Raw genomic sequence first — 72,089 nt, 5'->3', positions numbered from 1 at the left:
TTCTCTTTTTAAGCTGTCATTGCTCTTTTCTTTCACAGGCTTATCTTGTGAAATACAAGTTTCCATGGAGATTTTATTTAAATAGCTCCTGGGTCCAATTTAATTAATAAATCAGAAATCTATAAACCACACCTCTCTCTTTTTAAAGTGTACAAGGACGTTCTTTGAAAGAGGATGTCGTTCATTGCCTCGTCAGTCAAATATGTATTTGCAAACATTGGGGCTTAGGTCTGACAGAGCAGGGACACATGGTTTGAAGAGATTTACTTTGTTCATAAAACAGTTGGAAGAAAAGGTGACTGACAAGACCGTACCAGCCAAAATACAGTTCACGCGATTTCAAAGCATCAGAAGTACTTTTTCCCCAAGCTTTGTCCATAGTCAATTTGTGTATTTCTGCATATCTCTAATGTTCCCAAGTGGCTTTTTTTTTTTTAAAAAAAAAGAAAAAGTACTAACTAATGCTGAGAATCAACGGGAGAAATGTTCGCTAAATTCATCTATCTATTAAACACCTGCACAGGCAGAAGCCAATTTTATTATATAATATTTGACCATTCTATAGGTCTCTTGTCCATAGATATACACAATGGCAGGTGATTACCCCGTGTGTACGGCGAGGAAGCTGAAGCACACAGCAGATGTAGCAGCGTGTATCTGGGTCCCTTCACCCCTTGGATCCCCCCTCGCCAGCCCCAGGCATGTGTGAAGCTGCTACCTGCGTCCATCGGAGGGGGTGCTATTTACATCAGTCGACGATGTCAATGTTGTAACATAAGAGTAAGAAAATAAGTGGTGGAAAGCAAAAATTGGCAGGACGCTGAATGGTATGTGTGTGTACCAGAGTGATGTTGTCAGTACAAAATATTGGTGCAAATGCCTTGAATTACCCGGGAAAGGGGGCCATAGCGTGTGTGTGGGAGAAGGAACAGTTGCTTTGCATATTTTGATCTCTTTTTGGCACATGTGTTTCACTCTTACAGTTTGAATATTGTTGACTTTTAAATCATTCAGGAAAGAAACACTGTTAAAGTTTCTGCTTTTTTCATTGAGCAGCCCAACCCGGACCTGTTCACCTCTCTGGGCTGATGGGTGCTGTGTTTACACAAATAAATAATTGGGACAGGCATTCAGATCAAAAGAATCATCCTGGTGTAGATCTGAGTTCACTCAGCTCAAGTTGAAGTGTGGAACTCAGCCCTCTGCATTTCAAGTCTTGTCACTTCTTCCTCTGGGGAAAAAAAAAGGAAAAATAGAAGGGATGCATTCCTGATATTTACTGGTGTACTACTTAAATAAGTCAGGCAGGTGAGTACAGGGCTTTTTTTCCAGATCCCACTTCCCACGCTTTCTGATGCCTTTCTATTTAAGATTGTTTTGTAGTTTTGCTACAACTATTGGATGTTGTGCTGTGAGTCAGCTCTACTGAGTTCAAGGTAGGGCTTAATTGTTCATTTTTGAGCAGAACAGTTCACTACAGCTTCTTTGCACATATTCCCAGACTGGAGCAACTTGTCTATAAGAACAAAATGGGACCAGATAATTAATCTGAGGCACCCCAAACTTTCAGCCTGCTTTCCCAGTGTCTGTTATCTGAAGCCACGTGCAAAGAGGATGGGGAGGGAAGTGAAGGAGCTTGCGGCAGGAAGGTAAAGCTGACCTTAGCGGGAACAGCAGAATAGACAGACTTGCTTGAGCACACTCACACATTGAGGGTTGGACACTACAGTAAACAAAAGATTATGTCAATTTTGAACTGGTATATTCTACTGAAAGAAGGAAATAAAGAGGAGGAGAGAAGGGATGACAAGTAATACCTGTAATCACTCCAGTAACCTGACTCCAGTGTCGCACTCTCGGGGAGCAAAGACCATCGGCCAGTCCCCATGGCTTGCTGTCCACCACAGCAAATGCAGCCGTCTCTAGGGAAAGCTGGGGAATGCCAGTTGATATTCAATGCATTTAACCGGACAGTTAGGTCTGGTTTGGGCAACCCTGAGAAATCCTGCCACCAGACTAAAACTATATTCTTGAGCAATATTGTGCCCTTTGGAGAGAAACATCCTTTCTGAGCATTGTGGGTATATCCTGAGCCACCAACACCTCTTTGAGACCACCTTAATCCTAGCATTGTTCATCGGAGTATACAATATTCTTTTCCAATAAGATAAAAATAAACCTTTGTATAGAGTTTTTTCTCATTCTTCTGAGACTGGGTGAGAGAGGAGAAATAAAACTGCATTTCAGTTACATTGAGATATTATTCTAAACAGTTGTGTGATGGGGAGGTAGGAGATGCCAGCTCAGTGCAGTCATTTGCTCCATCAGGTGAACCGTTGTCCCAAATGATGGCTAATCAGAGATAAAGCAGGCACCAGCGGTGCAGTTTCAGCATTGCAGCTCCAGCAGATTTGCAAGGGAAATTCAGATCGCCAGGTGGTCCTTACCTTTGGCAGAAGGTCAAAAGAACATCACAACTTTCTTATCTCCCTGTTTTATCTGCCAAAGGTGGAGGGAACTGGGGAAAATATCTGTTTCTGTAGCGTTAACCCATTATAAATAGAGAGATATGCATGCAGGGACTTTTTGATGTTTTCAGGATTTTCAAGATTGCCAAATTAACCTTTGGTTTGTTTGTTTTGTTTTGGTGTTGTTTTTTTTGTTCTTTGTTTGTTTGTTTGTTTTCACAGAATAGAGTTGCAGTTTAGAAGCTTATTCTCCAAAACATGACGACAAAGCTGAATATCTCATAAAAAGTTATTGTGGCAGTATTTTTGACATTTTGCAGCAGGAAAAGGGTTTTCAAACTATAACTTTTGTTGATGCTCATCTCCTCTATCACTTTTCCCTTGCTCAGTGCTTGTTTTACTCAGTAACACCGGTAGTTCAGGTGAAACAATGATTGTTCAATACAACCCTCAATGTCAGGCTATTCAGCAGCGTTACTGGATGCCAAGGTTAGGATTCATCTGCCTGCTTGGAAGGGTTGAGACTTGGAGCATTAAAGCAGCCCATTAGCAAGATCCTTGAATCAGATCAGCTCAACTGTAGATTTTTCCAGTCTGAATGAATCATACTGAGCTGTCTTTGGTGGTAATATCCAGATGTCCTTCCTTGGTGATCTATGAGAACAAGAGAGAAGTTTTGACTTTGCAGGCTGGGTGCAGTTGGTGGTGTTCGACTTCCCATCTTGAAGAATTTGCTGTAGTTTTACAACTGGTGACAAAGCATTAGTGTGCGCTTCTTCCCAGGGGACGATCACATCTAGGTCAGGTGTCTGGTGTTTTTCCGTGCTGGACACTGTCTCTGAAACAGGTTGGCAGTGGGTATGGAAATCCCCAGCTGTTTGGTCTGACACCTTCTGCTGTGCAGTGGGAGTTGCGTGGGTGATGAAGTGGTTGCAAGGACTCTTAAAAATAATGTATTTATTTTAAATGTAATTGAAGGGAAAATAATTAGATTATTCTCAGCTGATGAGCCAGAACGCTTCTTCACAGAAAATTATTTTCTGTGTTCAATAATGAGCCACATCGTAACAGAACTAAGTAAAAATGATAAACATTCCCTTTCTTTTTACAACCGCAGTTCTGGCTCATTCATAGCCCTGGGTGGACCAGGGGGACACAGAAAGTAAAGGCGATTAATTAAAAGAAGGCAAAGAAACAGAGGCTCGGGAGAGGCACACTGACGTGAAGGAAGGGATAATTTGTACTCTCTGTTATGCGTAATTGTAATAAGTGTTATAGTTAATTTTGTTGTTTGAAAATACATGTCACAATTCTTTACCAGCCCGCACAGCTAACTCGGGCCCTTCACTGAATTTTATCTACAGCTGCTGCAGGAAAACATCCCCTTGGAGCAGAAAAGGGTTCGGGCTCCTGCAGCTTTGCCTGTGCAGGGTTACAGTCCAGCCCCCCGTTTAATTTAGGCTGGAACTTTTAGCATTTGTAGTAAGATGTCAGAGCTTGAAGCGGTGATGAAGATGTACTTTGTACCTTCATTAAGATACAAAGTCATTGAGAGCAGGGAGCCAATGACTTCCCATAACCTCCCTGAGGAATTGATTAGTTACTTGCATTTCATTGTGGGAGGAATCTAGAGCTGCCTAGAACCGCACATGGGATGTGCCCGTAGACCTGTACATGCCACAGGGCGAGGTCACGGCAGGAGAAGTACGATTTTGCTGTAACGATGTCATGCTAGCTGCTGCCCTGTCACCCGAGACAGCTGTGCGTTGCAGACCATGGTCTAGGGTGGCGGTAGCTGAACGTGGGTTTTTTTGAGTTGAGGGTTAAAACACAGCCAGCTCAAGGCTTTTCAGAATTATTTAACTCTTGTGCGTGTAGAAGAAGAGTGCAGTCTGCTGTGCAGGGACAGATCTATGCCACCCTCCATTCCTTCCTGCTCCCAGTGCGCCCCACGGGGCCAGAGCTGGAGTCCTTCCTTGTGCTCTCCTTCCCCTTCTCCCTCCTGGCCAGGTCTGTCCCCAGGCCAGTAGGTATCAGAGCCAAGCAACTGAAAAATTATTTCTGCCATGATGCTCTGCCTCCCAGCCCGGCCCTAGGATGTGTGCGCTGCTGCTCTGCTCACGCAGCCAAAGCACGTTGATGCTCTTTCTCACCTCCTGCCCCATTAAGCAAGGAGGAAGGTGACAGGCCAAGCACTTAGCAGGACTCGGCGCTGCAGCAGTGAGGCCACATCTGTCCATCCGTGGTGTTACGTTGTGCCCTGCACAATGGCTCTGCTTATGCTCAGGGAGGCAAGAAGGGCTGCGCACTGTCGCGGTGGGTGATGAGTCGTGCCCCAGGGTAGCAGTTGTGCTTCTCTGACCTCGTTCCTTTGGCTTCTTGTCACCGTCACGCTGGCATTAGCCACTGAGAAAATAGATTTGGGGGATGAACACCAGCCTCTGGGTGCAGGTTGTGGTGGAGTTGGTCTTCAGAGGAATTGGCAAATCCTTTCCAGTGAAGAATAAGGACTTGTGTTTGGTCCTTCTGAATGCTGAGCATCCCCTGCTCCTGTGAATTTTGGAGGCTCAAAAGCCTTATTCTCGGCTGCCTCCTGTTTTGTATGAGTTTCAGTCTGTTTTTAAATTTCTCCCCCAAGTGGTAGGGTTGTTTCCCTTGGGAAATTTTAAATAAAACCAGGTAACTTTACATCCATTTTTGCAGATAATTCTTCTTTGTAAAGAAATGTGACTTTCAAACTGCTGTTTAAAAATAACAAGAAAATTTATTGTAAGTGATTGATTCTTGGTGCAATTTTCTTAGCTGAAGTGAAACAACTGTGTTTTCTGAGCAGATCTGTGGGTGGGGGCTGTGAGCAGACAAGATATACTTGAGTTCCAGTCTATCAAGTTGGAGCGTAGCAGGTAAATCTTGGGTCTGCATCTCTCGCTCTTTCCCCCCCCCCTTTTTTTAGGAAACCTAATCAAGGTAATTGGCATCTAGCAATCAGGTTTTAGGATCTTGACAGTTCTGCAATGTGGTTTCTGTCACTGGTCTGGGAAAGCAAGACTGAGGAGGAAATGGGAGCTATCATGTCATGTGGATGAGTAACTGGCTCAGACAGACCTTCCTTTGTATCAAGGCTTGAAGCCACACTGCTGTCTCACTACAGCCCGTGGCTATTGCAATAAAAAGCAGGTGCAAAAGAGAAATAGGGGAAATACGATTTTTTTTTAAAAATGGCTGGCTTTTATAAGTTAACATTAATTTTTTTTTAAAGTTAGCTATAAGTCTGGGAACATACTTGAATTCTTCAAATCTTAGTACAAAACTGACAGAATAGATTTCGTTTGCAGCGCAATTTTCTCTATCAGCAATCTCAGCACAAAGTAGATTTTTAGCTGTCACTTGGTTCTTTTTATCACTTTTAATCACGCACAGGCAAATGTTTAGATCTTAGGAAAATGACTCACCTGTCTTAGGTGTTCTTAGCTAAATATTTCTGTCCTTTTAATCAAATAAATATATACAATACTCAAATTTAAACACTTGCCATGTTTTAAAACTTTTTTTTTTTGAAAAGCAGTATAAAAACTAAGTGCAGAGTTGAACATGGAAGTATATCCACCATTTCTCCTTGCTATCAGTGTGGCAAAGTAAACATCTTCAGGCGAGTGGCTTTATGTGTTTAGCTTCTCATTCAGTTCTTGTTTGCTGTTTGTTTTATTTAGGCTCCTTTATTTCTTTGACGAGAAGAATTCAGCATAATAGCACTGGGAACCAATTACAGGTGGGAGACTGGTGCCCCTCAGATGTCTCCACAGTTTTTCAGGCACCAGAGAAATACAAAAGATTCTCTTGTAGAATCTGTCCCGTGCCACCACGTTGGTGCGTGTTACAGCACAGAATTTCTGTTTTTCAGGTAGTTGTGTAAGCTGCTGTTAAGAGTCTGCAATTGCATCTAGACTGGTATTTTTTGGAAAATGTATGTAGGAGTAGCAGCCCGTGGATCTTCACAGAGACCAGTCCTAACTGCAGAGCTTTGAATAGACTTGGGTAGTTTTGTTGTAATAGGTGACTGTTTAAAACTAAAGCCTGTAAATCTGCTTTAGATAGCTGATCGCCAGGGTCATCTCCTCTCTATATCCTTGGTAACTGGAAGCAGCAGGCAGTGAGGACCAAAGAGGTGGTGATAATTCTGCTGTATTGTCCTCTGACACTGATAAACACAATTCAGCGTCTCACCATTGGTCCTACAAAGGATTAAAGCGTTTTCATATGGGAACTCTTCCGTAAAGCTGATTTTTGGAAGCGTGGCTCAGCTGATGTATTTTTCAAAGGTGTCATAACCAGATTTGTAGACACTTATGGGGAGGTTATCACTGAGTTACCTCAAGCTGGGCAGAAATATCAGTGCATGTTTTTGACAAAGCCTGTGTTGTATTTCCACGTCTCTGTTTCCACCTGTGAAACAGGGGTAAGCAACGCCATCCGCTGCAAGGCTGAAGGGTTGGCATTGTGCTTTGAAAACACTTAGCGGGCATCCTAGGAATTTTTTCACCTCTGAATGCCAGGATTTCAGGCCTCAGTATCATTTGGCAACAGATCCGGGCAGAAAAACCAAAGCACTTCTTAAATTCTTTGCTTTCCTCCAGTAATGTATGAATAAGCCTAAAATTAGTTAAATGATTATGAAAAAAATCAGAATTGTCTGTGACTATAAACTGTCTCAGCTTAAGTTTATGTGAAAAAAAGATGCCTCTGATTCTAAGACAGTAAACTGGAAAATCAGGAGTTCACTTGCCTTCCCCATGGAGTATTTAAAAATGTCTCATGCTGGGGTATGTGGATAAGAGAGGTAGACAGCAGCATATTTGAAATGACGGTACTCACTGCAAGCCTATTCTCTCTCCTATGCTTTCTATACACTATAAAATACTAACCTTGGTTTTATTCATAAAATATTATTTTTATGTTATGAAAACTCTGGGAAATATGTTGAATTGCAGAAAGTTTGTCAGAGAAAATTTGGAATTTTCTTTGTCTCTAGCCCTGTTTTGAAAAGTAGTAGTAGCAAAAATTTATTGACTAAGCTGTTAGTAATGTGTACTTTGAGATTAATCTGTAAGAAAATGCTTTCATGATCCCAGATTGTCCTTCTCTGATACAAAAAAATTTTTAGGTCCCACAGATTTGTTTCTCTATTATATCAGTACCATCTCATTTACATGCCTAGCATTCTTAAAATAATAGAAAGGTCCCCATCAAGGGAAAAAAATAATCAAAGTAAGCCCCATTTACTTGTTCTTAAACATGTCTCACAGTCTTGAAAAAGTTATTTTTGTCTCTTGGTAGGTGTGAAAATTAGAGGTAAGTTGCCAATAGGTTAAATCAGAGGATGGAGTGAAGCTCACTGATTTTAATGTTTAAATATTCTCCAGTACTGCTTGGGAATAGCTGCTATATATCAATTATACACTGAGTAGGAAGTTTTAAGACAACTGGTACTGCTAGAAATTCTGCCTGTCAAATTTGTCATAGTTTATTTAATTACAAGTATGAAGAAGAAACAACCTAGTAGCTTTTCACAATCTCTCCCCCCTAGGGCAGATGGGTATTAAAGCCAATTCAGTCTGTTTCCTGATTGCTTCAGGCTACAGAAAATTGTTCCCCAGGGAAGAGAAGTAAATCAGTTATGATCTTTAGTCTCTCGGAGGGAGATTAGAGCCACCACACTGGTGAAACAGCAGTAGGCTTCCTCTGTGTAACTGATTTCACCTTTAATCCTACCATTGATTGAATATTGCTAAGAACGCTGCCATGCATTTTAAGGTCAAACCGATGATGAACACCCCAGGCAAAGGAAGTTATTTACACAAAAAGGTAAAGACGAGCCTTTAGCTTTACTATTTCAAAAAAGCAGTAAAACATCTACTTTGGAAAAAAAATTATTCCAATTTCAGCCATCAGCCTTTCCCAAGTTTTTGTCAGGCTGCTTATCACAGTGGTGTCTGAGTATCTTCCAGGTAATGTGGAATAGTGAAGTCTTTTGTGGTCTTCATTGTATCTCTCACTCTGCTTTCTTTTCCAGGTAAAAGTTCTCCTAATGTGAGGCTTTTATTCTTTATCTGTTGGTGTTAATTTCCTTTTAGTATTAAGTAGAGCTAGGACAAAAAGTAGTACTAAAGTTGCAAGAGTTATTTTATGACACAAAGTGGTTTTATAGGAAAGGAAAAAAAGGTTTTTCTAAAAAAAAATAATAATAAATTCACACCAGCTACTGCTGAATCTCCTCTCTTAGTCTCTCTTTTTGCTTTTCATATCACAGCATGTTTTTTCATAAAGTTCTTTTTTTTTTTTTTTAATCAGTAAAAGAGAATTCTTCTGTCTCTACTGGATTAGAAAGCCCCAGATTTGCCTGACAGGATACCTTTGTATAGTTGTATGCAAAATCCATGTGTATTGAAGCTGTTAAGAATTACTGTGTATAGTACTGTGGTAGGCTGTGAAAACCACAACGTCTTGATGCAGCTACAGGTGAGGTCTGGCACAAAGATGATTTCTGTTTATCTTATATTGTTGCTTATAAAGTGTTCTGGTTGTTGAGAGTCTCATTTGCCATTTAATATGGATGCACCAACCCCTGGATGGACGGTGAGGGTAATTTCTTCTGCCTTGGGTGTTTATATAAGGCATGTAGAGCTGTTTATCTGGCATCTTGCGTGACACTTGATTAGGTCTGAAGACTGTAGTCTGCTGAGGCTCTGTAAGTCTACCCGGGAAAGATTAATTTCATCTTTTTGGTGATTTCGTATACCCAGCTGTCGCATGATTTATTTCCAGGCCTTCACACTTGAAATGAAGCTTCCTGGTTTTCCATCATAGAGGTTTTCCTTTAGAGTAAGGACTTGTATTTAGATCCTGTAATTATGCGTTCCCATTCTGGATTGCAGGATCTGTTGGGTGATCTTGGGCAAACCACAGGACTCCTGTTTGGCTTCCCAAATGATATGTATCCTGCTTACTTATACCGAAAGCTGTTGAGGGTGGAAAATTGGAGCCAGCTCTTAAAAGGACTTCAAAACATCGGGAATTATGCTAATGGCATAATAACGATAATATAAAATAGAGTGGGACCTAGAGAGACATGCAGGATGAATACCTGGATTGGTTGGAGAGAAACGATTGGACTCAACCAAAGTTGAGAAAACTCAGTAAACGAGGGGCAGCCCTGTGTTAAACCAGCTTTGTTATTGCTCACTGGCTGGGACAATGTCATGCTTTCTTCACGCGGTCACAACATTTCTCAGGAGGCCTTTGGCTGGCTTAGGTATCCCATCTGCCTGTACCTTAACACACCCTCCTGGGTTGTTGCTCTCTACCTAGGACGTATCTCACGTGATACTGCTTGATGCCAAATGTCTTTTATCTGTAGGGTACGTCTGTGTCCTTTCCTTTGTTGTCTCTTAATCCCACCATTGTCACTCATCACATTGTGGGAATCCTGTCAGCCACTTCTGTGTGTGGGAATGTGATTGCATTAATGCCAACAGAGCCAGCACTGGTATATGCCCAGCTTTGGCTGTGCCTTGCTGACGGCTCTCCTGGTCAGGATTTGTGCCTGAACTACTCAGGAAGGACCAGCAACTTTACTGGCTGTGGTCACACCACTCTGAGTCCTGACCATGACTGCAAACTAGCAGCTGACTTGCAGGTCTGGGCTCATTTGGGACCTGCCACACTTGAGCTTTTAGGGGGGAATCTAGAGAGATGGGGACTAAACGCCCCACTGTGTGCCTCCAGAAGCAGCGATCAGCAGGCATTCGGGGTCTCTCCAATACCATCAACTTTTCAGAGCAGTTACGTCCCAGCCCATGGCAGCAGGTACTGCAACGCCTCTAAAAAGGGATGCAGGAAGAGTTGCCATGGAGGTCAGTGTTTTTGCTGACCAGTGCAGACCAGAAACCGATCCCTGGGTTCAGGCAGACTTTCTCTTCTGCAGAATCGATGGGCACCCGACAAAGCTGGCGTTAACCTCAGGGGCTCTGGGTAGCAGATAAAGCCTGGGTCCTTTCTCCTCCTCATACACTGGGTTAGTTGGATTTGCCGGTTCACTTCGCGTAGTGCAAGCCTCAGGCCCCTTCCCCTTTCTCCTGCCTCCTGCTGGGCTGAGGTTTGAGACCAATTTCCTTGCTTGCACCCCCGGACTCTGCGAGGGACTGGGGGTGGGGGGAGCGTCTGCTGGCGCCCTGGGTAGGCAGGCAGGGTTTGTGCGGTGCCTTGGCAAGGAGATGTCTGCAAAGCTCTGCAGTGCTGCACCGTTTCTTGCAGCAGTCACTACGGGGGGAGGGATGTGCTCTTCATACTATTGATATCATTGATATTTTCCTGGCTGACTTCATGCTTGTTCCTATTCCCAAGCATTTCTCCGGTTTAGCCACAAGGTGCCATCAGTAGACACTTCTACACCAGTATTACATCTACTGGAAACGGAGAAAGCCAGGCAAAAAGTCCCTGATGTTATGTAGAGGGAAAGGCTAATTAATGAAAACTGTAAGCAGAAGGAGATCAAAATATAAGGGAAAAAACACTGAGGAAAGGCGGCTTCAACTGTGTGCACCTCACGTTTTATGCTGTTGCACTGACAAACTAATCAGCTCTGATTTTGATTTTTATTTTTAAACTGATTTTAATACTTAGTGCCCCTAACGACAATGACATCAAGCAGTGTCCGTGAAGCCTTGTGTCCTATTGTGTTTGCTGCCATGAGAGGACAAATCAGAAGGCATGGGCCCTGCCTCCGAGCGTTTCCCGTCCGAGCTGAGGGAGGAAATACATCAAGGGGAAATAATCGGAAAAAGGAGAGTGAGAATAAAAGTTATAGAAAGAGTAAATTTTCCGGAGCATCTTTGTGATTCTGAAAGATGGCTATTTCATGTAGGCAGGTCTGGAGGAGAGATCTGACCAAGCAGGTAACAGTGAATTTACGGAACAATTCTGGAAGGAGTCATGCTTGAAGAACAGCAAACAGGAAAGAAGGCCCAGGAGACACTTGTAAGACCAGCAGGAGATCTGGCGGAGACAGGTGCTGTTTACAGAGCAGTGCAAGACCGAAGTGTTTTCAAGTATGCGACGCATCTGCGGAGTGAGCGGTTATTCTCTTATAGTCTAAACTTCGCAAATCGGGATGCAGGTCCTGGAAAAGCAGTTGATACTCACTGGGAAAGCAGAGGACGCTAAAAGATTTTCCCAGCAAGCATCGTTACATTTTCGCTGTGTGGCGAGCTGGGTGGTAAGGGCCGATTCCCACTAGCTGGAAAGGAACAGCCGGGATGCAAATAGGTAACAGTGCACGTGGAAGAAGTTGGGAGGATAACGACGGCTTCGGAGGAGCTGCTGTGCACAAAAGCAGAGCAGCAGTGCTAAAGCAATGAGGGGAATGGGAAAGCCTGGGAGGAATGTGGGACTACGGCTGGAATTGAGGCGTCTCTTGCTGCCTTGGTTGTGAGGAACTTCTTCCTAATTGCATTTCTGACTGCAATTACAGCACTATGCAATACAGCGTAGTTTGTTTGCTGAGTTTCCTTTTTGGCTCCTTACAAATTGACCCATTTGCTTTACTTTGTGTGTTTTTAATTTTCCTTTGCAAAACAGCCGCACTTTGGGCTCATTTGGTAAATTAATATTAGTGTTTCAGTAAGGCTGCTATCAGTCCTTATTTTACACTAAATCTTTCCTACAGGTTTTTCTTTTTCCCTCCTCCTCTCTCTGACTAATAGATATCATTTCAACAGTTTGACTAACTGCCGTGTTATAGAAAAGGCAGTAATTTATACTGATGTAATGGCTGTGATAAAAATCATTTGTGTGCTGATTTTATAAATTAGGTAGGAAATGTGAGTGCCTCTGAAAAATGAAGTGCTACCACATGAATTCCAGTGTTGTTAATGCTTCATACCTTTCTGCTTCATTAAACCAATTTCACGGGGAGATGAGTTAGAGGAGGAAGCTGTGCTGCTTAAGAGACGCAACAATGGTTTATTGAAAGAAATGGGGATAAGATTAAATTAAGTGCTACTTGAGAAATATGGAAATACAAAAATATTCAAGCTTATAGATGGTGAATTCAAAAATATGATAAGTTAGCTCTTTCATACCCAAAGAACTGTCTCATCATAATTGCGTAGGCTGAATTCACAGGCTACTAATTAATATTGAAGAGTTTCTTAAACCAGTCTTATAAATGAGTCGGAGTGCCCTAGAACTAATTTATAACTATTTCATTTCGGAAATCAAGACAACTTAAAATGCAGCTTTCAGTACATTCCTATCTTGGCTGCTAAATCCTTTGAAATTATTTCTGCCACATATTTTTAATTTATTTATTTATTATTTCACATATTTCATTTATCAGCTGAATTTAAAGGGAGGAATAAGAAAGGTGTAAGATTAAGAAGCCTTTAGGTCTAGTAAGACCCTGCTAATTTAGGATAATGATCCAGAGCAGCCTAAAGTAACTTTTTGACCACTTTTGATCTGAATTCAGCTGCATTGAAACTGATACGTTTCAGTTACATTTACACTGGATTTTTTTTCTGATCGAAGCTGTGGAATATGTAACTTAAGAAATAATAAATTTGTGTCCACAGAATGCCTTTAAGATCAGGTAAGGTCTAAAACTAAGAGGCTAATTGATTTTTTACCACTTCCATAAAATAGCTGCAACTATTTTTTCCCTTTCCCTTCTCTCCCTTGAGGACTAGAAGTTTTCATTCTCAAACAACTAAACCCTATTTGTTCTGTGGATGGTGGAACATGTAAATACAAAGGGAGTCTTTCATTAAATAAGAGGCTTATGCATACACAAGTTTTAAAAAATGCATAGTTTCAAAGCACAACTGAGAGGCTGCCATTTTACCCCTGATTCACAATGAGAACTCTGTGTACAAGTGACCCAAGTACTGGGATTTGGTCCAGCTCTCAGATTAGCACAGAAAACACGTAGAGACATGGACGTCACCCATCCCCCTCCCACTAATGATAATAGGAGCTCAAAATGTGCTCATCGGGAATGTGTGTAGGATCTTATCGACAGAAGCGTATCCATCGCTACCTTCTGCTTGGGGAGACCACGTTTCTTCTCGTGTATGATGGGTGCATCACCTAACATTAGCACTACTGCACCATTGACACTCGCTATCCATATGCTTTCATTTAAAATAAATCGCTCTATGAAACAGGATAATGTGCCAGACAGCTTTAAGGCTGGATCTTGCCAAGTGCTCTCAATTCCCAATGAGAGGTAATCAGCGCTGAGGACACTTAGCCCTTCTCTGGATCAGTTCTAGTAGCAAGTATGTAATATTACAATGCAGCTCATTTCAATACTGGCAAGGATCTTCCTAACAAAGTGCTGGGCACCGTCCAGCCCCAGTGCTGCTGGATGACTTCAGCGGGATTTGGCACCTTATGGGATTGGTCTGTAAGATGTAATTAGCGATTCAACTCATCTGCAAGCGCAGTGCATGGGATTTATATCTTTCATTCTTCCTTTCTTAAAAATCTGTTTGTTAAGGAAGGCTGGAGGAAACAGAATGGGGATAAAAATGAAATTCCTGCTAGTGGAAAAACTCTGAGAGTCCAAAACCTTTGTCACCATGTATAAAGAAAAGTAAAAATCTTGGAATTTGGAATTGGTGAGATTTTTCTAACAATACCTATTTGCTTTCACCTTATAGAAATAACGTTTCAACAGTTTTCCTGAAAAACAAAAGGAACCTGTACATCCCTGTTAGGATTTTTACTATAGATGTATCCAGTTTGACTATAGATGTATCCAATTTCCAAGGAAAAAGTATGCTTTGAACTAGCCATAGTTACACAGGACCCACATGGCTTCTCCTTCGAATTACTCATTCTGTGATGTTCTCCCCCCTAACTGTACCAGAATATTTTCATTATACTGCAGAGATACCTGGTTATTTTCTGTGCAATTTGGTGAGTTTTCAGAGGTTTGAGAATCAAATTGTTTCCTCTGTGTAAGTTTGTGCGTGCCCATTTGGCAGATAATCGTTCCTTTCTTACTCCCGGCCTCTACGTTCAGAACGGAGCTGAGACTGGCGCTGGGCTGGGGGTGAGTTACTGCCTTTGCGTGCTGTTTCTGGGGGTGTTTGCGCTCACCCAGGTTGGCAGTGGTCAGACACTGCTTTCTGCTGCTGCCGGGCTCCTCTTAGTAGTGGTGGGGAGCTCTGCTTGTTCCTGGGAGAACTCAGTGTGTTACAGGTCTGAGGTTATTTAGTTTATTTTTAAGGTTGTGATTTCTTTCTCTCTTTGACCATGCATTCTATTTTATCCTTCTTTCTCTTTCGAATTTTTGAACTGGGTGGGGTTTTTTTTGTTTTGTTTTGTTTTGTTTTTGTCTCTTATTCTTATCCTTTCCTTACTCTTTCACTTCCTGTTTACTTGTCTGTCTCTGTTAAGCTGTCTTCTGTCCTGCGCTGTGTCAAGTGAATGCCGCTTGTTTTGCGGTCAGGAATATAAACGCTTGCCACTTTCCCTTTGCTCTGCTCCAGGCACGAGGAAAACAGCAGATACATGTTGACAGCATTTTGTCTTTGTACATGTTGGGCTTACTGCAAGTGTTGAGTGCAAATTGCAGAATAAATTCACATGCTGAATACTGGAGAAGAATTACATCAAAGATCTAATAATGAGTAACTGAAGCTGCCCACGGTTACGAAAGCATTTAGCTTACTGAGACACTTATAAAAGCTAGCCGTATCTATGAAAAAGAACTGTATAGTTTGCCTGCATGGAGTCCTGAACTCCATTCTTTTTTGTATCAATACGCGCTCTGAATCACTCCATTAGAAGAAAATGAAAAATAGAGTTTGTTTTACAGTGGCCACAAGATTTTGGCACATATTACAAGATACCTCACTCTTTTAAGCCCGGATTTAGTTGTGCAAGGAAAACACTCTCACATTCTAGCGTTTTTCCTACCCCCAGTTATGTTATTGCCCTGGTAGGTTTAATTTGAGGCTTTCTAGAGTGCAAATTCTGTGTGGAAGAATTGCTTACCAGCTATCGTTGGAAAATACATACAGGTCTGTGGGCCTGTATGTGGGCCTGTATGTGGACCTTCCACATTTTGGTGTGGAAATGTTACTAGTTTGTTAGAAACATTTTGGGGTTGCTTCTATATTTTAGATAATCGGTATTAATTTTAGAGATTTGATGGTGGTGGGTAACTAGGTTCAGAAGTAGAGCTTTGTAAAGAAGTATGAGATTTCCAGGATTTGAGGCTCTCTCAGAGTAAAAATGAGATATTTATAAGTCTTAAACGTGTATTGGCAGAGAAAAGCCATGGTAAAACTGAATATTAGCCCTCTTTTAAAGGCAGGCTTTGAGAAAATGAGCATGTCTTGAGCGCTACAGGTAAACGCACGCTGTAGAAGTGTTCTAGACTATGTCTGCGTTACGAGACCTGGCAGCACAGCAGTCTGCCCGCAGCAGGCACAGGCTTTGGCGGCACAGACTGGCTCAGTCTGCCACCAGTCTTCCCGCTCGTGTTCCCAAGTTTCCTTCCCGTTGAAACCACGGCTCAGCAGGGGAAGGGACTGAAGTATCCTTTATCTTACTCTGACTTGGTTCTTCTCCCTCCTTACCCCTTGCTCTCAGCCAAGTGAATAGTTCGTGCAAAGGTGTGGGATCCAAAGTTCTGCTCTCTTACTCCCCACCAAGCAGGTAGCGGCTGACCACCACCGTATTAATGATCTCCTGTCCTCAAGACTACGAATGTTAAGCAGGAGGGATTGGTTTGTTTTGCACAGTGAAAAATATGAGGGTTTGGTATGTGCAGACCGTGGAAAATCTGGACACGATGAAGTGCTTTACTGGCTCATCTCTAGGTGAGTCTCATGCGCATCTCTTGCAGAGTTACGAAATGAAACTCTCCAGAGTGCAAAACAAAAGTTAGAATAGTTATGTGGCACTGCTCATCAGCTGGCAAAAAATCATCTGCTTATTGAAGCTGGATGCTTCATGCTGTACATGGCACTTTCTGGAATGTTTTATTCACTCACTGAGCATTTTGAGCTTTGGAAGTGACTCATGAGCACAAATCCCAGTACATTTAGCTTTTTTCACTTTAGATTGTGTGTTTCCAACATCAAACATTTGTTGGATTTTCCTGTCAGAATAGCAATCTATAAACGTGTAGATTCAGCGCCAACATCAGAACAAACTGGTAAAACATCCTCTGTCTGCTATCAGAATGGGGCAAATTCCTTTATTTTGCTATTCCCTGCTGAGATGCAAGTTCAGACTTTTGAAAACAGCATCTGAAGTTTTACGCTTTGACTTCACAGCCAAGATACTGGGCAGAAACTGCGAGGCTGTTGTTTATGCAGCTTTTCTCCTTCAATGAAGTTGAGCAGAGCTTGTCTACAACCAGCTTTAGATAGTCACTCACCACCCCTGGGCACACTGGGCGGCTGCTGCTGCTGGTAAAGGAGATGTATAGTTTACCTCACCAAAGGCTTACCAGGTTTCAATCATTTTTAAAGAATTCTGAGAGTACTTGGTTAGCAGAAATGTCAAATAGTGGGGGGAACATTCATAGCGAGGAGCTATCATGATATCTCCAGTAGAAAAGAAGGGAAAATATGGATACAGAAGGGGACAATGGTCAACACCATTTGAAGGCAGTAAGATGCCTCCCATTAAGTCACATGGCCACATGCCTGGGTTTTTCCATCCTTTCTTATTGTCGACATCAGTGTTTCTGTTATATTATTGACCTGAAATATGTCAAGAGTGGATAAATTAAAAACGCTCCTGTCATGAATGTGTATGACTCCAGGAAAGTGAGAGGAAAAGTTAGGCTGAACACTCAACAGTGCAGTAGGACAGTTTAACTGGCGAGTGAGCAGAACTGGCCCCAATAAATAGATTCAATTAATACCATAAAAAGCGATGCCTCTGTGCAGGAGTTTTTGCAAGAAATTGTTGCTCTTTGGCTGTAGAAGTGACGCTTTTCAGTTTTTGTGAAGGTGGTGGTCTTATTTTTCGTAAATGTGCCATAGAAAAAAATCACGATGTGCAACAGTAATGACTTGTCCTGCCTTTATTCCTGTGTTCCCTTTCTCGTGGCACTATAAGGAGAAATACTGGACTTGAACATCATGAGGTTTATGACTTAACAGCGTTGGGCATCTTTTTGGCTCAACTGAATACGTTCTAATGCCAGGAAAACGTTTACATAGAATAATGGATGTTGGATCATTAAGAAACATTCAGAAAAAAGTATTTTCAGTTATTTTTAACATCTAGCTTATCTGTTGTGGAACTATAAATCTCCTTCCCTCCTTAAGAATTTCTTAATCAAGTTGTAGCCTATGTAGTCTATTATATAGACCCTCATAAATGAGGTGCTTATGTTGGAAATAGTGCCAAAATATGACATCAGGAAGGTGTTGCTATAATTAATGTTTTTGTTGAGAAAGAGGGGAAAGTATTCTTAGGGCTCTTCTTCCTTCTATGGATAAGAAATATAATCATATATTACCTCATGATAGCATGATTCCAATGCAAATGGCAGAGACTGGTGGCTTATTAATAGGCCTCGCCTGTAGCAAACCTCCTTTCCCCGCTTCAGTTTGAAATTGATTATTTTAATACAGAATTCCTGAATGAAAGAGGTTCTTGGCCTTTTCCTGGGCTGTTGAATAATGTATGTGGGAGAAAGCAAATAGAAGCAGAGGGTCTCAGCTGCCGGAACAATGGGCTGCGCATAGAGCTGAGGGGGCACATTAGTTTATCATTGCCTTGTCAATCCTCATAGGCTGGGAATCGTGGGATAGCCTGGAAAGAAGCAGCTGCTGAACGTGTGGTAAACTGACCGGGGCACTTTAGAGAGACGACTACATTTACACATCTGAAAACAAGATATTGATTTTCTCTACAAAGCTGGAGAGAAATAGTCATCCTGAAAATATATCTAGATCGTGGCTTATTTGCAAAACCGCGGCGCTTTCTGGCTGTTCCGAGAGCCGGGAGCCTCCTCGTGATGGGGCTTGCAAATCTAAAAATAGTCTGCATAAACTTTGCTTTTCCTCTTGGTTGATTGACTGCCTTCCTAATCCTTTTAGTGATTCATTACAAGGAAAATGTAAATGCAAGCAAGCTGGATTTGTAAGCGTTAACAAAAATATTTTCCCTAGATTAGTAGATTTTTCTTTTAAAGGTAAAAGTATTTTTCAAGTTACATATTCCCCTTCTGTGGGCCAAACTGATGTTGGAGATACACTGTGTGATATCCATGACATCACAGGCTCTGCCTTTTCTAACGGAAGTACGGTTCACTTCGGAATGCCACTTTTGGTTTATTTTACCTCCCCAGGCAGGAAGTTTTCTTCATGGCTTTCAGAAGTGATAAAAATAAGAAAGCGAAACAATACTTGACATGAACAAAGCGAGATGATTAATTATTTTAAATGACGAGAGATTTAAGGCAGAGAGATGAGCAAGCATTTCCAGGTATAGCGATCACTATTTCAGTGAGAAGCTGATGCCTTGTTCTAGGACAGGTTATTAGGATGCTGTTAATGTGGCTGTGATCAGAATTTATGACTATTATTTTAGCTCTCAGAAATCCTATTTATGACTCAGGATCTTCTCTGCTGGGTCCATACAAGACTATGTTCACGATGTGGATCACAACATGTTGAGAAGTTCCAATTGCAATAACATGCCTTGTCAGAAAGGAAATATTTTTATCTATCTAGGCCTAATTGTAGATCCAGATCCCCCATAGGTGTAATGGGTTGGTCTGTTGTCCTTATTTATGCAGCTGGGATGACAATTACAAACATGAAGACACTTGGCTTCATGAGTTGCTTTCTTGGTTTTGTCTGTCAAAACCCAGGTACCTCAGCACTTACTTGCAGGTGTAATCATTGCACTTTGGCGTACAGTATGTAGGTCTTGCAAGGGCTACACTTTGTAAAATAAACAACCTCATATTTTGATACTGAATGTAACCAACAGTAGTCAAAAGCCCCTCCAAAACGAGGACAAAATGAAGGCATTAATTTGACTGGGATATCTTCAGACTATTATAGTGTTTTCCACCTGGATAGAAGTAGGAAGTTAGGCTCCTCATTGTTTTCCAGTCTGATATTGTGATGAGAACAATAGAAGAAATACAACAGAACAATAAGTTTTTTCTGTATCTTTTTAAAGACAGGGAAAGTATAGTAATTTAAGTGTGGTTTGATTCCTAAATTAGTGAGCTGTGTCGTAAGTAATGACAAAACGTATCTCCGTATCACAAAATGTAACCACTTAAAATCAGATTTCTAAGTCTAGATCTGATAAAATGAATAAATGCTCATGTATTCTAATGTTCAGAGAATCCAAAATTCTCCTGTTGATTGCAATGAGAGTTCAGTGATTTTAAAAGGACACTTTCCATGGAGCGCAAGAGGTCTTGATCCCCAGATGCAAGAAATCGTGAAAGGAAGGCAAGAGACCAGCACGGCTGAGTTGAGACCTGCTGGTCAAACTAAAGGGCAAGAAGGAAATGCACAGGCAGTGGAAGCAGGGACAGGTATCCTGGGAAGAGTATAGGGATGCTGCCCGGTTGTGTAGGGATGGGGACAGGAAGGCCAAGGCACAGCTGGAGCTGAACTTGGCAAGGCACAAAGACCTGACACAAAGAATAATAAGAAGGGCTTCTACATGTACGTCAGCCAGAAAAGGAGGGTTAAAGAAAGTGTACCCCCGCGATGAGCAAAACTGGCAAACTGGTAACAAAGGAGGAGGAGAAGGGTGAAGAACTCAATAAATTTTGCCTCAGTCTTCGCTGGCAACCTCTTTCCTGACACCTCTCAAGTGGATGGACCACAAAGTAGGGACTGGAGGGCCAAAGTCCCTCCTACTGTAAGAGAAGATCAGGTTCGTGACCACCTGAGGAACCTGTACGTACAGAAGTCTCTGGGACCTGACGAGATGCATCCCAGAGTCCTGAGGGTATTGGCTGATGTAGGTGCCAAGCCACTCTCTGTGATACTTGAAAACGACAGTCAGGTGAGGTCCTTGGTGACTGGAAAAAGGGAACCATTGCATCCATTTTTAAAAAAGGGTAGAAAGGAGGATCCTGGGAACTACTGACCTGTCAGCCTCACCTCTGTGCCTGGGAAGATCATGGAACTGATCCTCCTAGAAATTATGCTAAGGCACCTGGAGGACAGGGAGGTGATTTCAGGCAGCCAGAATGGCTTCACCAAGGGCAAGTCTTGCCTGACCAACCTAGTGGCCTTCTATGATGGAGTGACTACATCAGTGGACACAAGAAGAGCTAAGGATGTTGTCTATCTGGACTTCTGTAAGGCCTTTGACATGGTCCCCCACAACGTCCTGCTCTCTAAATTGGAGAGGTATGAATTTGGTGGGTGGACTGTTCAGTGGTTTCTCAAAACACAGTAATTGTGTTGTGTGATTTCCTGACTTCTCTGTACTCTGGTTTAAACTGGTCATTATGAATAATGTCCTTATGAATAACCACGTCTGTGAAAATGTTAGGTGAGACACTTCAAATCTGTGGTTAGAGAATCCTGATTAAGCAACAAGAAGAAAAAGGCCGAATGACATCATCACTTACTGGAACTTCAGATTGTATTTGCTTCAGACATCTTTTTTGAACAACAAAAAGATTAAAGTGCCGTATCTTGCATTCCTTTCCTGTGATTTTAGTAGGAGTTTTGCATGGAATGAGCCAGAATGGATCCTCTTAAACTATGCCATGAAATACAGGAAGAGTATTTGTTTCTTCTCTTAGCTATACATTAACATATTCCTAAAAGATTTAGTTGAATTAATTGCACAGGCAGCAAGTAGTAATGGAACAAGACGAAGCCTTGACCAAAAAGATACTGTTTAAGTATCTCCTTTCCCTGGTGAAATAACTGCCAAAAATTTATAAGCAAAGGAAGCAAAAGTCCACCAAAATCACAGTGTGCAGGAGTCAATAAGCAGAACTGGGGCCTGATTGCGGATGGTGTGCAGTGAGAGAGGGGAAGGTGGCTGTTTTCGCAGGAGCATGAAACTGTTCCTCAGTCTTATTACAAGCACTGCAAGTAGAGTCCGTCGAATGCGCCGCAGCACTGACGGGTAAGAACTGCTCTACAGGCTCACTTGGGTCGGGCAGGGCATTGCCAGCTTTTTGCAACCGGCTCCTCTATGTGGCAAATGAGAAGTTCTTTGGCTTAACACAATCCCAGGCATGCATGGGAAAAACAGCGGAGGTGAGTTACAAACGCTCTCAAATAATAATTGCAGAATGACTTGTAGCTGCCACCTTACTCTTCTCTTAGCTGGATACGTGCTTCATTCGTCTCCTGCCCTTCCTCACTGACCAGTGCAAAAAGCCTGCTGTTTGGGGTGTCCTGCTTCACTGCTGCCAGAGAAGAATATCCGACGTCTCCTTTCCCCTCTGCCCACTGTAAGAAAGGAGCAGGTCAGAGAACTGCGTGCCTCATGCACCCCCCGGGGCTGGCCCCGGATGTCTAAGCCCCTGCAGCATCCCTTGCTCACGACTGTTGCCGCACAAGAGGCTCGGCGCGCCCGCACCTTTCTCTACGTCCAGTAAATAGCATTTCCTGATTTTGGGTCACATTTCCATTCTCCCAGTTTACAAAGCATACCGCAAAGCTAAACATCAATCTGCCTTCACCTTCCAGCCCCACTGACGTGCTACTGTGCTCCGAGTCCTGCGCCTTAGTAACAAGGACTCTGTTACAAAAAGAATATCAATATTAAAGTAATTTTCTCAAAACGTTTCCTTTTGTGCATGTGTGGTGTGGGGGAGAAGCAGGAAGTAATACCTGTATTTTCTTTCAGAGTAAATGCTGTTTAAATTACTCTTTCTGCAGAGCATCTAAATGCATTTCATGTTCCCCTACAATTTCCTATTAAGATGTATGTTGATATGTATTCTCCCATTTTAAAAGATTTTTGGAATATATGAAAAGTTGTAATATGGAATAGTTACAGTCTTGCTTTGTTTCCACTGATGATATAGAAATATTTAGATATTTTCCCAGACCAATGATCCTTCATAAAGTACAGTTTTAGGAAAGGCAATCTATGTGTTTTATTTTAGAGGGCTGAAATAGTGATGACTCAGAGCTACCTCTGTAGTGTGAAAAATAGTTGAATTTTAACTTCAAACAGTCAGGGAATACAGAAAGTCCTGTAATGGACTCATTCTTTCTTGCCCACAGTGTTTTTCACTGGATGTAGTCTTTCATGTCCGTTTTTTTTTGTACACAACTGGTGCAAAGTAGGTGGTCTTTGAAAGTGTCGGTGAAAGTGTAAGGAATGGAGCATTTGATTGAGAATCTGTGTTGAGTATCCTTTTCTTTTAGTAAAAAGTTTGTCTCAAATTTGTTGCTTCTATGTCCTTGCTGCTGTGTTAATCCAGAGGAAGAGAAAACATGGCATCTATTTTTGCTCCTCCTTTCCACGCTGCCTGTCTTTAAAGTTAGTGATCTCCTTAATCGGGTTCCCGCTTATCTGCTAACAGATAAGGCTCGGTGGTTTAGTTAGTTAAACACTTCTCTTCCAACTGGCTTATTGTGATTTATTGACTTCTTATTGTTCAGAGAAAATGTCTGAGCTAGGTGCGATGCCAAAAAGCGGTCATTTGCTACCAGAGTTTCTGTTGGTTTTGTTGTTGTTAGTACATTGCATTTTCTTACCATTCCACTTCTTTTCACGTCCATCCTTGTCAAATGGAAGAGGGCAACAGAGCAATACTCAGTGGCTGCCCGCTAGGCCGTGCACGTCTGATAACACCCGCGGCAGGACCGTGAGTAAACAGCATTAAGAAGGGGTGCAAACCAGCCAGGCCAGAAACACAGTGAGGGCTCCTGCTAACACTCAGAAAGTAGCCAAGCTGTGATGGCCAATGCTTTACAGCTGGTTGTGTGTAAGGCTCTGGCCCTCCCATTTTAATGTGGCAGCATTTGGGAGTGATGTCCGGGACCAGAAGCAGTGATCGTAGCTTGCGGTAGGTTGATCTGAGTTCATTCACAAGCAGATGAGCTCCACCCGGCTGTCTTTCATGGAGAAATTACTTCTTTCCCTTACTAGCTGCTGCAGCACGCTGGTTGTAGAAACAGAACTGTCTTCCACCCTCTCACGGGCAGGAGGAGGTGGTGAATTTGCTAGTGCTCTTCCTCTGGATTCAGGGTAGAAAATGTTCTACTTTTCCCCTGGACTGACAACAAACCTGGTGAAATGTAATTCTAGTTTGATGTCGTCTAATGGAGCAGTGTCTGTATTTCTGCGGGATATCTGCAGAAGCATCTTGTTGTCACACCTGAGGGCAGGTCTTGAGACTTCATCTCAGCAAAGCATTTATCAAAAGTTCCCCAGTTCTTTTCATCCAAGATCAGGTATCTCCAGATGCAGCCGAGAAGTGGCTGCGGATCCTCTCTGCAGTCAGACAGGCCCCCGCGAAAGCAGCTTCTTGACCTCATCAGTGGTGTGGAAATTAAAAAAAAATACAAAACATTTTTAGCTAAAATGTAAATACCTCTGTTACATTATACATTTTTTGCTAAAGATTTTCCTAGATGAGTCAGGCTGAAATCAAAGGCAGCTTAAGCTGAAGGTCAGCAAAAGTAACTTTCTGTCAAATCTTGCTCTGACAGGGATGCACTACGTGCGCCCAGAAATTACACTGCTCTCCTAAACCCCAGTATCATTACACTGGTATAGGCAGGGACCAAACCTGTCACTGTAAGCATTGACTGCAGCTTTTTCCCTATCGGAAGGGCAAAAAACTAGTCCGATGTATAAACGATCTTTATATGGGTGCTCATACTAAAGATCACGCCGGTTTATCTATTTAATTAGATGACATCCCCAACCAAAATAGTGTATACTGCTGCAACAGTTGTGTCTGGAAAAGGTCTCTCCATTTTTCCAGTGAAAATGTTTAATGTCATCTGTCTTCAGATCAAGTCTGGACATCAGTAGGGCAAGACCCATGCAGGAACAGTCTTCCTCCATTCTCCAAAGAACTTGAGAAGTCTTTGATGTCTGTTTGACTTTACTTAGTTTAATGTGCTAATGAAAAGTGACTTTTTTACCTCCACAGCATTAGGAAACTTGGGCCCTTCCTGGCAAATATGGATCTAAATTAGAGATTTCGTCTGGATCCTTAGTGCTCCTTAGACTTGGCCATCCCTGGCTTCACACAGAATTAGTCTGGTGCTGATTCCACTCAAAGGTAAGTACCAACTGTGGAAGACCAGCAAATTCAAGACAGCTCTTTCATAATTTTTTCTGCACAGTCCAGGGATTGCACAACCTTTTCAGATGTCCTTGGAGAGCCAGCGTCCTGTCTTTGCTGCTCCGCATTGGATCTGCGCTGCTACATGCTGCAGTATGGTCAATGTGGGAAGCCCAGTCATGAATCGAATGTACAGGGATCTGCTCTGACCTAGAAGGGTATTTAATGTATCTTAACTTTTTCTGGTCAAAAGGTGTAGCCTAATACGGAAGTATAAGGGGAAAGCTAAAGGCAAAACTCCGTCCCCAGTCTTCCACAGGGCAAGGATTTTGTACTTTCATAAGGCAAAGGAAATCCCATAAATACAGATGTGTCATCTTGCTTATTGTTTCATTAATTCCTAAACTATGGAAAGAAAAATCCTAACCATTTTGTTTCCTATTTCCCCAGTTAACCTTCAGCTTTCCTAAAATGCTAACATTTTCAATTTAATCCATGAAATATATGCAAAGTGAAAATATTAAATAAGTGAAAAAACAAAGTTTAAAGCTAATTTGGGGGAAACTCCTGTGTAAGCTCTTCTTATGAAGGATCTCTGAGCAGAAGAGCAAGTCTTTATCTCTAGTCTCTTTACATTTTTTAAACTCACAGCCTAAAGCATATTTTCTTTTCCCAACACTGCTAGAATTCAAGATGCATCTTTAATTGGTTTAATGGAGCTACAAGGCATTACATTAGACAGCTTTTTCCTAGTTCACAGAGGTCATATTGACATGTAACTCATGGTATTTCCTTGTTTTCAAGATAAGCTAAGACAAAGGGGAAGTGTTCAGTTCCAGGTGAGTGGGAGAGGGCACAAGAAATGGGAAGAAGATAAGAGTGTTTGATGCAGGTGGGAATTTATCATGCGGTGTCTTTTTGCACTCAGGCTGCAATTGCGTAGGAGTCTGCCTGCGTACAGCATCTCAGTCTTCCTATTCCTACTTTAAGAATGCGAGTAAATAAGAGAGTGGTACAGTGGAGTAATGAACAGCTGAATCAGTGTCTCCTTTCACATATCATAGGGCTATAGCAGTTTTACTAATACGGATGGCATCATGCTGGGGTAACTCCCAGTCACCTTTCATGTTAGAATAGCAGAATAAATGCAAGTAAAGTTACTCGTGGCTGGTTTTCACTCCCGTCCTCCTAGCAGCGCCAAATAAATTCTGCAGTTACAAGAAATCAGATTGAATTTTAATAACTGAATGCAACTCATTTTCAGCAAATAGTTTTATAAATCGTCTCCTCTTCAGTGAAGTGTCATATGCTTCTGTTTCATTCTGCACCAGTGCACATGGCGACCTTGACTAGCAGTGATAGCCAATAGTCCATCAGTATTTAATACTGTCCTAGCTGAGAGCAGCTAATCAATAGTGCAAGGTTCATAAGATTCCCTTGTTCCAATTTCCCCCTTCCCACTTGGAACAATTGTTCTTGAGCCTTTTGTGCAGCTCATGTAGAGGTGAAAATGTTCTGTCAGTCTTTTGCGTAGGATTTTTTAGCCAACTCACGGCTGCAAGGGACAAACTGGAGTTCATGCTCAATAGCATTCAAACTGAAGATGGTTCTTAGAGTGGTTTCTAGTGACTAGCTGCCTTGAATGTGAGCATTATTTTTAGATCCAGACTTAGGGTCTAATCTTCAGCTAGTGTTGTGGATTTGAAGGTCAACAGGGATGATTGTGGTCATCTAACTTAACTTCCTGAATAACCTAAGCAGTGGGACTCCACTATGAATTGTTGCTGCAAGGTCAGTACTTGTGGTTCACTAGAATATCATCTTTACAGAACTATTCATGCAGAGTGAAAAAAAAAATAAATTACAGGTTCTCTGCACTTACTCTGTTCTTCTACTAGCTCAACTTCAGAGTGAAGTCTGAACTTTGCAGTTGATGTGAATTTATCAAGTTTCAAAATCCAGCCACTGCATCTTATGTCTAAAATACAGCAGCATCAGCTGTCAGATTTCTCTTCCTTTTGTACTGTGTAGGGGCTGTGATCAGTTTTTGAAAGGAGCTAAATAGGTTGGGGTCTTGGAGTCTTTCACCACAAAGCATGTTTTCCTGCCTTTTACTTATTCATGTGCCTCTTCTCTGGACTCTTGGATTCTCCGGTATCTTTTTTGAATTGTAAATGCCAGAACAGTGCACAGATTTCAGGAAGAGCAGTACCAATACCAGGCAAAAAGGTAATATAACCTGCTGCTCCTTGAGATTCTGCTGCTTCTATACCCAAAGATTACACTGGCCCCCCTGGTTACTCTGTTGTACAGGAGACTAATTTTCATCCACAGCCCCATGGATTTTTTTCAAAGTCGCCTGTCCCCCGGATAGATTCCTCAGCTTGTTATTGTGGCCTGCACACCTCATTTCCAGGTTTGTGATTTTATATATTTGGGCTCTACTGAAATATGTATTTGCTCATTGTGCATAATTTACCAAGCCATGCAGCTTACTTTGTGTTATTGGTCTAGTCTTCTTTAGTTAACATTCTCCCAGTCTGTATTCTTTATCAACAATGTTTTTGTATTTGCTGTTTTGCCCAAGTCATTGATAGAAATGTTAAGTAGCAGAGAAGACACCCTTAGGGGCTGCACTCGAAACAGCTGTTAATCAGGATTCCTATTCATAATTACATGTGGAACCCTGTTATTTAACCCGCTTTTAATCTATTTAATGTACGTAGTTTTAGATTTTTATTGGTCTGGTTTATTAATCAAGGTGTCACCCATAAAACATCACAAACATACAAACACTTTGCATCAGACACCGGCACACAAACTTTTCATCTTGAGTTAGTCTGACAGGATAAGTTGTAGATAAACCGATGCTGATTAGCTTTGGGCTGATGCCTGCCTCGTTACTGCTGTCTGCCTTTGGTAGGTGGTGTGTTTAACTCTCCTGGGAGTTGGCTCTTGGCAAGCGAGAGGTCCAACCTCCCAAAGTTCACAGAAAGGTCCAAAGTGGGCGATGGATGGTGTCCATGGCTCACCACGAGCTCTCCAAGGCAAAGTGCAGCTCCTTTGTGGCTGCTGCTGCATTTCTTCCTTGTTTGTTTGGATGCGACATGGTTTAATATTTCCACACATAGCTAAAATTTCATTGACATTATCAAAATAATATCATTACAACCCGGTCCATTTTCTTTACTGGTGGGTTATTTTTAAATAGGTAAAATAGCTAAAATGAAGATTGTTCAGATAAAGAGTGTGATTTTTTTGAGATCTAATCATCATGTAATGCAAGAAAATAATATTACTTTATGATATGGTAATAGCTAATGTTGAAATGTGTTACTGTCTACAGGTAAAACACCTGTATTACTTTAATGCAGCACAATTATTTCTGTGTTGCTAGATTATATCTAAGTAGATATCTGGACTAGCTTTTGTTAAAAAAAAGCAGAAATCTGATGAATAATACCATGTGTATGTTGCTTTGTGTGTCTTTTTTACTGCATAAAATAATCAGTAAATTACTTTCAAAATATCATGAAAAATGTTTCTCCTCAAAAAACGTACCTCAGAGCATCTCTGTCTTATCACTGCGTTTAAATAAAACGCGGAAATAACAGTAAGGTGCCAATTAATGTGACCTCCCCCCCAACAAATTTTTCATCATCCAATTAATATTTTACTAGAACATCTCAATTAGGGACAAAAAATGCTGTAGTAAAACCATGATGATTTGTAAATTATTACTCTGTGAACTGTCTACCGTTGTTTCAGTTATAGTGCCTCAATAATTGCAGATGCGTAAGACCGTTGCTGCGAATTCTTCGAAGTAGAGATGTGATCTATGACCTGTACACACGATTTTGCAAATAGGAGGGCTGGATAAATGATTCAAAGAAATTATCCATCCTATTTATTCCATGAGAATCTTGAGCGAAATATTCTAGATTTATCAAAAATTAAGTATTTTACCGAAAACAATTTTTATAAGGGGTATTGAGCCACCGTCTGGTACGTTAATGCCGAGTCAAAAACTCACCAGCCTATTCTTCAGACCTTTTACTTAAATGAGTTCACTTTCTGAAAAGCCACGCTTCTTCTTGACACCTTTAAGTCAATGGTCACCCTCTATCATATCACCATGATGGAAGCGTGCCAGTGGAATTTGACTCCGAGCATTAAGGGTTAAGCTTTTTGAAAAGTGCATTGTTTTAAGTTTCCCAGAGGGTGAGTCATCTTGCAGCGCGTTGCATCGAGCTGCATCAGTCATGTAGCTTTATGTCTTGGAGTCATAAAGTCACCTAATCAGATGTGACTGACACTATTTGACATGACAAGTCAGCCAGGAAAGTGCAAGAAAACAAAAAACATGTTTTTCTGAAAATTCTGGTTAAAGCTGCTGTCTTTTCCCATGTTTTGTTTTACATTGCACTGAGGAACATATGTTTTATAATGGGTAGGGGGAGGGAAAATACATGAAAAGATTTTCTGATGTAGAAAAAATACAAGCTATTGTCATCTGGGCACAGTAAAACTTATACAAAAAGTGTTCCTGCAGTCTTTTCACAGGGAAAGCCTTTGGGAACAGTGTTTCTCTTTGGATATGAGGAGTTGAAGAAGCACGAGACTCTTCACACAAAGCACCAGTGCTTTTGTAGCGTAGGAACAAGCACACATGCACACGCAGGCACGAGGGCTTTTGGCAAGATCCACAAAAGAAATTAGACACCCCTGTAACTTTATATGGCAGCACATCGTACATGCTGAAGATTTCTTCTACTTGAAAGTACTCACACAAGACGGCTCTGGCAAAAGAATACTGAAAAATATAAACCCAGGAGTTTCACAGGCTGAAGGAAAAAGGCCCCTCTTACAGGAGAGTTGTTCTCTTTACTTCTCGGTCAGTACCATGCTCAGGATACGATACACAAAATTTCCACAGGGCTTCCAAAGTTATTCTCAGGATGAAATGCAGCCTTCTTCCACTGCTTCTTTGCCTGAGCATCTACGCACACAGACTGTAGCACAAAAATATTGTAAAGTCTTGTACACATACTTAGGCTACGTGTGCTTTTCAGTTCTCCCGAAGTGCTGCATAATTGGAAATGTCCAACAAGTTTATGCTTAGATGGGTTCAGCTACCGCTTATTTTGGCAATCGTGTTCTCTTTTTTTACGGTATTTGATAGCTTTATTTAAAATCTGATTTAAAAACATTATGTATTGTGACATTATGACAGTCTTTGAAGATAAATGCTTGAAAGGGGCCTATGAGAATTCAAACACCAGAAGATAAAATAGTAAAAATTACCTGAAGAGTTTAGGCAGGTTGGCTCTCGATTCTTTTAATGCTTATGGTAGGCGATGATAAAACATTGAGGAGTCTTACAGGAGAAATTTTCAGGTCCTAAGAAAATGATCCCATAATTAAGTGCTCGGGTTCTAGTGCGTGTTTTTCTATTTAGCCATCTTATTCCTTGTAGCCTTTTCCCAAGACCTTATTCTTTCTCAGTGGAGTTAAGCAGGCAACAGCTTATAGGTAGGAAAACGTAAAGGTACAATTATAGATATAAAGGTATAAAGTTCAGGTTTCTACAGCCAGGCAATGAGAAATCAACATCCAAAAAATCGAGTTATTTGCTTTTTTGTTCCACAAATGTGGAATTAGGAGCCTAATTGTGAGTCCCCGAGTTGATGCTTTGTGCCGTGCAACAGTAAGATTCATGCTGTGATGAAGCAGCTTCTCCAGAAGCAAGAAACTGAGCCTGGCTAAGGTATCGGCTTTCAAGAAGCTGGCTCTTATTTCGCTTCTGCAGTGTTTATCCCCTAAGCCTCCTGTCAAGCACAGGAAGAGAAGCAGCTGTTTAAAATTAGAACAGTACACATGTTAACAAGTAACTGTACATGCACTAGCAGGAACATGGGAATATACTAGAAAATAACAGTCTTTTAAGACTGCTTTAGTAGCACTGGAAGTTGTTGATGTCTGGGAACTTCAGGTTTCATGTTTTCCAGGCAAGGCTTTTCGGCTGCCTGCACATAGGCACATTTCCTAGCTCCATACCTGGCGTGGAAGTAACCTGCCAGCTAGCTGGGAGTAGGGAATAAGCAAAGTTTGCAGCCCCCTGCTTTGCCAATGGATTGTCTCCAAACATCCCTATTTTTTGCACAGGCACTGGCACAGAGCGTTCTGGTTTAGAGGAGTTTCTGTGATTTGGACTTTGTTCTCATATAGGATGAAACATTGTCCCATAGATAGAAGTTTTTATTTTCAGCCAAGCATAAAGGAGTGGTTTGAGTCTGTGACATGCCCTACCTGTGATTAGGATGCCTGGGGATGGGTAGCTTGGCCCAGGTAGTGCCAGTGCTCCTTGTTTTTGGGATATTTTTGCTTTCGCTAAGGGAGAGGTGAGCATCACCTATCCTTTCTCCTTGCGCTGCCCCAGCTGCCTTTGGCCAGCTCTGCATCCATTCCTGCTGCGGGAGGCCCCTTCCCGCCTCACAGGGTTGCCTTGTCCTCAGGAAGACCCTCGGCAGCCACATCTACCCCCAGGGACTGGAAACCTGAGACTCTGAACCTGCAGCTCCCAAAGGGAAGAATATCACATTAGCCTGGAATGATAACCTGGCCAGTCGTGTTTCCCTTGGGGTCTCTCAGAAGATATTATTTCAAACCTGCGGTCACCTTCTCAGAGTACTGAGCGTCAGCAACGTCCTGCTTGACCCTCTGTGTTTCCATACATCCTCAAAGAAAGTTAGTCACCACTCCGATCTCTCTTTTCTGCTTTTCTCTTTCCCCTTCCCCTCTTTTAACCTCACAGCAGCTCTGCGTCCAGATGAATCTGTGCATTCGTGGCCTAAATTTGTTATTGCTTGCATTCTGTAAACCCCACTCCCCCCAAAACATGGATTACTGGAGGCTGTTAAGTATAACTGCATTACACTTCCCAATTGATTATGAACTGTCGGTTTTGTATGTTTAAAAACTCCTTTCTGGAGTTGTCCAAGACCATTGAAAACACACAAATAAAGCACTGTCAGGTGGAAGTAAAAGAGATTTTAAAGAGAACAGTTGAAACCCACGAGTGAGAATAAATCTGTTTTTCTTTTTTTTAAATCACGTGGAGATTAAGACTTTATTTTAGACGAGTCCTTGACTGTCCCTAAGAAGCACTGTAGCACTAAAAGGAGTCTTCCCAAAGTGCTATGGTTACAGCGCCTGTTACTCTGACAAGAGGTTGCAGAATGTAATAAGGCTACACTTCATGTCGCTTTTTCAGTTCCCGTAAAATTCCCTGTTTCATGTGTGACGTGGTGATTTCTGTTTGGATGAACAAAGCTGCCTTGCAGAAGTACTTCCGAATAGTTGAATCCCAGCTTAATAGATTGAAGCAGCAACCTTAATTATTCTGAAAAGTACGCAAATGGAATTATTTTTATTCTTAAAAAAAAAGAATAGACCTTTCTGAATTAATTTGTGTATGCCTGTTTTCAGAGTCGATTGTTTAATTCCTGTTTACAAATGTTTGGCTTTTGTTACTACAGTTTGCTGTAAGTTACACCCCCCCCTTTTTTTTCTCTCTGCTATTAGAAAATCATGCTGCAACCTATTTGTTTAAGCAATGGTGTTTTCTCTCAATGAATCATCAGACGAGCGATTGGCTTCATAATCTTTACTTAAAAACAAAAATATCCACATGGGTGCACAGCATTTGGCTAATTAATTTCCGATAATTTGCAGTGTTAACAGCCAGCTGCCAGGGGCTCGGGCGACTGTTAATCTGTGGAAGAAGCCATGGTGAAACGATTGGAGATCTGCTCCTGCTGGTTGCCAGATAAATTCTTCTTATGACAATGTCACTAGGTTAATTAATTCAATTAATGACTCCCAGCGCAATGTTTGTCTTTGTCTCTTTCATTTGCCACAGGCTGCTGAACAGGTACTCCTGTGGATGTATTCTGAAGTTCTGTCACAGATAAGGAATAATGTACCATTTTCATGTCTACTTCTGAAGTGTCTTCATTTTTAATGAAGTTTGGTAGCTGTTAATTCCATTAGAAATTGGTTTCTTCTCTGTTTTTCTTAAATGTAAGCAATCAAATATTCATCACTGTATTATTTTCAGAAACAGCCGTGATTTTAGGTAACTATAATGTTAGATCGTTTTTACATTCCCTTAAAGCAAGAAACTCAGTGTGGAACTCTGCTCCTCAGATGCCGTGAACTGGATGTTTGCTTTTGTCCTAGGAAAGAGGAACTGTGAGGCTGGATGAGGCCTCAGGTGTATCTAGCTTATCATCCTAGCTCCAGTAATAGCAAGCGCTATCTGTTTCAAAGTTCAAGAAGCAGAAAAATGCATCTTACATCTAACTGATTTTTTTTTTTTCATTCAGGAAAAAGTGAAAGAAAAAATACTTCCAAATGGGACATGTGGAAAGAATCTCAGAGACACCCGGTGAGACTCTCAAGAGTCCTCTGTCTTGAATGCATCTTATTTTTCTGAGTAGAACCAGGACAATGTGGAGACAGCGCTTTAAAAAGCGTAGCCATCACTTTTCAGATTAGCTCATATAAAAATGTAAATAAAGCACAGTGCAAACAATGAAGTGGGAATGAAAGTCAATTTTTCTTCTTGGTCCTCAGCTAAGCACCAAACCAGGGCTCTCTGTTGATCTGGTTTTGCACCACTGCCCCTTCCTGCAGATCACTCTGGATTAACATCGTACATTGATACTTGTACTGAGGTCACCCTGTGGCCCTCTGTATTCACTCTACTGTGTTTCCCATTCATAGTTTTAATTTCATTCCTTCTCTTGAATAGGAGCTGAAACACTTGAATGTGAATTCCAGGTTTGGAAATGAACTGAAGCAAGTTGTAAATCCAAATCCCACTGACGTTGGAAGTTCTGCCCCGGTAGCTGTTCTGGGTTAGCCCCCATTTGGTATGTGAGTAAATCAGATTTAGAATAATTTTAATCATCTGGATGACTGATTTAAACCCAGTGAAGACTCTAAAAGGCTTCCATTGAAAGCTGAATCTTGCTCTAGGGCATTGCAGCGACCTAATAAACCTAGAGGAAAAACGTAGTGAGGAATAACTTGAGCTACTGCCGGGAGATTCTGGCTATTAGCATCGCTCAGAAACCTGAGGAACAGGTGATAGCTGATGTTACTGGCGCAATAAAGGTGTGCGCATGGAAAGGTGCCTCCCTCTGAAGTACCAGTGGGAGCTGCACGCTCCATTATTTGACTGCATTTTCAAAGACTCAACTGACTTCACGGTATCTCTCCCCGCCGTGCCATTTCAGCCTTGCTGAATTGTGGGTGCGAGGGTCAGCCGCCTCTGCCCAGGTGAGCCGAGGGTAAGGTCTTCCCTGCGTGGTTTGAGACGTCTGCTCTTCTTAACCCAGACGCAGGCGCTTGAGCAGCCAGTTCAGGGAGGGAAGGCGACTCCGCAAGTTCACTGCTGAGCTCTGTGCCTTAACAAAGCCTGCCGTGAAGTTTATGGCATCTTTTGACACTTGTTATCTAATGAAAAGACTATTATCCCCCTAAGGGGGAAATCACCATGTGCTTTTCTTTAAATTCAATCCAAACATATACTTTTTAAATAGAAACACTCCGGTGTTTCATGTCAGGGCCCTTTAGCATAAGCAGCTGCCGAGGCAAGCCGTACGCAAGAAGCATAATTTGAGCTGTCATTTCCCTGCAGTAAATGCTTTCCTTTGTCTCTAGGAGCTGAGTGATAGAAATCAGGATATGTAAATTTGGGCAATGGATCTTAATTATGAGCAGCAGGTGCCTGTGCAAGAGTGCTCAGGTGAGGGGGGGGGGTAGTACAGCTACTGTGACTTGCTTGTTGTCGGTGTACAAAGGGAGGGCTACAAAGCTCCAATTAATTATCCACATTAATGAGCTCAGAGACCCAAGTGAAAGGAGAGTGCCTTGTCTGCTGCTCCAGTTTAGTCTTCCCAGCAGACAGTGGTTTAAAAACCAGTTATGCAGCTCAGCCTCTGAAGAGTGCCAACAGTAAGGATTAAATTACCATGATAAACCCTGAGAAATCAATTTGTGGCAGTATAGACTATGATGAATAATCCTGTTGGAGAAATTAATTGTCTGAGGAATATTTCCTCAAGGTGTCTTGACCAGAGCAGCATCTTCCCAGTGTGTTTGTAAACGGGACTGTCTTTGGGGAGACAACACTATTTACCTTTTACTGATTTAGGTAGGTGATAATTATTATGTAATTAATTATTATGTAATTATGTAATTATTATTGCCTATTAATAGGTAATTATTATGCTCTTTTTTTTTTTTTTTTTTTTTTGTCAGAACACCACTAATCATGCTGAAAGCATTAAGGTTAGGTGAGCTGGGGGGGAAATTCATGCCTAGTGTAACATGTAGGTTCCTGTTGGACTGTAGAGCCTGGACAGGCACGGGGAGGGGAAGGCAGACAGGAATGGTGCCTCCAGACCGGGTGCAGTCCACGCTTTCTTCAGTCCGACCCCTAATCTGAGTGGGTAATTCAGTTTCTATGCCCATTTAACCATGGGCTTTCTACCAAGGGTGTTAATAACGTGTTTTTTATTGAAAAATGAAGCATTATTGATCTTTTTTGATGAAGTTACAGATCTGCTTTGTAAGCACATGCCTAATGGTGAAGTTATACATTGTGGTTTGAGCTGATTTAAGGTCTTGCTGCTGCGTGGAAGAGTGGGTCTCTGTCCCTTCTTGTGTGATCCTGCCCTTGTGCTGGCTCTGACGTACGTGAGGCTCTGTACGGAGTCAGTGCAACTTGCTGACCAAGAGAAAGCTAACCCAGACAAAATCGCAGATGGCTGAGATCTTCCTTCCACGTCCCTTGGCGTTAGACCATCCCTTTTTCCCCCACCAGAGACATCATAATTCTCTTTTAAGTAGGGCAGTTTAAGTAGTAATAGACAGGAGCCCCCCATGTGGACGGTAGGGACCAGTCTGTCACCTGGACAATATACTTTAATCAAGTGATTTTTCCCTTACAACTTGCTTCCTGTTCCCTGCACTGATGGGTAAAGACCTTGGGCCCTTCTCAGCATAATCCAGTTTTGTTGCTATATAACTCCTGTTTTGGAGCAGATTGCTGTTTGCAGCCCTTCGGTTAGTCCTCTTCCCAATTGTGGTTTCCCCCCCCCCGCCCTTCTCTTTTCCCCCCTCCAACTGTGGCGATATCTAAGCAGACATATGGGCCCTCATTACGCATTGTCCTACACCTTGTGTGGCCACTGAGGTTGGTGCAAAGTGGGTGTTAAACAGCATCATTCTTATGTGGCAGTGTTTTACACCCCCTTGGTAAATGATTACGTGAGGTCCAGAGAAATAAACTGTCAGCCCCAATACACCGCAGTGTAGTTTTGCTACAAATTTGGGCTACCGTAGTTTGAGGAAACCAAAGCCCTTTCCTCCTTTGAAAAACAAAATCAAAACCAAAAGAAACAAAATCTCTAACAACTGTAATTGTGTGAAGGGAGGGCATTTGGCCAGGTTATAGCAGAATAACTTAACGGGTGAGCTCACAAGTCAAACAGTATATATAGACAAATACTTATTAAACAAAACTGCTGTGCTGCTCTAGCTCTACTGCTTCTTGCAAAGCAATAGTCCCCTATTTGTTTTTCAGTAGAAAACTTGGGGATACGGGTGCAAGTTTGTAATAGTAACATCCTATCCATTTTGTAAATCTTTCCACAACCAGGAATATTTCTGAGTAAGAACTGAAGCATCTCTACTCGTTTAGAGGAAATGTTGCACAACGCAGGACAAACCAGTCAAGCCACTTTAAACAGGATAAATGAATGAAGGCTTCAAGGTAGGATCAGCTGTTTATTTACATCCATTGTCTCCTTGTTTCCCACACAAATATATTCTGTGTTTAAAATTTATAAAGCTGGGCAAGCCCTTCTCACGCTGTTCTCAGTAAAATATTGCCCGCCGCATCTCTCTGAGGGGCTACTGACAAATAGGCTCTTGTTGTCTAACTTTCTCTCTGCTGAGGTTAATGATTAAGTGGTTCAGAAGGTTAATTCCTGGAGATAGTGTTGTCTTTGGCTTGAACAGATGTTGGTAGGGCTTTAATGTGGTTATCAAACTCTGCTGCCCTTCATTCTTTGCTCTGTGCAGTCCTGGGTATTGTTCACCAATGCATTCCAGGCCCACTCTATGGAGATCCAGCAGAGCTGAACATACCATGGCATTACCGCTGCAGAGCATCGGCTTTCCTGAGGTCACGCTGGATAATGCCAATATATAGCACGTAAACTGATAACGACAGTCTTGATCTTTAAAAGATCTGCAAATATTTGTATATGCATAAAGATACAGAATACCTTTTGAGGCTCTTATTGAACGATCTGTAAAGCCACTCACAGCCTTTATATCGTCAAATCTCTCAATGGCCCCTGTAGAGCGGCGCGTCACTGTGTAAACCCTGCCCCTCCTCCCCTCAGCGCCTCATATCTTGTTAGATGATATGACTCTCAAGGGTGTCTGAAGTAATCTGTTGTGTAATCAGCGCCTCTAACAGCCTGTTAAAGCACTTGGGGGTTGGACCGATATTTACAGCGCTTGAAGCTATGTCGTTACAGGAGCTGCTGGATATGCGCAGACTCCCACATCCACTGTGTCATAACCATCCATCAGTATCTCGCGTTCGGTGGTAGGAAGAGCAGTGTCAGGGACGTATTTACCGGGCAGCCTTGCAAACACCTCCTGCCCTCCGCCTGCGCGCTGCTCTAGACCTGCTAGCAGAAAAGCTGTAGGAGTTAAAGCATCTAACCTCACTCTGCCTGGATACGAAAAATCTCATCATTTTAGTTATTGCATTGATTTTCTTATTGTGTGCTTTTTAGCACCACTAGCTCACAAATGGTAACCAGATTCAATGCAGTATACAGCACTTAGTTTTAATTTGGGGAAGAATTACTGTTAAATTGTAGGCGTTAACTGGTTTATGACATCAGGGAATTTTCTATAATGTGGAGATTTTTTTAGGAGCAATTCACAGTTGCAAAGAGAAGCTGGGTCCTGTGACCAAAATACACGCTGGTATTTTAAATAGTAGGATGCCAAAAAGAACAGCAACTTTATAAATAAGCAGTCCTTGAAAGAATTAATTTTAAGGCAGCCTCATGGTGGGATTCATTATGTTTGAATCTCAATGCTGACAATGCCGTAAGTGAATCATCATCTGGGACTTTACCTATTTGTTATTATTTGTGAAACTGTAAATAGAGAGGAATTTTTTTTTTTTTTTTGCTTTTCTTTCATTACGAGTTGAGATGAAACTTGAAGGTGGTGATACCTGTGTCCCTACCGAGCAATGCTATGGGAGAAGCTCTGCCCTTGTGATGTTGTGCACTCCTGACTTCCCAATGGTCACCAACGCTGAGTGGCACCATGCCGTTCTTCAGGTTACCTGGTGCAGCCTGTGGTTTTAACCTGCTGGAAAACATCGGTGTCATTGCATCTGATCACAGGCAATGTCTTACGGCCACAACCTTTACCGCAAATGCAATACCTGGGTTTAACTGGTTGTCATCCCGGCAGATTTCAAACATAATTGTGCCCAGAGGCTGTTCTGGATAAGGCTCTTCTTCAGTGCTTCAACTGAAGCTGTGCCATGGGGCAGAAAGGAGTGAAAACTCCCAGGGCCAGAAAAAGAGAAAGAAGGAATGATCACAGTAATAAGGGTGCTCCTCTGGGGACAGGGTGCTAAGTCCCTACACCTTGTCACTCCTCACAAGCAGTTAATTTGGTTTTGTGTCAGGTTGTCTTTCAGCTGAAGTAGCCTTTGCTCTCCCTTATTTTTACCTGTAGTGTGTCTCTTTAAAAAACAATTTGTACCCCAGTTCAGTTGTAATCTGCAAGACATTCTTTTAAACTCCTTGGATAAAGCTATATTTTATTTCTTTGCCCTGATTTAGGTCTTTCTTAAAGAGAACGGGTCATAGTCATATCTGCTGCGGTCGCAGTGGTGTCCTGTGTGGTGGTACCAGTCCCTCCCAACAGCCAGCAAACAGCCCTCCCCAGCTGGGTCCTGTGCTCACCTTCACCTTTTTTGGCAGCCGCATCACTTCAGTCGATCTTTGTTGGCCTGTGATTGATTAGAAATTTCCTCCTGCCCCGTCTTTCCCTTTCTCTGTCGCTTCCAGCTGATGAACTTGCCATTGCTGCTTTTGCTCCTTACTTAAGACTCGTTACATTTGCTGTTAGTGCTATGGGAGACACAGCTCAGATTTAAAGGCTGGGTATGCCAAGGGCTGGAGGGCATTTGCAGTTCTAAGGAGTTTCCAGTCTCCGGCATAAACCAGAGCGGATGTAAGGCAGCAAGGGTAAGACCGGGTAAGTCGGTCAGTTAGACTTCACTAGGCAAAGTCTTTCCAAAGTGCTCCTCCTTTCACCCTGCTGAAGTTGGAGATGTGATTCCTACAGATTTCTACAACAACATAGTTAAAAACAACACTTTTAAAAGCGTCTTTCCCTGTTGATAACTTGTATTCAGCCAACAATCTCAGCTAGGTTAAAGCTCTCTACGCTGCTTGTACGTGTAGTCAAACCCGGGACTTGCACGTACACATTTGATTCGATATGAAATTTCTAGTGATTTTATCAAATCCTGGTTGAATATCCGCCGAATATTTCTCTACAGAACCGTACGGACCAAAACACGAGACAGCTAGAGGGATGGCACCAGCAGACCAGTGTACTGAAGGGTAAGAAACCGGTAGTTCGGGCAAACAAAAGCCGCTGGCGTTTCTGCTGCGTGTACGGCAGAGGGAGCAGGGCCCAGCGCTGGGGGGAACGTCGGGGCAGCGCTGCTTGCGGCGGAGAGTAGGAAGAGGAAAGGGGAAGAACAACGCGTAAAATCAGAAAATAAGGCAGGTTTTACGTATTTAAAAAAAAACAAACGCCTAACACGTGGAGAGAAATACAATTTAGCCAGATAGAGCTGACTGCAGTACAATAAACAGTTGTGTTTATAGTATGTGCTTTAGGTAATCCTGCTCTAGCAGAGGAGTTGGACTAGATGATCTCTAGAGGTCCCTTCCCATTCTGAAGATTCCGTGATTCCGTTTCAAACTTACAGAAAACTCCTGTACCGCAGAATCTCATCCCCTCCAAACCATCCCAACCTATTTGCATGGGTCTTATGGATAACCTATTGGAAATTATTCTGACACTGTCCAAGGGGTGTTTTGAGCATAAGTAGAAATATGCTGCCGTGAATGGATTTCAATTTCTCTAGGGCTGTATTTCTTTTGGTGAGCTGTTGTGCGTTTATGTGTGTGCACTGTACTAATGTTGCTAGATCTCTACATGTAATAGCAGGGACGCCAGAGGCTGGGAATGATTTTGAGTATAATTTTCAAATTGCTAGGGGTATTCCTGTGATGTATCTGCTGTAACTGGTGTTTGCAAGGTCTGAAAGCAGATGAAGGCCATGGTAAGCGTGGTTTCCCCTGAGGAGCCCTGGCTTTCCACCGATCCTTCAGGAGGTGAGTGCTCTGCGGAGATTCAGCGGTGACTCTTGCCGAAAGGCAACGCCTTGTCCCTGCTGCTGATTCCCACCTCTTCTCTGGCTGAGCCGCATCATCAACTAGGGCCGGCTGAAAAGTAGCCCAGCAAAAATTACAAAATTATCCTCTTTCAGCTGGATAAATGTCGCAGCTTGGTTCATCACAGAACTGCACAGATGCCTGTGCTGTCATGGCACAGCCAGATACATGAAGGCGGAATAAGAAACCCGGGAGGGAGAGGGGGATGTGGCTGTTAGCACAGGCTGAAAGGCACAGCAAGCCCTGGGACAAACGCCTTTTACGAAGTTGGTGCTGAGCAGAGCTTGTTCTGAATTAGAATTTGTGCTAAAAATTGTTATCCTTCCTGGAAATGTAAAGTCCATATTCAGCAGTTTCCCACAGTGGGGGAGAAATATAGTTTAGAAAGAAGTATTTTTGTTTTGAAATCTTCTAAAGAAAACTGAGCCCAGCCCTCCACCTCTCAGGGCTGGGGGACGTGACTACTCAGCCAGAGCTGCAGGACCGAGGCCAGACCTCTTGCACCGTGGGAGGAAACCTGGGAGGAGAGTTAATTAACCATCTAGCACAGAGGAATGATCTTGGTACTGCAAAAAAAAAAAAAAAGCTACTAAGTAAAGGGAGCTGGTCAAGAGGAATTAGGGAATTAGGCTTGTCAGTGAAGCAGGGCAGGCATCTCTGCAGTGGAAAAGCATCCGAGAGATGCAAGGAGGAAAGCGCTTTCTGGAGGTCCTCGTTAAGAGGCAGTGGAGCTTGGCAAAGGTGCTCCAGGAGGTGGGACACGCCGCCAACGTCCTGCTGGGTGCCAGAGACGATAGGAAGCAATGACACTGAGTTAAGGGCTTGCCACAGATGAATGAAGAAACTCAAGTCATGTTCTTAAAGAATTGTACAAAAGTCAGTGAAAAGGAGAAAGGTGAAGTACAATAACGCAATTTGGTGGAGTTTCAGAATGGAGAAAAATGATTTCTCTTTAGCTCTATAGCGGAGCAGGAAGTGTGAAAAATGAAGTTTTTCATGCCTCTCAAGAAGGGAGGAAAAAGTTCGGAATCCTTTATTGTTTCCTCGGTTGCAGGTGTGAATATTCAAGGTCACTGAAGGCAGTGGGATATACTGATTCCATTACGATTACTAAAACACTAAATGCCTACTGGCATCATCAGGTCCCTTTGGAAAGCCTTGCTGGCTGCAGAATGTGTATGTACTTGCCTATAATGAGCTGTTTACCAGTGCGTGCGTCACCCAGGCAGACCAATATTTGAGGCTGCCACTAGGAGCATCTGTCCCGCGTGGGCACGGGCAGCAGCGAGGCGGCTGAATTGTGTGTTTAGGGAAGGCAGCCTGTGTGAGGGGAACACAAACAAAACATGGATCTGAAAAATGTGGAATTATTTCCTGCTACAGAACAAGGGAGCCCTCAGGTCCTGTGAAAGTCCTTTTCACATCACCGTCCCTTGCGATACCCAGGAGTGAGACCAGGGTGATGCCCCCGTTATTTAAATGCCTGCTGCTCTCTAGAGGATGAAAACATTTGGGGTGCAAGAACGTGTCATGGATCCTCTTTTCTTTGTCCATGTTCCTGGGTGCAGCATTTTCGCACTTTGAAACAATGGAAGTTCACAACAGAAATGTTCAATTAACTGTTAAACGCTCTCATCAATTCAGGGATCATTTCCAAATCTGATGGATGAGTTCAAAATATTCAATTCATTCTAACCATCAGGCGGAAAAACAGTTGAACTCCCGAGGAGAAAAGAGCAGATAAATGCCGAAATGAACTTGCATATCTTTCAGAGGTACGGTGCACCGGAGACATTGAGTTATGAACAGGAAAACTTCCCGAGTGTGTACAGTAAGCGGAATAATGATGGGCAATGTCTCAAGCTAAGTCTTTTCTTTCTCTGACTTCATTTTGATCCAAGTTTAAAAGGCATGGCATTTGTGTTTGTGTACACATGGAGAGAGTCTCATTCCATGCACAATTAAATTAGTTCCTATGACAGTAAATAAAAAAAAGGAAAATACTATTAAAAAAACCCAAGTTAAAAAGTCCGCAAATATTAAAGTCCAAGAGGAAAACCTGAAAGAGGATTTAATGGAGTGAGTAATTTTTAGAACTCTCAAAAATAACGACATTTTTAAGTTAGTTTATTTGGATAGTTAGGACGTATTTTGGATTTTTAATTGGTCTGGTTTCTCACAGATGCATCCAATGGATTCATGCTGTAGAAACTTTTGAGGGAATTTTTAATCAATGCAACTTGTGAGCCATTGAAAAGTGAGTAGAAACAAATGCAATTTGCTGCTTTAAAACAGTATGACTCTGTTTTGTATCCACAGTGCTCTTAAATTCACAGATTCTATATTTTATTAAAAATACATTATGTAACGTGAAAAAAACATTATAGAGTATATTTTACTGAATCCTGTTACAGTTTCCTGTAGTTCTGCATTATGTATTAATAGACTCAATTATACTTCCACAGATTTTTAGAGACTGGTTCCATTGGATTCCATTCAAAACTGCATTTTTTAATATGATGAACTATGAATTATTAAAAAAAGACAATAACAAAGCCAACAGTAGGTACACTGACAGCAATGGAACAGTTTTATTCCCTGCTAATATCCATATTGTTACTTTTCAGAATATTCAGAGTTTCTGTAGCTGAACTGTTTCGATTGTTGTGATGTGATGGATGGCATAAGTGATCTACTCAAGACAGAGTAGAGGTCAGTATATGTGCTTAAACAACCATTTTAATAGTAATAATTTTAATACAAAAATGTATCACAGTTGCTGAATGGATTCCCATGAAGACAGTGTCCATACCGTGCTTAGGGTTAAATAGGAAAGGTCAGGAATTTGGAAGAAAAGGAAGACCTATTCTTCCCATTTTGTGGGTGGAGAAGATATCAAGTGACGTATCCAGGTTTACCCGGGGGGGAAAGGACTATGAACGGAGCCCAGATGTGGTAAGTCTCAGGGTGCAGTTCCATAACGCAGCTGAGCTACTAAGACTGTAGCTCCCTCTGAAAAGGGAGATCTTATTTCCTCTCATCCGCTCCCTGCTGCCAATGCTGGTGCTTGTCTGACCATTCACTGAGCCAGTTTAGGGAGTCCAACAAGGGAAAAACCCAACTCACCCCCCTCCTGGGAGCGGGAGAAAGGAGACGGGAACACCACTGCGTTCTCCTCACTTTCTCTTGCCGTGGTCTTCTTGAGTTGCTGCAAAGATCTGGCAATGTCGCGTGAGCCTGTATCAACACCGTAGTCAGATTATATATCTGATCAAACCTCTGGCAGCAGAGGTTTGAGCACTGAAAAGGGATCCCGCCCTCCTTTCCGCCACCACTTCTCTCCTTGTTCTGGTCTGTTAGGGCCTGGCACGCTTCCAGCCCGGCTGCTTGGATTTCACCATTAGGTCAGTATAACGTATCAACAATGAAACACAGACCGGGTTTCTCCTTACCAGTAGGTACTGTAAAATAAGTAAGTTGTGGATACACGGAAGTAAATGAAGTTGGCAGAACATGTCATTTGTGTGGTATATACGTATCACTTCCTATCGCTTGTCAGCTCCATGAAATAACAAACTTCATTAGTTGACCCAAATGTAAATACTAAAAATAAACACATCAGCAACACTTTGCTTAGTCTTTACAGAATAAAAATCTTCTGTTATTTACAAAGCCGGATTTTTCCATTTCCCTTAATGCGCTAACCTTTCTTTCCTGGCCCGCTTATTAGTAACACTTACTTTTGGGAGATTGTAATGTTGCTGAAAGCACAAAAAATACAATTCCTCTAGCCATTAATCCTTGTCTTGATGCTACCTCCACAGTACAATGCCTCTCTCTCTTACCCCTGGCCTTTTTTTCATTCTCTTTTTTTTTCTTTTTTTTTATCCCCTCTGTTTACCCCAATGCAGCCACTCCACGAGGTAATTCCTTTTGTGGCGAGCTTGCCGCAAACTAACTCCTATTTACATTGGCCGCAATTTTCAATTAAAGACAAGAACTTAACTTTAGCGGAGGGTCCTATAGAAGCTGCAGAGTCCAGCATTTGGGACAGATTTGCTTTCCCAACTTGAGACTTTGAAGTTGGGAAGCATGAGAGAGTGCCTGGATGAGGTGGTGAAGTGTCTTTCAGAGAAGAGCTTGAAAGCAGAAAACATGTTAACCCAAGGGTTCTGAGGTTAGGGAAAAAGAAAAGGTAGGAAAACAAATCTCATGCAGAAACGATGTATAGGCCTGGTACCCAGAAGCGTGACTTAAGGCAAGCAAGTTGCTGAATTACCCTTTGTACAGTATAATAATGTCAGCCACGTAAAAACTGGACTTCTTTTAAAGAATACCTCTAAGGTGTCCAGTCTAAACCAATTAGGCTTTAAGCAGAAGACTGTGAAATGCCACTTAACATGCTGGTTTTAAGCTTGTAAAAACCAACTGCAGTGAGAAGGAACTGTAAGCTTTTTGTTTTGCTGAATGAGCAAGCCACACGAGAAATTATAATCGGGCAATGAGAAGAATTTGAGTGTATAAACCAATTCCCCTTCCAGTTTCTCATTTAACTCTATGTATATTGGTATAGTTTAGTAGACTGCAAATTAGTTTTTTATTTAAGTGGCACGTGTACCTGTGCCATTGATTTTGTCTGTACCTGTCACACTGCGTCATAAAAACATCACCCGAGATTTTGTGGCTACACGAAGCAGTATGTGTCGTACAGTGCACAGGAAACAATCCGAAGTATTTTTGACCCTTACGGATATGCACAGCCATAGAACAGCCGTATCTAAACCAGTATTTTTAAAATTTTTCTGTCAGCTAATCAAACTTAAAAAACCTTACACGTCGTCTGCTAATAAGAATTAAATCGTGTAATAACCAGTGGATGAAAATAGGAGTGGTACACAAATAAATGCTCTATCTAGTCAACAATTTTTATCACTATTTTGAAGTAAACAAGGAAAACGGGGTCTGAAAAGACTTAAATCTGAATTAGCTTAACTGCTTTTGACAAGTTTACACGAGAGACATTGAGACTGTGTGTACTACTTGCTACTTTAAGTTTCCTCCTGGCTTTCTGTTTGAAAGATTCCAGCCAAAGTTAAATCAACCCACCCTTTGCTGATTTCCAACATTAGACATGTCCCCAACTTCTTTTTTTTTTTTTTTTTTTTTTAACCCTGCTTTCAGGCTGACTTTCTCCCAATTGAAATTCAGTCCCTGAATGGTTGGTTTTTTTCCTTGCTTCTAAACGTTGATAAAAAAGGGTTTTCTTCACTCCCTCAATTTGATGTGACAGGGCCCTGACATGAATAATGGACGTGTTTCTTTCACAGGCAAATCAACTTAATTTAGCATGCTTTTATACTTTCAATAGCAAAGCCACAAGCCTGTAAATTCCATGAGATCCTTTAGGTTTGCAGAAATCTTTAGAATTAGCAGAAAACGTATAAAGTAAACAGCACTTATTTTGTCAAAATACTTGAATAACTTTTATGCAGGAGTTAGAGATGAATATATCACTTCCTAATCAGATTGTGATTTACATGCAGTCGAGGATGGGCTGCCCAGGCTCAGCCTGCTCTTTTGCTAAGGGAGAAAAGAGGGGTAGGAGGAATGAATTGTCACAAATATTAAATAGAACTAAAATCCCAAACTCTCTTCCGAAGCTGAAGAAGTGGAATTAGAAGAAGAGGTTTATGCAACAGAGGCTCTGTTAGGAGAACGCCATTCTGCGCCCATCTCCCTGTACAATTGCACGGGGAGGAGTTGCTGCTTTGCACAGGGTTCCTGCTGCCCAAGCAATGAGGAGAGAAAAAGAATTTTGTTTACTATCTACACAGGAGGGTGAGCAACCAAACCCAGTCCATACACAGGAGGGTGAGCAACCAAACCCAATCCAGTAGCTTTAGAAAACAACCTGCGTATGTGCAGCCATGTGCACTGCTAGGTATTGTTTTAGAGAGGTCAGACCTCGTGCCCTGTCTAGCTACGATGTCAGTGTTTTTAAGGGTAGCAGCTCCGTCTCTGTCTACAGGATGCTGGAAAAGGTGCATTAACGAGATGCTACGAGATTTGCTTTATGTTGAACAAGCAGCAAAACTCCTCTTTGAAGCTTCAGAGAGCAACTTTGAATTCCTCCTTGGTTGTGTGGTTTCAGGATGTCCAGGGACGGACTGGTACCTCCTTTTTGACCAACTGTAAATAAAATGTGAAGGCAACAACTTTAGAGTTGAACTCTGCTCTTTTCCCCCACAGAACTCCAAGGAGAGGAAATTAGGGTAACTTTCTCAGCTTGCCCTTTTCACCGTTAGGACTCATCTGCCAGGATTGCTGCTGGGAGAAGCAGCCTGGTAACGCTATCAAAGGAAAATAGAGGTTAATTCTCTTGTCATTACTTATTATCGTAACGTTAAGCAGCTGTAACAGCTCATTCATCAAAATATCCTGATGGTGTCGATAATGTATCAGTGGATAGTAAATAGGTTAGTTGGAGGGGTCAAAACTCCATTGATAGAAATCTTCTGTTTGCATAACAAACTGTTCAAAAAAACCCCCTCCTTTTCTTTGTAGTATTAAATAAATAAAATAGAAGCTAGTTTAAAAAAGAATCTTCTCAAATAAAATGCCACTTGACCCTAAGCCGTCAGCCTGGGTAGGAGAAAACCGGCCCATGCAGACGCTCTGCTGGGTTCAGCCTTGCTTTGCCAGATGAAATCAAGTTCCGTGGCTAACGGGATCGCGCATACCTCCAGGTTTGTCTGTAATAAGTAGTTAATCAGCCAATTAGGGGAACCAACAATTACAAATTGGGAAGAAGAGAAAAAGGAAAGAAGACGGGGGAATGAGTCAAGGTAGGCTGTAATCCCTTTGAAAAGGTTTCTAACATTAACTCCTAAAGAATTACGTTCTACCATACCTTGACTGATTTGTTTTCCCCCTTACTCCCCCTTCCCCTTTTCCTACTCGTTGGGTCAGTTAATTGGCTGATTAACTAGCAATTACCTCTGGGACCAGCTCTATATAGGGTCTTTTTTAATCTAGAATTTTATTGACAAAGGCACCAGAGCAAATTCATCTCTGGTGTAAGCTTGTTTGAGCGAACGGGCTGACACCCAGGACAAAGTTGATCCATTGTATCTCAGGCACTGTGTTTTTGAAGCATTTGATTAACTCGGGACTTTTAAAATTACATTCCTTTTCTGCAAAATCTGCTCATTTGGGTTAGAAGAGGGAACAAGAGCTTGCGAGGGACGTCAGTCAGACGGCCGGTAACGGTCTGTAGCAGCAATATCCTTCAGCCACCCGCTCTGTGTAACGATATGACAGCTAAACAGGGTGACACCTCCCTTCTCTCTCAGGCTGACACTATTGCAGTCTTGCTGGCACGGACCTTTTACTTAGCATTGTCCATGATGATTAATTGGCCTAAATTCTAGTTCTCATCCAAGCAGCAGCCGCGGAGGGTAGGGGATGTCTCTGATCTTTGGCCACTAAGCCTGGTATCTACAGTTGACTTCCCCAGCCAGGGTGAAGTGTGCCAGACAGTAACTGGTGACTCGGTATAGTGCAGCTCGGCTGTACCTGGTCCCCTCCCAGTCCCTCTTTGGGACGTGACTTTTCCATGACTTTACCTGGCACTTCTGCTGGCTTCCTGCAGCCCTATGAAGGGTATTTTGTGCTGTAGGAATCAGACCCAACGCATTTACTCATTTACTGCAGTGCACTAGTCACCGGAAAACTCAGATGGGACACTTCAAATAGAAATCCTTCGTTCTTCCGCATCCCTGTGCTGTCTGGAGGGTGGAGGGACTGGCTGCTCCTGCTGTTTCCTCAGGCTGCTCTGCTGGGAAGGAAATGCTGAAGGGGATGGACCTTACACAGGGTTACCAGGCAGTAGGGAAAGCACGATGCGGGAGGGGATGGAGATCCTGTTTTGGGAGAACTCAGACCAAAGAGCCAACTCTGAACACTGGAGCCAAAAGGCAAAGGATCAGATTATTGAGGGATCTGGCAAATTCCCTAGAACACTGGGACCTGGCAGGAACACATCCCTCCCTGCATGAAAGGGGCTCTGTATTTTACAGTGTCCAACAGTGCGTGAGTTAAGGATAGGGTAGCCTGGGACGAGAACAACTTGAAGACCAGTAATATAGTTTATCTGTGGGTGTGGGGAATGGAAGAAACACTGTTTTTTCCTATGATGTGCAAGGACATAAAATCCTGCTCCTGGGTGTTATTTTCTAGGCAGGCAGACGGAACAGTAGCAGTTCTAGGAGCAGATCTGTAGCTGCCCTCCTGTTTGCGGTGCTACAAATGCTGCAGGGAACGGTGCAGGTGGGTGTGGTGGTGTGCTCTCCCCTTTTTCCCCCGCCAGCTCCTGCTCAAGCCATGGCCATCAGCGGGAGTTGTGATGAGTTGCACTTGAACTGTGGGAGATGGCTGGCAACATAACCAAAACCCTGTCTGCAGTGGGAACCTAGGTATCTTCTTCCCATGAGAATATGACTATAGGTCCACTATCTTACTCCATAAATAGCGGACAGCCCAAGAGCCCTTTGAGCTCTCCTGCACGGCAGCGGGCTGCATGCCAGGATCTCCCCTTGAGTGGGGATGCTCACTTAAGGTTCTTCTCCTCAAGGCTGAGAGATTCCTTGCCGCAACAGATTCTCGGTAAGTGACTAATAGCATGCTAAACTTTGAAATCTTAGCTAAGTGATATAAGGATTGATTGCGCATATATAATCCTTTAGACATAAACCGTTGACCAAGTCTGGGACTAGGATTGGATCCAGCCGCACCCAGACTCCTCTCTGAGAAGGAGTTTAGAAAGCAAGGGGGTCCTTTCTGAACCTCGGGACTCAACGGGAGGGTCTGCCTGAGAGCTTGTCTGACCCTGGCCTCTATGCAGTAAATAATCAAGTGTACCTTGGCATCGAATCTTGTAAAACACTGTCGCATTCACTACTAACTTTGTTAAATCACTGTTTTATGTTAATAAACATTTCACTACTCTCTTACAAGTGAAGTTATTCACTCCGCCCCAGGACACCTGGCGTAGTCGGCAGGATGTCAGGAGTTATCACTGATTATTTATGGAGGCATGGAGTGAACCCAAACCCCAAATTCTCAGAGGAATGGGCTCCTGATAATTGGTACAATTGGGAAGTCGTTGAAGAGTACTTGAAAGCGATTAGGGGCCGTATAAAGGATGGAAAAGATAAGGGAGTAATCTGTAAAATGTGCAGCTGCCCAGAGTCAGTGTGCAGTGGTGGCACCTTCTGTAGCCAGCTCTGCCAGCTGGAAATGTCACCATTTCTACCTGGAGGTCACCTCTGTATGGGAGTTCACTCTCAGTCCTGTGGTGAGGGCATAATCTGAGCATTTTCTCACTTCAGACAAAATTTTCCAGGCTAGCCCAAGCTATCTTGTTAAAAATGCTTAAATTAAGCCATCCGGGCTTTGTCTGGAGCCGTCTGAGGGAACTTCGAGAAGCCACCCACAAATCCAGCAAACAGCTGGACAGCGGGGACTTCTGGACTGTGGCAACACCTGCCTGCAGAGGGGACATCTGCCTGTCTTCAAGGGCTAAAAAAAGGACAGGGGGTGGGAGCTCCTTCCGTGCAGCGTAAGTATGGGTAAAATTTCCAGAGGATATTATCAGTGACTATGATTTTGCCTTTCTAGCCAACTCAGCATGGCCCTTTCCTAGAGACCTTGAGTTCAAAGGACTGTCCCCTCTCACAGACTGAAGCGTGTCGGTGGCGGAAACGCCACTGGAGAGAGCTGCACCCAAGAGCTGGTGAGTAGGCACTGCTGGATAAAGGGTAGCTGTTGTGCTTCTGTACACAACTGTTCTGAGTAGGCATTTAGGCTACAAGTTTTACAAGTCCCTAAATAATGCTGGCATTTTTTAAAAAGGCTAGTCCTTTCTCTTTCAAACTTCTGCACTGTAGTATACTTGAAACGAGAGGAGTTTTAGGCTGGAAAAGCAAAGAAAAAGAGGAGAAGATCCCTTTTTTTCATAATGAAAACATGCTATCTGGTTCAGGGAGCAGCTGAAAGAAATCAGTGGGAGAACAGTCTTATCATAATTGGTCTCTTTGCAAAGGAGACTTGCTTTGCTGAAAAAAACCTCTATTATACTCCTAGTGATAAGAAACTTGTAATACAATTACCAGGATCTGAGGGATGCGGGCACTGGAGGGAGATCGTAGCTTTGGGTATCATTGAACTAAGTTCAATCCCACAAGATATTTTTGAGCCTGAGGAAACACCTGATACCTGGTTTACAAATTTATTAGAGTTTAATACATTTGCAGTATCATAACGCAAATGTATCGCAAACGCAGTATCACAAAATGCTCCTCAGATCTGGACAAAGCCAGCACAGACTCGTCACTTCGGTGGTCACAATTCGGGATCCCTGGAACGCAGCTCATCCTAAACCCAGCCATTTCGCAGTGTTGTGAAGGGGCTTAGGGCAGAATTTACCCGAAACCTATGCGAGTTACTAAAAAACGTCCCTGTCTTTGCAGCTCTGAATAGCTCTTAACGCTAAAGGATTTGGAACCCCAGATTAAAGGTAGATATTCCTCAGATGGCAAGATTTACTACATATGGCATATGGGCCGCATTGAGACAGGAGACCAGACGAAATAATCGTTTTAAATCGATGTCTGTTTGCCTTATAAATTGTGATCCCAATTTACACACAGAAGCGATAATGCTATTACTGAGCACGAATGGAGAAAAGAAGTGCCTGCAGTAAGAGGGTCAGGATTGAAGTAGTGTCTGTGATCCGTTTCATCAGTGACCGTATTCCTAGGAAAAAGTCCTCCAGCAATAACTTTGGTGAGCCATGTCCCTGCCCAAGGACTAAGCTTTGGCAGGAGCAGGTTGTTCTTCATTCCATCTTCCTCCACCTGTGCTCTTTCCACAAACCGTTAGCAGAAGTTTTCAGCCATGGCAGGGAGCGTGAAAGGAATGAAGGGCAGGTGCAGGAACATATCCCAGCACCTGATAAAATGGAGAGGTTTTCCTATAGGTTAGAGAAGTGCTTTTCATCCTGAGCCTCTTGAGGTCTATAAGGAAAGAGGTGGGTGCTATGCTGGACTATGCACTTAAACATTGCAATTCTGTCCTTGTAAAGGGAAGGAGGGAAACAGGGGATTGTGTAAATTGCTTAGCAGACCACCTGAAGAAGGGACTGTTAGTCCTCTGGAGCAAAGGAGGACACCAGTTAGGGACTTTCCATGTCTAGGAAAATGCACAACATGGTAGAAGTGATAAATAAAAAGTTATTTATTACAGCTTTTGAAGCTCTTCTCGTCATAAACTGGACAACTGTAGTCACAGTCCTGGTGAAAAGGTGTGATTAGTGTGTTTTTGAGGTTTGCTTTAGAAATAAGGGCGTGGTTGCAGTATGGAAAACTAAAAGGAGAATTTTTGTTTATCCTATTATAATTTCCTACTCATTTAATGTCTCCTAATGTTGTGCTGCCTTCAATAGTCTCTTGTATGATGGGAGAGAGGGAGGGGAGCCTTTAACAGGTGCCAGTCGTCTGTACCTGCGTGGTGTCAGCAGCTGGGTGCTTGGGTGAACGCCGCTTGTTTTCAAAGGTGTGGAACGGCGGGTTCTCTTTCAGTTCGGGGCTGGGATTCAGACGGCTTTTCTTCACTGCTAAATATGGATTAGGGGTGTAAAGAGTGAGAGCTTAAACAGTCAGCCCATGATAACAGAAGTAAAAATGTTACAAAACAGGACAATAGGAAAAGAAGCGACAGCTTTTTAGTTAATCCATCAGTTCACCCTTTGGGCTGCGCACTGTGCCTCTGCCCTGCGCCCCTTCTCGCCAGGATGCTCTCCCCTCCCACGGGTGCCAAAGGCGACCACAATAATACAAACAAGTTCAGAGCAATGATAAACTGTTACCTTAAAAAAAAAAACAAACCCAAAAAAACCCCAAAAATCTAGTTCTCCTGTTTTCCTTCTCCTGCCCCCATGCATCATTGTACAGGCTCTGAAGAGACAAGCCCACTATTACAATGTTGTCAGGGCCCTGCTAGTTTTCTAGTTCAAATCCTTGTTCATGCTGTTTGCTAAGTACTTGTTCACTGTGACAGCTTTCAGCAAAACAGAACACACTGAATGCTTCTTTCCAAACGGCTCTGTCCTGCTGGGCTTCAAGTGAAACAAGCCCTTCAGACTCCATCATGTGAACTTTTCATAAGGAACAATCTCCTTTAGACAATTCCTTTCAGAGATACTATCCGTGAAACTGGGACTTGGGGATGAGGTGACATCACAGCCTTCTTCCTCTGGCCAGGGTCATGGCCACCAAAGTTGTATTTGTCAGGAGGCCTCCACATGGCATGGTGCATGATTTCCTTAATTACCTAATGTTTCCCTATTAAAAAAGAAATCTACAACAACTTTAAAGTGTGTTTTAGTATGTTTTCTGTTGAAAGAAAAGCAAATGCTTTTGTGCAGACAGTCAAATCCTGGGTTGTAAAAGTCAGAACTGATTATTGAAAACATAACTCATGTGCAGTTAAATCTTAAAGGCAGCTGTGCAAGAGCTGGTGGACCAGATCTGAGACAGACCTTTGCCGTTTCCCGTGCTGGTGTCTGCACCTTGTGCTGTTCCCCTCTGGCTGGCTGGCCGGTTAGCCAACCATGGAGTTGGCAAGTAAATGGGGCAAAAAGGGCTAGGTGAGAGTCTGTGAGCATGCAAAATGTTGTGCACACTTCAGCATCAAGAACTTAGCCCCCTGCTAAGTTTTGCTCCCACCCCATTGCTGAGGATAGACTTTAGAAAGGTACCACCATCTTTCCAAGCGGTGCAGGTCGAATCGACGACCCACGAAAGCTGTCCCGACCCAAGTGACCACCGCCCCAACCATCTGCCGTGCGTGGGCAGGGGAGAAATAGTAATGTGGTAAAAGCACAACAGAAACAGTCAGGTGGAGAAAACTGATGGGAAAGAAAGGTTGCAGGTGTATGATTTGGTGCAGAAAATGGTCCTTCTGGTGGTGGTGTGTCCCATTCATATGGGAATGGAGCATTTATGTATTTTTGTGCATTTTACTATTCTTGGTTTGGTAAGTTAATACACGAAAATGATTTCTCATGAGTGACGTGGTATTTTGTGCCGATATTTCTTTTTTACTTTTATATTGTATTAAAGAACTGTTCTTCTGCACTGTTTTACAAAAAAGAAGATAACCCCAAAATGCGTTAAGAAATAAATGACCTTAAATAACTTAAAACAAAATGCCCATTGGAAAACAAACATAAAAAAAAATGTCCTTCAACCCCAAGTGGTGTTTGGTCCTTCACGAAAACATGCTAATAGCGTGTTAGCTGCCTATTGCTGAAAATGGTGACCGAAAACATTTTATTTACCTCCCATAGTGAAAGGTACCCCAACTATGAGCTCCAGAATGCGTCTTTTCCTTAACACAGTTGCGTATGATGTTGTTTTCTAATAAAGGATATTATAAAGGTTACGTGTTCGAAGAGAAAGGAGTCTGATGTGCACGGGAATTATTCATAAGAAGGGATTCTGAAATCCCAACCTAAACTTTGCATTTTCACCAGGCTCCTGTGCCACAACCAGAATCATATGAAGTAGGTGACAGCTCTGGAGGGTAGCTGTGTGGACCCACCCCTGACTAGACATTTGTGGTTTGACGATGCAGAAGAGCCAAACTAAGAGCTGTCTGTTGCCAGAAGGATCACAGCCTGGCTGCTCCCCCTGCCCTGCCACTGCCACTCATCCGAGACTGGCAAAACTCCTCGCCAGGCAAAAAACATTAAAATGGAATGATGCTCAGAAACACTATGAAACAAGAAGAATTGGAGGACTACATTCATGACACTGAGGAAAGGTGACCCAGCAAAGGCGACCAAAGGAGACAGCAACCCGAGACAGACCAGGATTTGCAGAGGCCCTCAGGTATCTCTGGAAGTTGTGGATCTCAGATGGTATTTCTTCCCTCTCTGCTTCTGTGAAGGTTAGTTTCCGAGCAAGGGTTTTTTTTGTCTGGCTGACAGAGTCATTCTGTGGGCCAGACGAAGTTAAAGAACAAGTGATTTATATGAAAATTTGGTGTAAAATATGTGTGCTCTTTGGGATATTTTCTTTACCATCTTTGGATGAAATTCTTTGAATAAACAAAAATTTTGCTTGCTTAAATGCAGAAGTAGCGTTTTGGTTTTTCTATTTGACTAGGTATAAATTTTCATGCACTTTCCATCAGATGAGGGAATAGCAGTCATCTGTGTGAATCTGGCCAATAATTCAGGACTTTGGGACACTTGCTGTGAAGAGGCCAGGATAAATAGCCCGAGGCAATGACAGGAGATGAACCTCACAAGACTCAGCAATGGCATCTCTTTGGGAAAGCCCAGAGTGTAGGCTTTTGGCTTTTGTGGATAGGGCGGCAGGCAAACCCTTACTATCCTATGGTATTTCCACACTGCTCCTTGTCTTTCCTTTCTTAAGGAAGCTGCGCTGCTCCAGCTACGCTCTGTGCTGGCATCATCCCTTCCCTGCCAATTCCGGTAGCGAGATGGAAGCACTCCTGTTCAGGTCATGGAGATTACTGACCGGCATGTCCTCCCCACTGACAACATATCCAAGAGTTCTGCCTGCTGGAAATTCCAATAAAAGCATCACTGGAAGCTTAGAAAAATTAATAGATGACAAAAAGGCGGGCATCACTTGTGCACCACTTCCACTTTCTCTTCACCATCAAGGGGGTTCTGCTGGCTTGAACCACTTCAAGTCCTCAAAGTTGAAGGAGTAATTGGGATAGCGACAAATTCTTTTTGAGATCATGGAGTTTAGTTCTACACCTCATGGCAGTAGCTAAACTAAGCAGAGCAGCATCCTGGATCACCAGCAGTGGTCCAGGGCTCTTCTGCTTGTGCAGAAATAACTAAGAACGTGCAGCACCAAAGCAGTAGGTCTTTCTTTTTATTCCATGTGCTTCTCATGAGAAATATTTGCTCATAACTGCTGGAAGTTAAACACTGGGCTGCTTCTGCACATTGCCTGCAGGGTTCTAGGTCAAGTTAGTAAAAGATTGGAGCAGGCCTGGTGTAACTCCACACGTTATTCATACTCCTGTGGGAATTTGTGCACACATGGAATTATCCTATTGATGTTGCGGAAGCTGTTCTTCCTAGCTGCATCCTACCTTAATGAGAAATCACTTCTATGTGCAATTTTACCAGTATTTCCATGCCCAAATAAAGAAGGAAGCATTGAGGCCAACTTTAAAAAATATTGAACAGATAATAGCTCTGTTACATTTCAGTTGGAGATGTAATTGCTCAGTACTTGTGATTCCCTCATTGGTATGGAAAAGGGAGAACATCTTTAATGCTCAAGCATTTACGTCTGTTTCTTTCCACAACTTGGGACCACAATGCTGCCTAATTCCCGTTGAGGGCACTGGGAGTTTCCCCTATACTGTAATTTGAGACATTAAAGTCATTTTAGCAACAGTCAGTAACTAATCATTAATCCGGCTAAAAAAAACCCCAAACAAATCAAAACAAAAAAAACAAAAAAACCCAAAAACGGCAGAAGGAAAAGACCTCTGAAGAGTCCCAGAATATTTACAAATCGATTCACTATAATGTCTGCTTTAAATGTAATAATCTGAAATCATACTTGACATTAATAATATTGCTTTAATGTGGTTTGCCTCAAAGTGCTCATCATATCCCATGCTGTCTAGTCCACATTCGCCTGGAACAGCCAGCGATAAACTACCAATTTCAGGGTCCACCAGGTGTGGAAGTTGGTCATAGGACTTAGGCTGTGTAACCTGTGGCTGTATTTTACAGGACCTCATAAATAACAACCAGCTTCTGCCTGCTCTTTGTCTTTTAAATTCATGTAAGCCCTTATGTATACACACAGAGGAAGGGAGTGGAAGAAGAGGAATGTACTCCAGATGGGAGAACTTGAACACAGAATTACCTACAATTGTGTATTACATTTGTTTATGCCGTGTAGAGGAACATAACTTCTGTGCTTAATTATTTTTCCTTAAAAATGCGTATCACAGATCTCAAGTGCAGGCTGTAAGAAATGCAAACAAGTGTTGTATTCATTCAGCTGCGGGTTTCTCCCGTTCGCTCCTCTGCATTCTCTCGTAACTCTCAAAAATGAGAAATGCACGTTTCCAAGTGGGGGGATGAGGGGGCACCGGGATTGAGCTTTTTCTATGCAACCCTTGCTTTTTCACGATTCATTAAACCCTTTCTCCCTCCTGTGTAGTTGGACCCCTCTCATTTACATGCATAAGGGATGCATGATTCTGAGAGAGGTACTCTGGTCCAGAAAAAAAAAAATAAAATAAAAAGAGGAGATGGCCCTAGGGCCAGGGTGCAGGAGACACGGGAAAACTTGGCGAGAGTGACCCACGTAGTGGCATTGCCTCTCTGGAGCGAGCGAGCTGGTGCCGCTGCGCCGTGCGGGGAAGTGAAGCGCTGCTGAGAGGGCTTTGGGCTGCCTCGGCTGACCCCCCCGGCCCGGGCTTACTTCAAAACCCATCTTTGCAGTGACCTCAGCTCCCCAGAGAAGTGCTGCTCTGTGTCTGAGGCCGTAAACAGCTCTACTGCCTCTGCAAATTGGCACCCGATTAATTAATTAATTAATTATCGCGGTGCAGCCTCCAAGGCTTAAATCCCAGCCACTGAAGATGAACTGGCAGCTTTAGAGCGGTGGAAGGGAAGAGACTCTGCTTCTCCCTTCCCCTGCAGTATGGAAAAGACCTCTTCACATCCAATGGGTTTTTCCTTGCAAGACAACGTCAGATGTTTGATAGCCTTGTTCCTCCTGTCCGTGGTGGGGAAAAGCCTGCAGCTAGAAGGTGAAATATTTTAGTTGGCTTTTTACTCAGATAAATTTTTACCTAGGAGACTGCATCCCATGCTTAGTAGAAACAGCTCCCCTCTTCCTTTGCACGAGCTCTCTTTAGCTCACCTTTAACGCAGCTCTTAAAAGTTGTTGTGCCAATGCTGAGCTATGTTAAAAAAAGCTCTATCTAACATCATGTCGCCCACTAGTACCTCATCAGTAAGACGAAAATATAATCAAGCTCGTTATGACATAGATACTTATTATCTATTTATTTTGTAAGCTGTGGTTTTGACTATATAATGCACAGGCCAGGCTGTGTGGGTCAGATAAAAAATGCGGCATTGGTACCTGCCCTGCAGGAGAAGAACCACGGCCTCTCCAGGGATACCTGCTCTGTCCTGCCCAGGCAGCTCCGCCTGCGGCCGCGCTTTCCCTCGATTTTATTTTTCCTGGTACAAAGAACACTAGTGGCAATTGCTGAGTGGTACTGTGGGCAAAGTATAAATATCTTCACATTTCGGGTGAATTTACTGCAAGAGAATCTGCAGTGTGTGGAGCCTTAGTAGTTCACTTCTGGACGCAGCAGTTGGCTTTACACGTCTGAAGAAATGGTGCTTTACGGTGGCAATAATTTGGTAATTTTCAAACCTTTAACAGAAAAAAAAAAAAAAAAGAATGTGATATTACCATATGGTGTTAGCACATATGTTTGTGTCTATTGCTAGAAGTTGAAACGCACTTCAGATTTTTTTTTTTTTTTAAATTATTTTTCTAATTATTTTTGATAAACTAGCTGAGTCCATTTGAGGGGAGAAACTAAACACTATCAGGGCCAATATTTGTTTGCACGTTGTCGATGGGAAAAGTTTTTAAGGAATGAAGTAAAACCCCTGTGCATAAATATATTAATGAGCGTTTCTTCTAAGCTCTTACTTTATATGCTCAAGCCCATCTTTTAGCTTAACTTCTATTTAAAAAGTTGAAAGAAAGTAGGAAATCCCCGCAGAGAACAGCCAGCCACACTTCTGAATTTCAATGCGTCCTTCTAGATGAGCGCCTGTGATTTTAAATGGTAACGTTGTTGCTTTAATCAGGAGACAATCCTTATATATTAGTTGTACTGGCCTATGATTGTAAGAGCTAAATGATACACAAAACTGGATACACATCTTTGCCGGCCGATTAATGGGGAGGACTGAAAGCAAAAGTAAACACTAACCTTACAAAATAAAAGAAGTTAAAAGATAAGTGTTAAGGACCTTTTTCTTTTTGGAGAATAAAACAAGATTTAGTAGCTTTCCACTTAATTTAAATGAAAAGAATCGCTACCTTACATATTGCACTGATAATGCGGGGGAGAGCGAAAACAAAACCCTCTTTGTCGCAGTGACACCTCCTATAGTTGTTGTGAAGAAACTTTTCCCCTTGGTATCTGCTAACCAATTCTAATTAATGCTGCACATTCCTCCACTGAAATCATTTAATGCATAACAAGGGGGGTTAAAAAAAAAAAAAAAAGAGAGAGAGAGAGAGAAGAAATTCTCAATGCTGATGATTGCCCTGTTCGAATTATGGGAGTGAAAGCCCGGGCCCCCTAACCTACTGTCTATAAAGCAGAGCTTTGAAAGAGAGCTGCGACCTACAAAAGCTGTCAATCTCCCCTGCCCCGAAAGCCTGGGTTCACATGGATTCAAGTGACAGCCCTCCTCCCCCGCACACAATACATCAATCTGTCTCTCCCCCGAGCACCCACAGCCCATTGTGCGAGCCGCAGGTGCCTAATATAGCACCCATGGCCGCCCCCTCGGCCCCCCCTGAGAACCGGCCGGCACAAAGGGGCCCGGGCAGATGGGCAGGGCGCTGCCGGGAGGTGGCCGCCAACCATCCAGCCCGGTTTTAACTTTTTTTGTTGTTTTTTTTTGGGGGGCGGCTCTATTTCAGACCTCCTCGCCCTTGGTCACCCACCAGTGGCAAGGGCTGGGGTGGGGTGTTTGGTGCTCCGTTTCCAGCAGCTTGAAAAAATGGGTGTTGCAAGTGGATGGCAGCGCTGAAGGATGGGGCTTTCGAAGGTATCGGTAAATACAGAGGATGCTGCTGCTCCTGCCCGGTGCGGTGATCTGTAAAGGGGCTCAGACCCCCTTCCCACCATCTTAATGGGCAAACAAGCCCTGGGGACGTCTCTGTTCTGAATTACCTGTGTCTGTTCGGCACAAGGGCTGTGGAGGCACCCAGCTGTGCAGATCCTGGAGGTCTGTCCTGCTGGTGGCCCTAAGAGGAACTGACTGCCCATTTCATACTGGGCTTTGGCCAGTGAAGATCTAGCCTGTAATAGTGTCCCAGGTTTTCTGTAGACCATGAGTAAATGCTTTGTCACTTGATCTCTCAGGTACCTCTACGTAAAATGGAGTGAAGGTTTTTCTCGTCTATCCACTCCTTTCCTTGTTGATAGAAACTGTGAATTAGGGGAGGTGGGAATGTGTCTGTGCGATTGCACAATGCCCAGCACAGGAGTACATTTCTGCCATAAAACATATTAGCGGCAATGGTAATGTTGATGATGAAGACGACATCCTGCTAGTGCACACTGATAAACTGGTTCACCTGCTGCTGCTTTCCATGCCTGAACTGTGAATGTTCCCCCTGCTTTAGCTCTGTGTTACTGAGTCAGGTTCGGAGAATCCAGAGGACAGCCATGGAGCTTAATGTGTCCGGAAAGTGCACAAGGAAACGGGATGTGGAGAGGAGGGAGCTCATCCGTGCACATGCTGTTACAAATGGTGCATAGCTGGCTATTAATGTTGGTTTTTTCCCAACACTTACAGCACAGATCTTCTGTTCTGATGGTTCAGTGGAAGCACATGGTCTGCTCCTGAGTAAACCAAGGAGTCTTGTAAGCCCAGAAGTTACTCAATAACCTTGCCTTTGCTGGTTAAAATTTGCATGAAATAAGCGTCTTTCTTTCGCCTTTACGTATACCAAAACCAAACAAGCAAGCGAACAAAAACTAACAGCATAACTTGGCTTCTTCAAGTTCCTTTCCGGATCATTTTGTTCTGAAGTGTCCCAGCAAGTCTCCCTTCCTCATCGCCAGTGACACGGCTCCCTCACCTGCAGGCTTTGCGGGGCGGTGGGGACATCCCGGAGCTCGGTAGCATGGCTGCTGCGGCAGCCTGACTCCTGCAGCACTGAGCTGAGCGCAGGCTAATTGCTGAAGTATTTCCTTTGCTTTTGGTGAGGTTTTGCTTCAGTGATTGCAAATTAAAGTGACACCGCGATTCAAGTCAGCACAATGACATGATGCTCTTGCTGCTTTGATCTCGGTCCTTAGATAGATAACTCCTTAAAAATAAAAAAGGAACTGCTGACTAATTTGGTACTAAGCATCAGTCAGAGATCAAAAATGTCAAAGTGCAGAGCCTGCTTGTAGGTGTGATGATAACATCTGTCGGTGAAGACAGGTAAAAATTGTCTGATTCTCCTGCAGCAGCTGAGTGTGTTCCACTTTGCTGGCTGAAGAGCTACATTTCGACTTTCATTTCAGATGGATGTTTTAAAAACACCAGCCAGAACTGGGGCCGAGAGAAACAGCAGTGCAGCACAGCCCGAGCCAGGTGAGCCTATTTATTGGCAAAACTGTTTGTTCTGAGGAAAAGATCACAGGTGCTGGATGCCAGCTCTGTTGTAGCGACGCAAGAAGCTGAGCATGTGAACGGAAACAGTTCTGTGGCTGCTCACTTTCTCTCAGTGCGGGCTGACAGAGCACCTTCAGGCAGATTTTGAGCCTCCGGCCAAAATACATGACAAGAGCAAAGTCAAAGTGGCATTGGCTTGTCTCGGCAGTTTCTTGCAGTATGAGATGAAATGATCGTGTTGTCTGATTCTTGCAGTTTCTTCACTCGCCTTCAAGACTGGATAAGAGGATTCTTCAGTAGATCAGAACATGGAAAAGCTCAGCTCTTTCAAGCCAAACTCTATCTACAACAGGTTCCTACTGCTGCCAATAGTAAAAATTGTCTACCTTCAACTGTAGGACCAAGCCATTAAATTGGAGCCTTACAACAATTCTCATCTTCGCTTCTGAGAATGTTGCTGTCAAGTAGCAGCTTTTGTTTCCTTTTCAGGGCTGAGTCAGCTCCAGAGTACCTTGAAGATTCAGTGTTTAATATAGTTCATTGAAGACAGGGATGCCCAACCTTTGCTGGGACAGGGCAATAGCGCAAAACAAAAATTGTCTGGGTAGCATCATACTTTGCTTTCCTTCTTGACCTCAGTCTTAGCTTGTAAATTCTTGTTGCCACAAATGACATGTAAATGTTTCCCTGAAGCCAGCACTTCACCAAAGATTTGAGAGAGAGACACCCTTTTGCCTTGAGCAGGGGTTCAACCAGGCTAAAAAAACCTGACGTGCCTGACCGCTCTGTCGTGGTTATCTGCACAAAGTCCTGGCTAAACAGTGCTCTGAATCAAGCTTTGTTTTCCTGAACTTAAACACCTTAGGAGAAGTTTAAAAATATGCTCGGTACAGGAAAAGGTAGTCTAAATATGACACCTCTCTTTGAAGGTAGCTGCAATCACTGAGCAATAAATAAATAAATTAAAAAAAAAAAAAGACTAGCTCTTCAAAAGACCTATCTGCTTCTTTCTTATATGAGCAACCTCTGGCACACACGCAAGTTAAAAATAAAGGCAACAGCCTGGACACCAAGATGAGCTTAACTCATCTGAAGTACAATTTGCAGTAAGCAAACTGGAACTGAACCATGGAAGTGATTCATTAGCCGTATATTCAGCTCCAGCACAGCATTGCAGACAGTTACGCTGGGCCTTAATTGCTTCTGTTAACATCATATTCTAGAGCTCATTAGAGATAAACAATGTGTATTAATATAATTCAGACAAGAACTAAAGATGAAGGTGGAAATCCATTTGCTGTGATGGCCATTAGTCAATTCAGAGCTGTTGAATGATGCTTGAGAATCTAATATGAATTGGGAGAGTCCATATTTCATCAGGCAGATCCTCTCATCTTCCCATGAAAAGGTCTTTGTCTAAAAAAAGTTACTTAATGAGAAGTGCGTGCTTGAAAAGGACACATACTAAGTACTCCCCTATTGGTCTCCTCAACAGTTTAAATGATAAAGAGTGGATAAGGCCAATTTTGCGTTCGATAGGAGCTTGTCCACTTTAGGAGGATTGTGCTGGTTGTCACAGAGGTATATTTGGCCCAGTGTTGCAAACTTTGGTGTTTCCAAATGTAGGGAGTTCTCAGCTTCAGTTCCATTTTCTGGCTCTGGGCAGGTCACTTGCTTTTTTGTAAGCGACTATACGCTGGGATTTCTCCAGATGTCTCTGACTGAGAGCACAATTTGTTACTCCTTTTTCTTAATTCATAGTAGGGAGATCCCACAAACAGCCTGGCACCGGAGGGATGAACATGAAACACGCCGAGTGGCACAGTGAGTCTTCTTCACACCCAGAAGCTGATGTAGAGTAAGTTCACCCGCTCCCTCCCCACACACCATTTCTTCTCCCCCGTCTTCCTGAGTGCCAGCACATGTCCAAGTCTCTTTATAACTTTGCTTTGAATGTCCTTTTCCTTAGGATGTAGAAGACCCGCATTGCTGGCAGCCTGTGCGATCTGAGGAACAAACACGGTGTGGGCACCACAAATACACGAGCAGCAGCTTCAGTCCTGGGGCTCCTGTTGCCGGCTCTGGAGAGGTAACACATCTGTCCAGCTGGTGTTAGTTCTCCCAAGTAACGGCGGGGAATGGGGTCCTGTGTATTTGAAGGGGAGCCCAATTCTGGCGTAGAAGTTTGTAGGAGGATCTGGAACATCTTGAGAGAGTTCAAAGGAAATTGAAAAAGTGAAACTGAAGTCTTTAAGGTTAAATTTGGGAAATTGCCTGTTTTTAGTTTATTTTAAAAAAATAGTACAGAGGTGGTTTGAGTATTGAGTTACTTTTATAAAACACGAGATCTGCAAAGGAGGCCTTTCTATGTGTGTTTATAAAAGACCTAGCAGGATTTAAGCAGAAATTTGCTACCTTCAGTGAAGACGCCGTCTCTGACCAATAAGAGGATTGTACATTGCAAGTTCTTGCTTGGGTGAGCTCATAGAGTGTCACTGTAGGGAATACATCTCCAAGATATACTTTATTCAACTTCTGGGAAAAATTTTGTAATCCGTATATGCAAGAGGTGAGAGGAGATGACCCTAATGCTGCCTGTCGTAGCCCTCAGAACCCAAACTTCTATGAAAGTTGGAAAAGCGATAGAAAATCAGCTGGATGATGAGGATGAAATTGCACGTGATTTCTCTGGACAAGTTTTGTGTATGAATTGTATGTCCACCAAGAAGCGAGTCCTGATTTCTCCGACATTTTTTTGGTTTGTGGTTCCTGCAGGAATAACTGAACAGCGAGGGGCTCCTGCCTGCAGGGGGAAAGGGGGGAAAAAGGGGGGGAAGGAGGAAGGGACTTCTGCCCAGCGCCTGGTTTCCAGCGTGCAGCCGGGGAGCAGCTCTCTCCTATTTGTAGACAGGGAGCGCCACCTGCCGCGGGTACCACACCGCGCGGGATGCTCCTGGGGCAGGCAGGAGCCCCCTGTAGTATTTTCTTTTTACCTCACCTCGGGATTTTTTCAGCCGCTCAACCCGAAGCTACAGCTCAGGTAATGCCCTCCTCAGCTTTCGCTGTTGCCCAGGCTGCTGCAGGAGGAGAAGCACTGGCGGGATTGCTACGATTTGTCTAGGAAAAGGAACTCATGGCACGTGAGTCCTCTCCTGTTTTGACTTTTCAAATGTAAAGAAAACTTTATATTTTATTTTACATTTTTTTTAAATTGCATTTTATTTTTTGAGAAGCAGCACTCTTTCAGATGTCTAATGTGTAATACTGACATCATTCAAAACCGCGTGATCTAAAATGAGCACCAAAGACACAGTTCTGATATTTTTGTAACCTAAGCCTTTAGCGGATCACTTCAGCAGGTAGAGAATCGCCACTGTTAATCCGAAGAAAGACTTAATTTACAACAACTGAGGGTATTCATTTTCTGTTTCAAGCAGGGAATGGCAAAAAAATTTACCTGTTAAAAATGATCTGTTTGTGAGTCAGGACCCTCTCTGCAGCATGTGGTCTTGCAGACCAATTTGATCAATGACTGTCAGAGCCCTGAGGGCACTAATAGGCCTTGATGGTCCTGAGCAGCCTCACCTGGGGCCTCCCCTCCACACTCTCACCATGGGATCAGGAGAGAGTTTTAATCTGAGCCCTGGGCTTTCAGTATCTGCTGGAGCTGCCCTGTGGAAAAGCTGTTTCTTCTGCAGGAAAGCTCAGCCACAACCATACCTTGGGCTTCATCTGTGGACTCACGCTCCTAGATTGATACTGGATCTATCTCATCACTGTGGCCGTGCCTGGCCATCCCAGGGCTGTGTCTGATGCTGGATATTTTTACTGGACCTGATTCTGAGCTGTGGATTGACTTCCTAAACTTGACCTTGGACCTGCCTTGTCACCATGGACTTGCCTGGTGATCCAAGATCTTGACTGAACCTGACCGCTCCCCTGGCCTGCCCTGCTCTCTCGCTGGGGGTGGTGTGGGTCCTGGCTGGTGAGGTCCTGCCCTGCTGGCTGGGTTATCCCCTCGAGTCCTGGCTCCCCGTCCCTTGGAGTGCAGCTGGCCTTTGCTGCAGCCTGAAAATGATCTAACAACTGAGCTAAAAGATGCTGGTGCTACATGCTACCAAGTCTCAACAGAGAACGGGTTGACATGATGCAGTTTTAATATAAATGCTGATTCCTCTTCATTCTGTCGTAGAACTCACCTCGGACAATTGTGAAGAAGAAACTGTATTTCTGAGGTACAGAATAGCTCAAAAAACTCCTCTCCCACTCTAACATTTTCTGACTTTCCAAGTACAATTTTTAGGTCTCCACAGAAAGACGTTGATGCATCTGCTCCCCAGACTGTTTCCCACTTCAGTGAGGTGAGTTTTAGTCTTTCTCCAGAACAAAAAGCTCCAGATGAGGTCTGTCCCTTCAAATGAAGTCCTGTGTCTTTGGAATAACAGGAGAAAGAGCCAAAGCACGGTAAAGCACTATTTTTTGGGTTTCATGATGGTTTTTGGTGCAGGAAGTCAGTGGAGTTGTGCTGACTTACACCCCTTTGGATTTCTCCCACCTGGACAATACAGATTGGTTTTTCATGTCATGACACCTGGAAGTAGGGCTCTGATGTGGAACTTGTCTCTTGTAAAGACATCACCTGAAGCTGGTTTAGTGCTTCTGGAATCTCTTATCTGTGAGGTAAGGAGTCTTACAGAGGAGGTAAGCTGATTGAGGGGAATGTGAGCATAGCTCTTGGGTGTTTAAAGCAGTTCTTGTGTAGTGGGATTACTGCAAGACCCTTATGACTGCTCTGGTTCAAAACCAGCTTGTTTGAGGTCCCATTGCCAAAAGGAAGAGCATGTAGAGATGCTGGCGCAGAACTGCCTGCAGCGTCTGACCTGGAACAGGTTGGTCCATGGGCTAATTCATGTTGGAAGGGACCTCTGGAGGTCACCTACCTGACTGCCTGCACAAAGCAGGTCTAGTTCTGGCAGGTGGCTCAGGGCCTTGTGCCATTGAATTTACAGCTGCCTCATGTTTTGAAATGTTGGAGTTCTTTCTTTGGGCCTTTGTGGTCACTGGCGTGTGTGGAGACTAACAGGGGGTCTTGTGTAACATTTGGGCTATGTGATGGCATGATGTGAGACCTCCTACATGGAGAAATGAAGCTGTGGCCTTCCTGTGGAGAAGCCACAGGCACCACAGCCCCCTCCACCTGCTTTCTCTTGACCAGGCTGGATTCCTGGTGGGGTCTGGGTTAGCCATGTGAGAGGTGATACCCTTTTCACCAGCAGATCCCGAGGCAGGTGCCTTTCCTGTTTGCAGCAGATATTTTAAAAGCACTTTGCAATGATCTTTGGTTCTTCTGCCATCATGTGGCTGACAGAAGGATGCAGGGCTAGTTATTCACTATAAGAGCTTGAGTCCCTTAGTAGTGAAAGCTTAATGAATAAAAAGTCTTCTAATAAGTATTGGCTGTGAGGTTTCTCCCTTGCCTCAATCCTCTATCGGGAAAAGGGGATTTACAAGACTCGGGCATCTCTCTGCTCCCCGTCAGAACAGAGGAGTGCTGGGAAGGGCTCCTCAGCTTGGGATGGAGGAGTTTGGGATCCTTCTCCCAGCAGAGTCCGAGGTGCAGGGCACTGAGAGCCTCCAGCCTCTGAGCTGTGCAGGGTGTTGCTGTGGAGGGGCTGGTGGGGAAGAGCATGTGCTGTTTTCAGCCATCCTGAAGATGCAGCAGAGCTTCAGCTGTGTCCTGCATGGCTACTGCAGAGGGGAGCTGAGTCCTGCCCCACTGGGACTGCTACTGAGCGGGGTGTTAGAAAGCCAAGTCAAATGAATGCCTGCTAGCACGGCTCATGGGAGATGCAGAGCAGAGAAAGGCAGAAGCTGTTCCCAATGTCGAGGTTCTTGCCAGCAATATCAAGGTGGCCATGGCTGCAGTGTGAAGAGGAGCATGCGTGAAAGCACACCCCTTAGGGGTGTCATGGGGTGTCATTGCTGGCATCCCAGTCTGTGCCATATACAAGTGGTTAAACTACCTGGGCACTGGTGTTGGTGCTTGTGTGTGTGTAAATGGATGAAATTTGTATAAGAATGCACATGAGTGGGTTAAATCACTTTATTTGGAGATACTGTAAATAAAGAACACTCCTACAAATGCTATGAGTCCCCCCTACTCCTATGAAGGAACAAAAAGCAGATGGAGCCTTCACTTTCCAATATTTAATCATATTAAACAGTGCTACTCATACTAATTTATGACAGTGATTTATTGCCTTGCAAACAGAACATATTAGTGTAAGCACTTTGAGTTATACTTTCATTGCTTTTGTAAGAAGGAGAGAGCAAGGTGGTACAAGAACATCATTTGTGAAGGGGGTGGGAGGGAGGGAAGGAAAGAGCAGGAGGACACTTCCTTCCCCAGCTGTGATATACTGAAAGGAGAGGAGAGATGCAGCTGGGAGATGAATGTGACTGTCAGCTGCTGCCTCTCAGCACTGCACACCAGTGTGATCTTCCCAACAAGGACCTGGGTGAAAAGCAGGGGATGAGGAACCATGTGGGCTGTCCTTTTGTATGCTGAGAGCTGGGATTCTTCTGCTGTGTCTTAAATTAACCAAGTGTTGCATTGTCTTAGCTGTGGCTTTCTCCAAGTCTTTTTCCCTAGAGCAGAAAAGATGCAGCGTGTTGCTAACGTGGAATTCATGCTCAGCGGTTCCTCGGGGAACATCTCCACTGTGAGGGGAGCACAGGCTGCTGGAGGCAGAGCATGAGCGTGTGTCCAAATGTGCTGTGAGAATTATGTGCTTTAGGCCTGCTTCCTTCCTTCTGCAGCCTTTTACTGATGGGTAGTGAATGCAAACTCCAGCGACTGCTGCTTCTGAAGGGTTATATGGAAAACAAGGCACTTACTCTCTGGTGCTCCAGCTGCCAGTATCCCCAGATGGCCCCAAACAGCAGGTCAGAACATGGGCAGACATGAGTTATAGGTTCTTCAGCAAGTATCTGTGAGTCCAAAAATGCCCTTGGGCATCTTGGAGCAAAGGGAATCTACATTCCAGCTTGACCATACTGGTCAGTGGTGATCTGGCAAGCAAAGCTATGCCACAGCCTTCCCTCGGTTGGCAGGAAAGGCTCCAATTGCTCACAGCAGCTAAGCATCAGCTGCTTTTTGAAGTAAGGCAACAAAAACTGCGTGCTAGCCCTGGGGAGAAGAGTTAATTCATATGGGGAGAACAGCTAGGACGCAGAACCCACCTCCTGCTTGAGCACGCTTTGCCCAGCACTGTGTGCAAGTCAATGTGCTGGTATCTGGCACAGAAGTGATGCCACAGGGTCTGTACTGGCCATTCCCAACGGAGCAGATGATCCTCAGCTCTCCTAGGACTCTTCTGTCTCTGCACAAGGAAAAAGAAACATCACTTCAGAGCTTCTGCTGTATGATCATCTCCTCCCTGCACTGCCTGATGGCAACTCTTCCCTACAGATATTTTTAGATGCCTTGTACAAATCCTGCCTCACCTCCCCAGAAAGGTTTTATTTTTCCTGCTATGTCCCCATTACTTTCATTACAGATTTGCTCCATGCAAACAAATGCAGATGGGAGGGGGAGGGAGGAAGAAATTAAATCAGGAGAAGTTAAGGCAGTTTTCCATCGCCTTGCCCTAACGTAAGTGCCATAACAGGGTAACAAGCTGGGAAAGTGAGATTTACAAGAAGAGCTTCACTCCTGGATGCAGAAGCTAGAGTAAACAAATTATTTTTATCAGGCTATTAAGTAAAGTGGATGCTGAGAAGCACAGGACAACAAGGAGCAGTGCTAGGAGTAAGGGACGAGGCAGCCTCCCTGTGCTTCGCCTGGCACAACACCAACACTGACTGAGTCAAGACTGGGTCAGCCGCTGACAAGTCCATGTCAGCTTGTCTCCTGCCCACAGAGGCACTAACTAATCAGAGCAATCAGTCCTTAAACGTTAGTTACAGACCTCCCCAGGAAGCACTTTTTGTTTGCCAAGCTGCTCTCACTCACTCCACTGTGTGTGACAGCCACCCACATACCAGTCCTGAGGCTGGGCTTTAGGAACACCACCTCAGGGGCTGCTGGGTCCCCTGCTGGGACTCCTTATTTCAGGCTTAAAGCTCTGCCTTCACCGAGTCTTAAAGCTCTGTGTTGTAGTCATTGTAGTCATTTATTGTCAATACAATATCTTTATTGTATTGACACAGCATCACCATCTGTGTTGGTACAAGAGTCTTGGGAGGGGAAAAAAGAGCAAAACTGCAATCAGAAGAACATAATTCTTGAGCAAGATTTCCCAATGGCAACTCCCTTGCCTACACACATTCATTTTTTGCTTAGAACAGAAGTCGCAGTGTCATCCAGGACAGCATTATTTCAGTAACGTGATAAGTCTTTAAACAGATGGCATCCATGATCCCACAGGGACAGAGGCTGACTAGGTGCCATGTTTTGGTCCTTTCTGCACCACGCAACATGTATTTACACTGAGGGTACAGCACAACCCTACAGAAAGCTTCACAGTCTTGCTCTGGCAGTACTCAGCCAGCCGCCAGCACTACAGCCTGCCACAGCCAAGCTGGATGCAGGCAGCTGGGTTCATGGCAAAACAGAAGATCAGCTCATGCTTCCTTTGCTCTGCACAGAACTGCGACGTAGCCCAAGGAATAAAAGCATTTATACCTAGTGGCTCGGTGTCAGCTTACGAAGATCTTTTTATGTTAGAAGGTGTTCAAAAGTTTGCCCTTCACACTTTTCTCCACCCTTACACTTTTCTGTCAGAAAAGGAAAACAGTGACTATGCTTCAGCTGAAACACCTCAGACCATCTCCTTCAGCCAGTGGCGCACCATGGCCAGCGTGGTGGTGCACCTCCCATAGCTAGTGGGGCGCAGCCGTGAGCCCAGGTTATACCCTAAGGTCACAAGGTAAAATACACAGGCAGTTCATGACATTATCCCCTACAGTTTCAGAAATTTGCCTGTTTAACAGATGCCTCCTTTTCCCTGAAAAAGCTGCCCTGCTGACAGTGCCACACAGGGCATGGAGCAGCACAACAGCTGTGCAGTGATTCACAACCAGCTACAAGTACCTTGTGCCAAGAGGCTTTCACCTTATTCCACCCCTCTGCCACCACTCAGTGCGTGGTCTGTATATACGCAGACTGCTCCAAGTACACAACAGTCCCTGCAGAACTAGGTCTGAAAAAGCTCGTTCCCCTGCCTGACAGCCACAACTGCAAGGTATAAAGAAAATGCACGTCCTCCACACACCTATTCCCTTCATCTCACCTCTAGGACATTGTTTACGCAGTAGACTGAATAGGTCCCTTTTTTCTGACAGCCTCTCTTTCCTGAAACAGAAAAGAAGTTACACAGTGTGCCAAACCACGCAAAGAACCGTCAATCTCTATGCCTGAACATTTAAGTATTTACACGTACAAGCACTAAAAGCTTCTTCATAAATTCTCCACTCCAAAAGGTGAAGGATGGAAGAGAGGTTGCGGACCACGACTTAGCTTAAAAGCAGCTAAACATTTCACCCCAAGGGCACTGCCGCTCCAGAGCCCCTCCCCACCATTACATGGACATCGGTCCACAGATCCCGGAGCTCTTCACAGAGCACTTACTACCCCTGTGCCGCAGACAAGAGGCTCAGATCTCCCAGCAAATGAAGATCTCAGAACACACTTAATTTAAAAGCTAAATATAGTATCAGGATGATGCTTGACAGTGTTCCTTTAATAAAAAAAAAGATATGCTATTTGCCCAAAGATTTATAACTTTCAAATGAGAATTTGATACCTGATATCTCTTTTTCAAGTACCTTTGCTTTCCACTCCTACAATTGTCATTTTACCCACTATAAAATCGCAAAGGCTGTATTAACTTGAATTAAACTGACAACCTTTGAATATCCATGCTGAAGTTCAGGTACCCGAGACACAAAAGCCAGCAACGTTGCCCCCCCAGCATCCTTGTGGGGTCAGCAGCGCTCTGTAATTCAGCAACTCAAAATGAGACATAATAATCCACTCCTGTGTCTTGCTGAAGGACACAGAGCAGAGCTAAGGGTTTGCTCGGAGCTTCCCAACAGCCAACCCACAACATGCCACAAAGCATGTTGTAATTCAGCTGCTCAAAGCAAGAGGGGTCAGTGTCACAGGCTTGGCTAAAGGAAAATAGAGCTCTTCCACCTCTCGGTGATAACTGCCTTCAACGGCTTTATTCTCTGCTTCTGGTGGGCTGAGACCAATTCCGTTCGGGAGGGCAGAAGGTACAAGCATCCGGGCCATCATTCAAGATGACGTTAACATCCTGCAAGTTTTCGGTTTCACCTTTCCTCTCTGCTGTATGGCCCTGTGTCCCCAGGACGCCCACTGTCTCTAATTGAAAACCAAGCAGACGCACACAAATGGAAGTTCCCCATCTCCCACCCAAGCTCAGCTGACATCAGTAACTGATTTGCTCCTCAATTCCTGCCTCTGTGGCTGAGAAAACTTCTTGCTCTGCAACAGCACATTTGATGCCTTGTGCTGATGACACGCATTTCAGGTGACATTACAGTGGGGGTCTGCTACAGGCCACCTGACCAGGAGGTCTGGGTGGACGAGGCCCTCTACAGACAGATAAGAGCAGCCTCACGTTCACAAGCCCTGGTCCTCATGGGGGACTTCAACTACCCCAATATCTGTTGGAGGGACAACACAGCAGGGCACATACAATCCAGGAGGTTCCTGGAAAACGTTGATGATAACTCCCTTCTCCAAGTAATTGAGGAGCCAACGAGGAGAGGTGCTATGCTGGACCTTGTTCTCACCAACAACGAGGGGCTGGTAGGGAATGTGAAGCTCAAGGGCACCCTTGTTTGCACGGACCATGAAACGGTGGAGTTCAAGATCCTTAGGGCAGCAAGGAGGATGCCTAGCGAGCTCACTACCCTGGACTTCAGCAGAGCAGACTTTGGCCTCTTCAGGGATCTGCTTGGTAGAGTACCATGGAATAAACGCCTGGAGGGAAGAGGGGCCCAAGAAAGCTGGTTAATATTCAAGGATCACCTCCTCCAACCTCAGGAGTGATGCATCCCAGGAAAGAGGAAGTCAGGCAAAAACACCAGGAGGCCTGCATGGATGGACAAAGAGCTCCTGGACAAACTCAAACATAGGACAGGTACCCTAGGAGGAATACAGAAAAATTGTCCAAGCAGCCAGGGATCAAGTTAGGAAAGCTAAAGCCCATATA

At 43.4% G+C, this 72,089-nt stretch overlaps 1 long non-coding RNA gene across 3 annotated transcripts; it reads left to right on the top strand.

Annotated features, from left to right (window-relative positions):
* Positions 1-24,614: 24,614 nt before the first annotated feature.
* LOC134521002 (uncharacterized) lies at positions 24,615-63,637 on the top strand. Of its 3 annotated transcripts, XR_010072602.1 has the most exons (14): positions 24,615-24,747; positions 33,138-33,199; positions 33,566-33,686; positions 36,482-36,595; positions 39,434-39,497; positions 40,163-42,597; positions 42,968-43,052; positions 48,579-48,668; positions 50,019-50,133; positions 53,935-54,350; positions 60,756-60,825; positions 61,102-61,198; positions 62,608-62,704; positions 62,816-63,637. It is a non-coding gene; the product is annotated as an uncharacterized LOC134521002 (long non-coding RNA). The 3 variants fall into 3 exon arrangements; XR_010072603.1 differs by lacking the exon at positions 48,579-48,668; XR_010072604.1 differs by lacking the exon at positions 33,138-33,199 and having other exon boundaries at positions 24,621-24,747.
* Positions 63,638-72,089: the final 8,452 nt, after the last annotated feature.

The sequence above is a fragment of the Chroicocephalus ridibundus genome, chromosome 9, assembly GCF_963924245.1.
Source record: "Chroicocephalus ridibundus chromosome 9, bChrRid1.1, whole genome shotgun sequence".
In the NCBI taxonomy this organism is placed as follows: Eukaryota; Metazoa; Chordata; class Aves; order Charadriiformes; family Laridae; genus Chroicocephalus; species Chroicocephalus ridibundus.
Note: the sequence above shows the minus strand (reverse complement) of the source record. Positions and strands in the feature narration are given on the sequence as shown.